The 72,089-nt window shown below is 40.1% G+C and overlaps 1 protein-coding gene and 1 pseudogene across 3 annotated transcripts; one reads left to right on the top strand and one right to left on the bottom strand.

The window, feature by feature from the left end:
- Window positions 1–18,029: 18,029 nt before the first annotated feature.
- LOC120103973 lies at window positions 18,030–33,213 on the bottom strand. 3 transcript variants are annotated; one of them, XM_039114251.1, is made up of 11 exons: window positions 32,532–33,213; window positions 32,164–32,313; window positions 28,244–28,417; window positions 25,625–25,690; window positions 23,843–23,908; window positions 23,405–23,473; window positions 22,508–22,549; window positions 21,318–21,440; window positions 19,775–20,047; window positions 19,186–19,496; window positions 18,030–18,917 (listed from the first exon to the last, which is right to left on the bottom strand). In XM_039114251.1, the coding sequence occupies exons 1-11, from the start codon at window positions 33,085–33,087 to the stop codon at window positions 18,306–18,308; spliced, it is 2,442 nt and encodes an 813-aa protein (XP_038970179.1). In that variant the 5' UTR covers window positions 33,088–33,213; the 3' UTR covers window positions 18,030–18,305. The 3 variants fall into 3 exon arrangements, with proteins under 3 accessions (XP_038970179.1, XP_038970180.1, XP_038970181.1); XM_039114252.1 differs by lacking the exon at window positions 25,625–25,690; XM_039114253.1 differs by lacking the exons at window positions 25,625–25,690; window positions 28,244–28,417.
- A 24,673-nt stretch (window positions 33,214–57,886) lies between these two features.
- Window positions 57,887–63,897, top strand: LOC103707136 (annotated as a pseudogene).
- Window positions 63,898–72,089: the final 8,192 nt, after the last annotated feature.

The raw sequence follows: 72,089 nt of genomic DNA, 5'->3' as shown, positions 1-72,089 counted from the left end.
AAAACATCCAGCAGATAGTTTAACATGGAAAGCATTTGATGATAGGCATCATGAATTTGCTTCTGATGTTCGTAGTGTTAGGCTGGGTTTGGCTACTTTAAGGTAGTATTATTTTGATGTGATTGGATGGATATAAACTCATTTAGAGGTTTGAGGCAAGATATAAATGGTTTCATACTAGTAAATTTTTCAAGGTTGATATATACTGGTGTGCTATTGAAAGATGACCCATTTATTTTTTCATCTCAAGTTCAACGAGTGTTCTTTGTGCAAGACTCAAAAGATAAAGATTGGTCTGTTGTTATTAAGACTAAACCTAGGAACTTGTATGATATGGAAAAAGGGTTAGAAGAGGAGGATGGTGAGACTTATACTCAGTGTATGCCTGTTAATGTTGCGCCAATTGATGAACTGACACTACACAAAAAAAGAAAATTTTCGACTCTTATTTACCGACGCTTATTCCAAGCATCGGTAAAAATTTTTCCCCGCCAACATTTGCCGACGCTTTTTAAAAGCGTCGGCTAACGACGACGCTTAAAAGCGTCGTCGAAGTTAATATGTAATTGACGACACTTTTAACGACACTATTTAGCGTTGTTAAATAACGACGCTTTTAAGCGTCGTCGGAAGCCAAAAAACCATCTCATTTTAGTCCCACATCGGTGGATCTGAAAAAGAAAGAGCTGTTTATATAGCCAAACCCAACCACTCCGCACGGATGGAATGATGATACCGATCGGGGAGGTTGTTTGTATTTCTCTTTGTGCTCCATCAGAACTACGGTTCCGGTTGTTTGTACTCCATCAACATTAGTGATGGAAGAGAATATGCAGACCGCAAATAGTATTTTTTTTGGCTAAAAAAGCAGTAATGACACGCCGTAAAGCATCGATAGATCCTCTCTTCCAGCGACGCTTTGGAAAAGCGTCGGCAAAAGTTTTTTCCACTCTTGAATAGATGACGCTTTTACAACGCTTTTAGAAGCGTTAGAAGATATTTTAGCAATGCTTTTTAGCGTCGGGATAGGCTCCAAAAAGCGTCGAGAATACTATATTATCCTGTAGTGTGAATTCTACTAGTTTGGTTAGGATGGATGTTGAATGAGACAATATAGTTTTTTAATGGTAAGAAAAACATTACTTCTATACATTAAATTAATTAGCAATTCTTAATTCTATACTTTTATTATTAAAGTAATATTGATTCCTTTTTGTGCATACTAGGTGTTGTGGTTCAAATTTGACCCGAGGGTGACCACGCCGGAGGAGTTGAGGGAGCCACCAAGGCGTCAAGGAAGAGGGCAAGGTCCGCCACCGCATGCCGGAGTACCTGCACAAAGCCTCACTAGTGTTTTCCAGTGAGGGCCCTCCTTCGATCAAGTTAGGGAGGTGTATATTTGATTTTTCTATAAAAAGGGGTCCCCTTGGTATTATCTGACGGAGCTATTTATAATCTCAGTGGAGAGGCCCAGATGGTGGAGGCATTGTCCGCCTTCATCATGAGGGAGAATGGCTCTGAGCCAGATGGCGCGCAACTAGAGCTGGCCGACGGCGTGCAGTGCCCCCCATTCCTGAGAACGGTAAGGCGTTGACAGACGTAGCAGAATATGGCTGGAGTAGTCATGGAACTGTCCTTTGACTGTCGTGGGCTAGCTAGTGAAGCGTGGCGTAGTGGCATTGCAACGTACGGCCACGTAGGAGGGTGTGGGCGCGCACATGGGTGCATCCGTTGGCGAGGCCAAGCATACCGAGAGATCGCATCACGCTTTCGATGGGGTCGGCTTAACAGATAGTGTGGTTAGCCCAGCACCTCGGATTCCGAGGTGCGCCAGGTGGGGTGCCCCGAGCTCAAGGGTCGGGGCATGTTACTGAAGAGGACGTCCTGGACTTAGTCGGGCGAGTTGGCAGGTACAGGAGGTTGGGGGGGTTTTGGCGGAGTCCGAGGTCGAGCCGATTCTAGGCCGGACCGAGGACACGTCTGGTCGGTGTTAGTGCTTATTGGGCCGAAACTGGGTGGCCCTTTTGTTGTGGGCTGGATGATCTATTTCGCCCCCCCATCATTTGCCCCCCGACTTCTGAGGTTGAGTTGCTCTTCAGCTCGGGCGAAGGGAGTAATCGAACTGTTGATCGTCCTTCATATCAGCCGAGCACCCATAAAGATACGTGCACCGAGCTGGATATGCACATCTTATCAAGGATCGATTGCTTTTTGTTGCCCAGATAGACAACCCAAGAGGGGGGGTGAATTGGGTTTTTAAAATAATTTGCAACTAAAATATTTGTAGAAGACTAATTAAGACTTTAGCAAGATGATTAGTTAGTTGCTATGTGCTGTGAGTGAGATGAGAGTAAGAGAAAGGAACAAACAATCACAAACACAAGGTTTTGTATAGTGGTTCGGAGCTAACCCTTGCTCCTACGTCCACTCCCCAAGTCTCACTTGGGAATTCACTATAACCCCCTGGATTACAGTCGGTTGTTTTACAAGCTCACAACTAAACTTGTTGTTTTACGAGCTCACAACGAACTCGGTCGGTTTTCCCTGGCTCACCGACTAGAACCACCCCGATCGTTTTCTCGGGATCACAATCGAACCCTTACACGTTGGTTTTAACCTAGGCTCACCAACCAACCTCTACACCCTTGATTCAATCCTCCGATTGAACCAAGCTAAGACAATATGCTAATAATGAGGACAAACAGAAAAACAGAGCTTCACAAAAGCAAATATACAGCAATATTAATAAAAGCAAAGTTAAGAGCCCTCAAACGCGTTTAAGTTGGAGAAGAGAAAGGGCTTCTTGAACTTCGGGTCTCCTCTTGAAATTCTGGATGACTTGAAGGCATGAGGAGATCTCTTTCAATGTTGGGAAGATGTGGTTGGAAGGAGTTAATGGCGCTCTTCCCTTTTTTCGTTGAAAAACCACTTGCAGAGAATGAATGCTTGATCTTTTTGAATGGAATGGTAGTTCTCGGCCTTGCTACAGTCCTCTGTGGCTATTTAACCCATCCTCCACGGAAACTAGCCGTTAGACACCTTTTTCTGCCCGTTCTGCACACTCTGCACAACCTGACAATATGTCCGTTGGGGGTCGGAGTCGACTCGCGCGATCTGGAGTCGACTCGGCTGTAGCGGGAGTCGACTCATGCTTTTCTGGAGTCGGCTCGGCAACTGTTCCGGATTTGAATTAAAGTGACCTCCTCGACTGGGAGTCGACTCGACTTAACCTGGAGTTGACTCGCCAACTTCTGGAGCTGACTTGGCATTCTCGGAGTCGGCTCATCCCATGAAGTCCATGGAGCTAATTTTCAACTTGGCCCACTCGAGTCGACTCGACAGTCCTGGGAGTCGACTCGGCGCTCAGAGCCCGAACTCCCGATCTTCTGTCATTCGCCTTGTCCAGTCTCAACACAAAATACATATGAGAACTGGATAAATCCTAGGCACTAATCAAGGTGCTAACATTAGCCTAGGGGGTATCTAATGGCTGTGATCTAGTCCTCATCCTCCTAGCATAAGTAGCGAGGAGAGGTCGAGCCTGATATGACTGAGTCTGGCGTGGACCTCGCTGAGCTGGATGACTCTATGCCGATACCTCTGACTCAGCTGCTCGGGGCACAGATGGACCATGAGCCTCTCTCTCTCCGTAATGCTCCTACCTGCTCTCTGAGATCGCTAATCTCAGCAGTCATGCTATCCATCTTGCTCCATATTCCATCAGAGAGAGTCCTCACCTGAGCTGATACAAGCTCAGTCATCCTACTCCAAAACTCCTCTGTACATCCCGTAGGTGTGGATGACGAAGGTCCAGCCTCTAAAGGTGCCGTAGGATGATCCGCAGGCTCCTCATCCTCAGGGATGGGGTCTCCAATCTCTGGTGCATCACCCTCTGGTGCATCACCCTCTGGTGCATGTATCCCAGCTCCTGCACGCACCTACTGCCCGTTCACCTTCTCATAACCCATGCAAATAAGGGATCGTGCAGTGTACGTGTCAGTAAATAGTAGATGCCTGGAGATCTCTCCCTCTACTGATATGTCATGCTGTCAGAAGACCAGGGTGAGTATCATACCATAGGGCAAGGAGACTCTCGAATTGCATATTGCCTTTCTCATTTGTCTGATCATCATAGCTGGGAGGTTCAGGGGAATGCCCTGAATAACATGCTCCATAACAACCAGATCTCGCTCAGATATGAGATCAAATCTCCCACTCTTCGGAAACAGTATCCGACCTATGAAGTTATGTAATAACCTCATCTCAGCTGATAGAGAGCTAGCTACTAGATTTTCTGAATAATCAAAATCCTCTCTCTCAAAAATCAGCTATAGAGCTCTCAACTTGCTCTCTGGTTTTTCCGGTGTAGCTCCTTCGCAGGGGAGATGAAGCAACTCACTCAAGCTTTCTTCTGAAACCCTAACCCTTACTCCTCGGACTTCAGATATAAGCCCTCCCATTCCAACTTTCAGGAAGGCATAGAACTCACGAACCAACCCAGGGTAAATCACCACATCTAGGGAGCAAAGATACTCCCATTCTTGCCTTCGGATCCAATCACCCAACCGGAACCCTTCTTGATCCAAAAACTCGGAGTGGATCCTTCTTCCCGTGGTAATCGGTCTTCCCGCATATTTTGCAAGTTGGACTGAAGGGGAGGGAGGAGGAGGAGGCTCTACACGTGTCTCACCTTGTGGAGGCACTGTAGAAGACTCTGTAGCATTTCTATCAATACGGGTTGTCCGTAAAACTCTCTCGGATCGCTTAGCCACGGCTCACTTGGGTTCTATTCCTTCAAGATCTTGATCTAACAGCTTGGGGAAGCTTCCTTATACTATTTGGAGATGATTGGAAGAGATTTGAGAGTGGAAAATAGAATTTTTGGAAGATGAAACAGTGCCCTAGAATGCTCACAGATCCCCCTTTTAAAAGTGGGGTCCCGTCGTTGGGTCGACCCCAGATTTTTCTTGGGTCGACTCAACGTTGGGTCGACCCCATTCTGGCTTGGGTCGACCCTAGTTCAGAAATTTTTCTTTCTCTTCCTTTTTCCTTTTTTTTAAAAAAAATTCTTCCTTTCCTCCAAACCTTACAAATTCTTACTTGGACAATGATACATTAGTAAAGAATCTATAGATGACTAGTTTGACTAATGTTTCGTGGGTTTTTCGAAATGGGAGGAGAGTATCATGAGACAACTTGCTCCTTTTTATATCTCCTTAATCAAAAGGATCACATATGCCTAATTCCCTCCTAAGCATACAGAATCTATCTTCACTTAAAGATTTTGTGAATATGTCAGTTAATTGTTTTTCAGTACAAACATGCTCAATACATATGTTCCCATTTTGCACATGATCTCTAATGAAATGATATCTTATTTTAATATGTTTGGCTTTAGAGTGCTGAACTGGATTCTTGGTAAGGTTAATGGCACTAGTGTTATCACACTTAATAGGAATGTTATCTAGTTTAATTCCATAGTCCTCTAGTTGTTGCTTGAGCCAAAGTACTTGAGCACAGCAACTGCGGCAGCTATATATTCGGCTTCAGCTGTTGATTATGCTACTGAATTCTGCTTTTTGCTAAACCAAGATACTAAGTTATTTCCTAAAAAATGATATGTTCCACTAGTGCTCTTTCTATCTAATTTGCAACCAGCAAAATCTGCATCAGAGTATGCAAGCAAATCTAGACAGGAGTCTCTTGAGTACCATAATCCTATGTTTGTAGTTCCTCTCAAATATCTAAGGATTTTTTTAACAGCACTTAGATGTGACTCCTTAGGATCTGATTGGTATCTTGCACAAATTCCCACACTAAACACTATGTCTGGCCTACTAGCAGTAAGGTAAAGCAAGGATCCAATTAAGCCTCTATAAAGCTTCATATCTATACTTTTTTCTTTTTCATCTTTGTCTAGTTTATTAGTGGGATTCATTGGGGTGCCTATTTTCTTGTGATTTTCATTCCCAAACTTCTTTAATATTTTCTTTGTGTATTTAGTTTGATGAATGAAGATACCTTTCTTAGTTTGCTTGATTTATAATCCGAGAAAGAAGTTTAGTTCTTCCATCATACTCATCTTGAATTCTCCTTGCATTAAATTAGCAAACTCTCTGTAAATATTATCATTTGTGGCACCAAAGATTATGTCATCTACATATATTTGTACCACTAGCAGATTTTTGTCTTTTTTTTTGAGATAAAGTGTTTTATCTACATTTTCTCTACTGAAATTATTATTCAGTAGAAATTTGCTTAGTCGATCATACCAAGCCTTAGGTGCTTGTTTTAATCCATATAATGCCTTATGTAATTTAAAAACATGATTTGGCAATTCATGATTCTCAAAACTAGGAGGTTGTTCTACATATACTTCTTTCTCTATAAAATCGTTTAAGAAGGTACTTTTCACATCCATTTGATACAATTTGAAATCTATGAAACATGCAAAAGCTAGAAGTAATCTAATAGCTTCTAATCTAGCCACGGGAGCAAATGTTTCCTCAAAATCTATCCCTTCTTCTTGATTGTATCCCTTAGCCACAAGTCTAGCTTTTTTCTTATAACTACCCCATTTTCATCTAATTTATTTCTAAAGATCCATTTTGTTCCAATTACAGAGTTATGCTTTGGTCTCTCAGTTAATGTCCATACATTACTTCTTTTGAACTGATTTAATTCTTCTTGCATAGCATTTATCCAATTGGTGTCTTTTTCAGCTTCTTCATAAGTCTTAGGTTCTAATTGTGAAACAAAAGCAAGATAATCATTTAAATTTCTAAGAGAGAATCGAGTTCTTACCCCTTGAGATGGATCACCAATAATTAAGTCTTTGGGGTGTCCATGTGCATACCTCCATTCCTTTGGCAAATCTTGAGATTGTGGTGGCATGCAATCATTTTCTTTATCTTGATTTGGCACGTCATCAAGATTCAATTTTTCAAAGTCAATAATTCCTGCATCATTATCAAGAATATTTTCTCTCCTAGGAGAGTCACTATCAGACTCATCAAAAATGATATTAACTGACTCTTCAACTACAAGAGTTCTTTTATTGAACACTCTGTATGCCCTGCTAGATGTAGAGTATCCTAAGAAGATACATTCATCTGACTTGGCATCAAATTTACTTAGATCCTCCTTGCCATTGTTTAAAATGAAACATCTACATCCAAATACTCTAAGATATTTAGCAGTTGGTTTCTTATTCTTCCAAAGTTTATAAGGAGTTTTCTTGGTTATTGGTCGTATTAAAATCCGATTTAAAATATGGCAAGCGGTACTTATAACTTCAGCCCAAAAGTACTTTGGAAGATTTGACTCGCACAACATTGTGCGTGTATTTCTGGCAAGGTTCTATTTTTCCTTTCAACAACCCCATTTTGTTGAGGCGTTCTAGGTGCTAAAAATTGATGTGAGATACTATTTTCATTACAAAATTCTTCAAAGTATTGATTTTCAAATTCAGTTCCATGATCACTTCAAATTGCTATTAAGGTGAGCTTCTTTTCATTTATGATATTTTTATAATATTTAAAGAATGTTGAACATGCTTCATTCTTATGTGCAAGAAATGAAACCCATGTATACCTTGAAAAATCATCTACTATAACTAGTCCATACTTCTTCCCTCCTAGACTCGCGGTTCTAATGGGTCCAAATAGATCCATATGTATGAGTTCAAAGGGCCTAGTGGTTGATACTATATTCTTCGATTTGAAGGATGATTTTGTTTGCTTTCCTAATGAGCATGGTCCACAGATTTTGTCCTTTTCAAAGGTCAATTTTGGCACATCTTTTATTAATTTCTTTTTGACTAGTTTTGATATTAAGTCCATACTCGCATGTCCTAGTCTACGATGCCAAAGCCAACTTGTTTCATTTTTCTTTTCTTTATTAGTAATTAAACATAATCCATTTTTCTTGCCTAATTCATGAAGATCTACCATGTAAATATTTCTTTGCCTTTGTCCTATAAGTACAATGCTATTATCTTTAGGATTTGTGATTATGCATACTGAGGCTTCAAATGTGACTTTAAAACCTTTATCACAAAATTGACTTATGCTAAGTAGGTTATGTTTCAAACCATTAACTAATAAGACATTTTCTATAAAGGTAGATGGAGTAATAAAAATTTTACCCTTTCCAATGATATATCCTTTTCCATTATTTCCATAGGTTACTACTCCACCCTTCTTAGATTCCAAGATGACAAATTGTTCTACGTCACCTGTCATGTGTCTTGAACAGCCGCTATCTAGATACCATTGTTTATCCACCTTATTAACTGCAAGATACCCCTGCAATCAAGATCAAGAATAAGCTTTAGGTACCCAAACTATGTTGGGTCCTTTAGGGTTAGTACTTGATGTTCCTTTTGGAATCCAAACTTTCTTGAATTTAAGCTTATGATTATTACTCAATTTGTTGTTGCTAGACTTTCTATAGTTACATTCATATGCTTTATGTCCTAATTTATTGCAGCAATGACAAGTTATATTTTTATTTTTGGCTTTCACAAATATGTTCTTTAAGTATTTTTGTTTCCTATTTGTTTTATAACCTAATCCAGCTTTATCATATACAACTTTTTGACTATCAAGAATCATATTTAATTTGATTGAGCTAAGTGTAAACTTGTCTACTAAGGATTTGTATTTTTCAGCATCTTCTTTTAACTTGACATTTTCAGCAATTAGATTTTCGGTTTTATTTGTGAATCTCCTACTTAATGTTTCATAGTTATTAGATAGTTTCAGCTTATCTTTGATAAGAGACTGATTTTCATCTTTTAGAACTTTATTTTTATTAATTAGTTTTTTGTGTTCCTCCATGAGTTCTAAAAATGCATCATGTAATTCTTCAACAGTAAAATCACATTCAAGTTCAGAATCTACCTCATCGTCATTAGCCATATGGCAGATTTGGGCCGTCTCTTGTTGATCTTCCTCTGCCGAACTTGACGTCTCACTTTCACTCCATTCAGCCATGAAGTTCTTCTTCTTAAGTTTTTTTGCCATCCACTTTAATTCCAGACAATCTATCTTGAAATGCCCGGGCTTGTTACACTCATAACAAATTGGTGTTTTCTTTTTCTTTTCTTTGTCCTTACCATTTTCTTTGCTTGAGCTACCTTTCAAGAAGGGCTTCTTTTTATGAAATTTCTTCTTTCCTCTCATAAATTTTCTGAATTTTCTTCCAAGCATAGCCATTCCTTCTTCATCAAATTCCTCCTCATCATCAGATTCTTCCGATTCAGTTTCGTGTTTTGGAGTGGTAGTCTTTAATACAATGGTCTTTTTTCTCCTGACCTCATCTTCTGAATTTTGCCTCATGGTCAACTCATGGGTCATGAGTGATCCTAGAAGTTCCTCCAATTGCAGTGTATTGAGGTCCTTTGCTTCCTGAATTGCTGTTACCTTGGCCTTCCAAACTCTTGGTAGAGACCTGAGAATTTTTTGCACCAATTCAGAGTTAGTATAAGACTTTTCTAAACTCTTTAGCTCATTTATGATTTTCGTGAAACGAGTAAACATTTCAGTTATGGACTCAGTGGATTTCATTGTAAACAATTCATACTTATGTAGTAATATGTTTATTTTTGACTCCTTAACTTGATTAGTTCCTTCATGTGTGACCTCTAGTTTATCCCAAATTTCTTTTGCGGAGATGCATGTAGATATTCTATTGAATTCACTTACATCTAGTGAACAGTAAAGCATATTAATTGCTTTAGCATTTAGTTGTGCTAGTCTTCTATCACTCTCATTCCAATCCATTTCTGGTTTGGGAATGATTGTGCCCTCTATACTAATTGTGGGTGTGTGAGGTCCTCTAGTTATAATATACCACAATTCATAGTCTAGAGCTTGAATGAATATCCTCATCCTAGCTTTTCAGTATGTGTAATTAGTGCCATTAAATAGAGGAGGTCTATTTGTGGATTGACCCTCACTCATAGAATATCCTACTTGGGTTGTCATGATCTTTGTCTCTTAATTGTGAGATCAACAAAATACTATGTGAGCACCTTGCTCTGATACCACTTGTTGCTCAAGGTGACAAGCCAAGAGGGGGAGGGTGAATTGGTTTTTCTAAATTTTTGCTATCTTCTTTAGTCAATTGATGAGTGAGTGAAATTAAACTAAGGTGTTACATCACGTACTAAACTTAATAGTATATCACTTCTACGAATGGCTCGTCATGCTGCATCTCTTCCGAGACCAGGGCCTTTTATCATAACTTCTGCCCGTTGCATACCCTGATCAACTACTGTACGAATAGCATTTACCGCTGCGGCTTGAGCAGCATAGGGTGTACCTCTTCTTGTGCCTTTGAATCCAGAAGTACCCGCGGAGGCCCAAGAAACCACCCGACACAAGAAGTATAGTGGTTCGGTGCTCTCCTAAGCACCTATGTCCACTCCCCAAGCGACCCCTTGGAAATTCACTATAATCCCACGGATTACAGTTGGATTGTTTTCCGGGCTCACAATCCAAAACCTTTACACTTTGATTTTCCGGGATCACCAAGAACCTATGTTGGTTTTACGGGCTCACCAACGAACCTTCACAATTGGTTTTATGGGTTCATCAATAAACCTACACCGTTGATTTTGCGGGCTCACCAACAAACCTTTACAAGGTAATTAACAAAAGAAAGAAGAAAGTTGAAGCTCCTAGATGAGCAAATATAACAATTATAAGCTACAAAGAAGAGTTTAGAATATAGTTATCGCTTGATGAAACTTCTCTCTTCTTTGTCAAGAATGCTTTACTCTTCAAGGGTGGATGGAGCTCTTAATATCTCATGAAATCTGCTTTACCACCTCCTTTTGACTCTTGAGTGAAGCACTTGGATGAAGAAGATTAGGGCACTTGTCTCTCTAGTGTAAACTTTGATATTTTGCAAAAAGGATGTTTTCTCTGATGAATAGTGTCCCTTTAAATAGTTTTCCTCATCCATTGGACACCCCTAATTGGTCAGATTTCAAAAACTAGCCGTTACTTGCTGTTGGGAGGACAAAAAGTACTTCTGCAGAACTAGCCGTTATGCTTTTGCCCGTGCTTGGGTCGACCCAATCTTTCCTGGGGTCGACTCAAACCACTGTTCATCAGACTTGCGGTCGACTCAACTTTCACTGGGGTCGATCCAACTTTCACTTGGTTCGACTCATGCAACATTGGGGTCAACCCTCTCAGGAAACACAGAACCTTGTATTTCAGCCTTCCTTCACTTGGGTCGACTCAACTCTTTTTGGGTCGACTCAAATTCCACTTGGGTCGACCCTCTCAGGGATTCCAGAGAACCGATTTTTAAATGACATAGCCTTTGGGTCGACTCATGTTCAGTTGGGGTCGACTCAAGGTTGGGGTCGACTCAAGTTCCATTTGGGTCGCCCTCTCATGGATTCCAAAGAACTGTTTTCTTGAAGCTTGAAGATGGGGTCGACTCAGCTTTTACTTGGGTCGACCCAAGTACTGTTTATCCGTGCTATTTTTGCAGAAGTATGCCAAATGGTTCTTTGATGTGCCGGGGTCGACTCCACCAATCTTGGGGTCGACTCATTCCACACTTTGCTGCAACTTAGGGTTAGATTCATCCATATAATCAATGAAATATTCTTCAAGCAATTTTGAATATATGTCATGGTGGTGCTACATACTCTTAACAATGAAAATTACTATTGTCCACTTTAGAGTACGTTTTACTTGAACCTTTGCCGAATTAGAATTTAGAATTCACTATCCCTTTTCTATCATAAATTTTATCTCAATATTAATCATTGATATACATCTTGATATCATTCTACTAATGTACCGAGAGTGACGGACTTAGTAATGATGTATCATATTACCTTGTAATATTCAATTAGATATTCCTTCAATGGTTGTGTTAATCATCAAAATACCACTGTCATCCTCACACGTGTTTTGTGTAACTTGCTGGATATGGTGCGCCGAGGGAGAGGCAGCATTAAAGAGATGGAGGCACTAGAGAAGGGGGGAGGGGCAGACTGTACCCCCGAAAAAAAGGGGAGGGGGAGAGAGAGAGGGGAAGAGGAGGGGGAGAGAGAGCGAGATGGGGTTGTTGGGGGCGATCGTGGAACACCTGGAGGATTTGTATGCATTGGTGAAGCTGAAGATGGCGTCGGATTGGATCAAGAAGAAAATCCCGGCGGAGCCGCACCGGGGCTTCTCGTACACCATGCTCTAGAAGGTCTCTCAGGGCTTCGCCCTCGTCATCCTGCAGCTCGGCCCCAAGCTCCAAAATGCACCACTCGCTCCGAGTCCACCTTCCGTTGGGTCCGAGAGGCCGCCTCGTCCGCATGGGCACCACTCGCTCTGAGTCCGCCCCAACCACAGCCGTAAGAACACTACCTCCTCATGGGCACTACCCGCTCCGAGTCGCCGAGGATGATATGTGAGTCGCCTGCTCATCTCTAACATCTATTCTGTCGCCTGCCCATCTCTCACGTCTTTGAGAGCGAGCACTGGCATGCTGTCCATCTCTCACGTCTCTGAGAGCGAGCATTGACATGTCGCGCTAGCTGCCTCTAGGAGGGTTGGCTCCGGTCTCTCTCTAGTCTCTACCCATGGTCGCATACCCATAACATTTATTATATTACGTATTTACGTGTGTTGGAACTTAGAACTAGCACTGAATAGCAGATTCTTGAAAAATAAATTTATTTATTATTTATAGTAATATTTTAATATTTTATATACAGGTCATTCGGGTTGGGTCGGGTCGGGTCTAACTTCAGTAAATCCAGATTCGACACGAAAATAGAAGGGGTCCAATTTTAGGACCCGATCTAGCCCCGCAGGTCCTCCAACTCGGATTTGCATCGGGTCTAACTAGGATGGAGCGGGTCGGGTCATGGGTCAACCCGACCCATTTACAACCTTAATTCTAACACATTAATTTCATGTCTTATTGTTCTTTTTGCCCCAAGCTCTCAAACTTATTCGATTCTTTGACCTGGGCTCCTTCAATATTAGTACCCTAGTTGCCAAGTCCTAACCAAGAAGAGAGCGAAAAGAATGAGAATAAGCTGACTCTCAAGGTATCAAGGTAAAGACAAGTTATCCTTATGTTACCCTAGTTAACCTTAACTAGGGTTTGATCAACAAAAATTAGTAGGAGGATCATTTTGTAGACAAATTGAGAACTTTACAGGAATTTAATTATATATCTAATTTCTAACATATAAAGCAAACTTTGGAGTTTTTATGATGAGATGCATCATGTTATTGGCTTCTCCATGTTTCTTAGGATATTTCTTACTTTTCCCTAGCCATATCACATCAATATCTTGAATCATTTCTCCATACAAAATATTTAAAATCTTCCTGGTATATATGAACTTGTCTCAAACCCATGCACATGCATTGCATGTGCTATACACTTAAATATAAAAAATATAAATATGAAAAATGTTAAGGACTAATATGCAAAAAAAAACACTTATTTGAAATGATTCCTTTTGCTTGACTGAAAGAAGAAAGAAAAAAGGGAAAGAAAAATTTTGCTAGCATGCACCAATAATCCTGGTTGGAAAATACTTTTCGGCACCCATCATGCAAACATGAAAAGTACACTGGGCCTACTGTTGCTGATTCGGTTACTCCACAATCAACCAACCCTCAACTTTAGCAGCAAATTCTACGGATTGTACCAATATGGCAAGAGAATTGTTGATGTGGATATTAGGCAATTGTCCCATCACTATGAAAAAAAAAGTTTTTCGACCGTCATCTGTCGATGCTAGAAAAAAACGTCGGCAATTTAGTCACCGCGCAAAAATTTGCTGACACTTCTTAATAGCATCGTTAAAAATTAAACTAAAATGATGCTTATAAGCGTCGTTGGAAGTAATTAAGGCAATGCTTATAAGCGTCGTCGGAAGCCAAATCTAAGATTAAGACGACGCCTGTAAGCATCGTTGGAAGCCAAAAGCCAAGACTAAGATGACGCTTATAAGCATCGTCCTAAGCCAATATTAAACCCGAAACGTCCGACCCAGCAACACTAGCATCCCGATTTCAGTCCCTTTCCTCTCTAGCACGAACCGATCGATCCCCCTGAGCTTCGCTATAAAACTGTTTATGCAGCTCTCCTTCTCCTCCTCCTCCCTCTTCGGCACCTCCTTCTCCTTTGCCAGCTTCCTCCCCCTCCTTGCTGCCCATACCCACTGCAAATCCGTGGTGTTCTTCGAATATCTGGCCGACCACTTTCCTTCGGTCCACTGCCTCCTCCGTTGCAGATCTCGGTCGGCCTTCGTCAACGCTGGTAAGTTTCTATATCCAGAATATTTCCTTTGTTTGGATTTTGGCCTAAAATTTTATTCTATGCATATTTAAAAATTCTGTATTGCTATATAATAGCAATTTTCCAAATTATATGCGCCACTGCAAGAAATAATCTTCTGTTCTATCATGACTTCAGACTTAGGGACATGCCTGCTATCAAAGCAAAGTCATGTCCATTCATTAATGAGTTTGGATATTTTCCCGTTTGTTGGAGATTGAATGAGATGGCACTACTTCCTTATCACAAGTTGCATATGTATTACGAGTTGGTTCATGATTGAGCGGGTAAGGACATCATGATGCATACTCCTTGTGAGTCCCTTTTAATCATTAGATACCTCACAATAGAGAAGTCCGTTAAGTTCACACCATGTTAACTAACTAATCTATTGCAAAAGCTTAACCTAATAAGGCCAACAATGTATATCAAACTTGATGAACTCATAACCACCAATAAACCTAGGCTCTGATACCATGTTAACTAACTCTTTGGCTCCAAAATCTTAAATTTATAAGAAAAGGATCAACAACATATTTTAGCCTCAATAGATAAGAGACTAAACGTCTCTATTAAATCTCTGCCATCCAAGGTTTCAACTACAAGTTTATTTTTCTATAAAGAACCCACTGGAATTTTTATTAATTATTTCAAAATAATGATCGTTATTCACGGCATCAATGCAATTTAAAGTTATCTAATACTACAAAAATAACTCACATAGCGCATCTCCTCTCTGAGCGCTATACACTAGTTTCTTTAGGCACCCTGTGCAACTGTTAGAGTTGCAAGTTAACCGAGTTGTTTGTGAACAAATCCAACTTGATTTGCTCATGGTCTGTTTAAGCTCGATTTAGTTAAGAAACAAGTTAAATTTGAACAACTTCTCCAGCTTGGCTCATGCATGAGCAGAGCCTAGATACCCAAAATTATAATTTCATTTCAAAAAAAATTTGGTTGATGGGTTCAAATGATAAACAAATCAAGCTTGAACGTTCTGGCTCGAGCTTGCTGGCCACTTTCTTATAGCAAGTCAAGTCTACTAGCCCACATCTGTGCCTGGCTCAGCTTATTTACACCTCCAGCCGCTCTATTTATGGTATTTGATTGATAGAGTAGTGCAAGGGAAGTGCATACCTTGCAGAGTTTTACACTAGAAAGGGGCCTTAATGCAGCATATCATAATTTATGACATTAGCTTCGTACCAACCTTCGGAGGGTTGCTTTGTGTGGAACCTCCCGGGAGGTACGAGGTAACTGTCTTATCTTTCTAAGAGAATGTTTCTTTGAAAAAAAATAAAAATCAAATTGGAAGTAGAGTAACCTCTCAAGAGCTATAAATCCAAGAGAATGTTCCTTTGAAAAAAATGATAAAAGTCAAAGGAAGCAGGACATCCTCTTAGAAGGTATAAGGTTCTTGTCTTTATCTTTCCTAAATAATGTTTCTTTTTAAAAAGGCAAAAAATTAAATTGGAAGCAAGATAACTTGCATCGGAGGGAGCTAGTACTTCCAGCCAATCCTAAAGGTTGATGGTCTGATTCCACTATTAAATTCAAATCTAACTACTAGTGGCAACAAAAGGGTGTTCAGGGACCTTGTGTAATGATATTCCAAAGTTTATGCTTCGTGCTAAGCTTTTGTCTTTTACTTTTAGAACAAATGCTTCCTGTGAAGTTTAAGGATTGTATTTCTTCCACAATCTCATGAAATAAACGATGGGTAAATTAAAAGTGAGGCAACCCAATTCTTATCAGGGTCTAATTTCTTCCACAATCTAAATTAGAAGTGATGGGTTATTAAGTTTTGACCCAACCAAACCCGATTGTTATCAAGGTCTAATTTAGATTTTTTAACCTATTAGCCGACACGACCTGATCTGAGCCTAGAATACCTGTTAACCCAAGATGGGAGAGGGATATTAAGCACTTAAACCTATCGGTGCTTAGAGGGTGAGAAGAGAAAACAATTTGGTGTTCCAACTTTGTTTGATAAAGAAGTATTTGATTCAATGGATGTTGTTTTTATACATGGACCTAACTCGATCTGAATGACCCATTGGGTTAAAAAATTTGGCCGTGAACCCAACCCGATATTATATTGGGTTGGATTTGGGTCCAACATTATGACATAAACAATAAAACGAATCAAGTCAAGGTCACTCATGACCCGATCTAATCCAACCCATTTGCACTCCTACTCGATCAGGTGGACCTTCTCTTTCGAGCCCTCTTTACTCCTCTCTATTATCTTCTCCTTACTCTCCTATATTACCACCTGCTTCAGTGCCCTCTCTATCACGATCTAGCTAGTCCTTGACTTGTAGTGCTCCCAGTCTTGCCTTTTTACTTCTGGTCTCTACCTAGTGTCATCTCTAGGTCCATATAACCACCGCCCTGGCCTCTCCTCGCCATCTCCATGAACTTGAAGTCAGTCCGGTGCTTAAACCCATTTAAATCCCCTCCATCTTCCTTGCTCCTAATCCTTGTCTATTTAACCACACAAGAAGGTTTTCATATGTTCCCAACTCACCACACCAAAAAATTGTTTAAAAAATTTAATCATTTTGATTGCATGCCGAACTCCACTCCTTATTATCCTAAAATAAAACTAAAGAAAAGTAGTGGAGGAAGCATAGCACAACTAAAGTATTCCATAATGTAGAGAGCCTAAACTTCTCAGCAAATCGAACTAGCCCTGAAATTTTACAATTAAGCTATTGCACGATACTTCAGTAGCCCAAGTTGGCAAGCACTTGAAAGTTGAAAGAATTTACATTCAAAAAGGATTAGGTGATGCAATTTTTTGTAAGTTTTTGTAATGCATAGTGCATTAGTTTTTGTAAGTTTCCCTTCCATCCAAAAAGGATTAGGTGATGCAAACTGGAATGCCAACTCTGATGCAACCAAATCCATATATAGTAGATGCAAAAATAAATAGTAAGATGGCTATGGACTATACAAACAACAAGCCCACCCAAGGGTTCTAGAAAAATTGTGGTATCCTATATTTAGATATAAACATTTTGAATTTGCAAGGCAATTACAAATTTACCACCCCTTCCACATTTTTCTAGTTACATCACACCATACATGCAATAATATGGGTGCATTTCTCCTGCTGAAGGAGATTCTCACGAGGCCAAAATTATCCCGTGGGAAGAGATCAACTATTTCTCATACAAGAATCACTATCTTGGTAGTGTCCTAGAAGTTTAGGGTTATTCTATGCTCATTGATGAAATGGAAGGGAATTTCTACCTATGATTTGGTGTCAACGAGCTGGGATGGATCTAGGCGATCAGCTCTCCTAAAGCTGGGTCAGTGCCAAACTGTTTGAACCCGGCCTTGAGAGTTGTAAAACTAGGCTTAGAATTGGGCCTAGATAGCTCATCATACAAATCCAAGCCCTTGCCTTTGTCCAAATTCACTTTTAGTGTCTTAAAGGCCAAACCTTCCCTACGGGCTTGTTTGGCGAACCTGACTAGAGTTTCCAAGAGTTGGCTCCATCTATTGGCATATCCAACAAAAGATTGACCACGAACTAGAACGCTCGAGACAAGGAAGGTTATACTCGTTATTTCGGGGATGTCTACAAGGATTACTCCTTTTGAAATCAAATGATGTAAACTATGGGTTCGATATCACCCGAAGTGCATACAAAATCTACCAAGTAGACCACAAACATCTCTTCAAAATTAAATGATGCAAACTGTGGGTTGGATATTACCAGAAGCGCATATAAAATCTACCAAGTAGACCATAAACACGGTCAGATCAAGAAGAAAACCGCTACATCAAATGCTGGAAATATAAAATATCCGAGCACACAGAATGATGTCCACAAACAACATCAAAGAGGTCGGAAGAACCCACACTTACGGCAGAGAAGCAAACAAGATATGAAGGATCTAGCAGAGGTCACAACACAAGCCAAAAAATCCACACTCAGTGAAGCAAATATGAGAAATGCCCTCACGCCGGATAATTTAGAGAGATTGCAACTTCTGGGGGTGCTGTGGCACCGCACCGAAGTTAGCCTTTAAGAGGTCGATGTAGAGTGGGATCTGCGCCAGAGCAAATAATGATACGAGCAGGCCAACTGCTGCATATATTGGATATGTCGCATACTTTAGCTTCTGCTCAATAACAAGGAAATCGCCGGCACAGAAGGAGACGAGGTTTGCAACAATGGACAGAAAGAGGGTGGTGAGGCCGAGGATCAGCTTCACAGGGAGTTTCCTCTCGAAGTGTTGCTCTTGATGGTGGGAGGTAAGGATAGAGAGGAACGTTACCAGGGAGGTAATCGAGAAGAAGAGGGCTATGAGCGAAGAGAGGGCAAACACTTGGAAGGCACTCTTGCCCTCAAAGATGGGGAAGCCTGAATTCTGGTCGACACCTCCGGGCACAGTGGTTGTAGAGGCGAAGGCCACCGTCGCGATAAATACGGCAACCACGGAGCCTGCCTGTGAGGTATCATTGATCCACTTTCCGGCGTCGTTCACTAGAGTCTCGTGAGTTTTGGTGAAGATTTCATGTGCAGTCTCGCCTTTCATATTGTGATGCATGAAGAACTGGGATCCCGTAGATTTCTTCACATACTGAAATGTCCGGAGCAACACATGCAAACAGGCGTTATATTAGCTAGATAGCAACAAAATATATATCATTGATCCAATGAGCAGGGAGTGTTCATCGAATGGATAGGTGGCATCTCATCGAAAGATATTTATAGTTGTTAACTATCTTTAACATACCCCTACAAATGATATTCCACATAATGAGGTTTAGGGACTATAGCCATCCAGTGGTGCGTGCGAGCATGAGAGAGAGAGAGAGAGTGAGAGAGAGAGAGAAAGAGAGTGAGACCTTGTACCACTTGATCTCCCATTGCATTTGAAGAGCTGCTACAGGGATGGGCCAAGGCCTATGAGAGCCGAGCCTGGCAGCCAAATGTAGCGCGCTATTGCCGTCCTTGTCTACGGCGCCAAACACAAGCTCCCGCATTAATTCCCTCTTCGTCATAAGTTCATATACTCGGGATTGTCTGTTCTCCGCTGCTATTAGTACTATGTTCTTCTCATCTTGATCCAGGTCACGTGCTGCCACCGGTGTCTCCTCTAGAATTTTCTCCACTATCTCTATGATGCCCTTTTTTGCTGCAACTAGGATTGGTGTCGCTGCCAAAAATTTGAATTTATAGAGGGAAAGAAAAAGTTAGGCTCCCAAATATTTGAATGCATCATATAGATGCCATCTATTTGACTGAATATTTTTGTCAACTCAAAGAGGGGTATGACTGTGCGAACACTACTTAACAAAATTATCTAGGTCAAATATTTGAAAAACAACACCATCAAGATTTGAATCCACTAGGCCATAGCTTCGTTTGCTCATCTTTGAACTTGTTGACCAATAAAACTACAACGATTAACTTTCAGAATAAAGCTTGGGATACCTCGATCTGGTTCTTGTTTTGAATCATCTTCAACTTGTTTGCAGCAACATTTCTCAAGTTTTTTGAGAATTTCATCTTGAATTTGTTGAGAATTGAGCACCCTTGGTTCTTCTTTAACATTTGGCGTCATGTTTTCTCCTTGTGCCGTGCCGCGCTGCGTTCCGTCTTTAGCATAATGCCATGACTTGTGTCGGCGAAGAAGTTCTTCCATGATCCGGTATGCATGTGCATTCGTTTGCTTCTTCTTTTTTATTGTCTGGCCCCTCCATAGCCCTACATTTGCAGTAACTGATGAAGTTTAACAACACACAAATGTTTTTTAAGTAGTAAATATAATTGTATAAATATCACTAATAACAAGCTTGCTGCATTAAAATCAGCCCATTGATATTTTCTCTTAGAGAGATTCAGCCAGTAGGATGTCTTTTCTTGTTATATTTAGAGTTTTTTTAATGAACTTCTTTTTTTCGGGCTGGCTACGGCGCCGTATTTTAGACAGGCCTTATTGAAAATTTTAGAATCCCTTGGCTAATTTGTATCCCTACTTTCCTTGTGGTTTTCTGCTTTTCAAAAAATTGATTCTAGTAACTTGCAATGGTTATTAGAGATGCTAATGGACTGGCCTACAGAGTACTTTAAATTGTTTGGGCCAGGTTATCAGTCTAGCCATGTGAAAACTTTTCAAGCCCTTTCCCAGACCCGGCCCATTTGTTTCCTTAAATGGCTGTGGTCATATATGCTCCATTTCGAAAGCTACAAAAGTTATTTGAAATCAAATCCTTTCTAGTCTGGGGTTAGACATGAGAGGTCTGATATCTCAAGGACGACAGTATATGTATTGCATGACAGAGTTGATTGGGAGAGCCTCACCTAATACATGAGATAGCAGGGTATTGGATACTATCTTGTTTTCTCCTCATCAATAGCAGTCACAATTGAGAGGCTGGATGTTATATTGCATGCTCCAATCTATATAATTAAACAAAGTCTGAACTCAAAATTATTTTGGTCAGGAGCCCAACTTCTGAAAAGCTTGGGTTATTTAGATTTTTGAAAAGTTCAATTTTACAATTTACTTAATTAAATGCTCTAGGTCTAGTTTTGTGCTATGCCTTTATGCCGCATGGTAGGGGAGCTCTCTATGTGCACAAAATTGGCCACCCCTAGTATGCCACTCTTTTATACTGTGAAGATTATTATTCTAGTTCACTCTAGTGGCCAAAATGACTATATCTCATGAGAAGCATCCAAAGTTGAAAGATGCTTAGGGGTTCCTAACATGTTAAAGTGTTTTGAGATCTTCAAGTTCTTGCTGACATATTGATTTGAGGTAGACTAAAAGCGAAGCATATAACATAGAGGCTAATGGTGCTACTTGGATGAGGCAGGCTGTATGCTAGGACTTAAAAGCCTTTATATAGAAGAGAAAAGGCATAACTCAAACAATAATCTTTTACTACCCAATTTCATATATTAGAAAAAGAACATTTATAATGAGAGGACTAATGGAGAAAAAATCATAAAATCAAGCTAGAATACGAACCGATTCCGGTGATAAATAGCAGAAACTTCACTACAAGTTTGGAGAAATTGAAGCATGTGCAGCAATTTTTTGAATATCTTGGACGATTTTGCGAGCCATTTTGTCCCTCTTTTACACGGTTCTCTGCCAAGCTCAATGAAGAAAAACACAATCAGCCCAACTTTTCAAATGAGTAGTGGAATTAATAACCCTATCTACTATGTATAGTATGATGGCAATCATTTCAACCACTATTGTCATCGTATACTTCCACCAGAGGTTTTAACAATGATATCGATTGCCATAACTCCCTCATCACGACACAGATGGATTCTCAAAAATGGGGAAAAATTTTTTATCTCAATAAGCTGTATTGTTTGTCTTTGGTCCATCCTAAAGGCCACCTTTTTTGTCGAACAATGCTCTTGCAAGCAATTGTTCTCAGTCTCAAAAAGTATAAGTAGAATGTATGACACTCCAAGCATCATGGGGCAGTCAATCTAAAGGATATATTTGGGTGCCTAGGATGAAGCCCATAGTTCAAAGTTTCAACTTGTGCCTGGTGTTATGGGAAGTCTCCAGGAAAGATGGGTTACATCTTTTGCAAGAAGACAGTGATGCAATTGACCAGCCAAAAAAGAAAAGGCAGAAGAATCTCAGAATGGAACGAAAATTGAAGAAGTTTCAGCTTAGCTCGAGCTCCTTTCCCATCTATTTTTTCCTTTCAGACAAAGCTTATAACTAAATAAAAACATCTTTAAGAATTGACTTCTCCCACATGATCATTTCCTAAGACCTTATGAGGCTACCTATTTACCCTAATGAAAGGAGTAATTTTACAAACTATGTATGCCATATTCTCTTAAAGAATAAGTGGGGACTTTTTTCAAGACATTTTTTGGTGACCATTTGTGTGTGTTTGCGTGTGGGGGGTGTGTGATGCTGTTGTTGGGGCATGAGACAAAAGTAAGATGATATACCGAGGAACTTCAGCTTAGCCAGCGAGGTCTGTTTCAAATATTTGCAACCAGCAATGAAAGTCCTTCACCAATTTCTTTTGATTTTTTTAGGGTTTGAAATCCTTCAAGACATATTGATTTTAAATAAAGGCCATCTTTGTTCATAAGTTCAAGTCATCGACAGACGAAGCCACAAATGTATGGGAAAACAAAATAACCCATCTGTTGCTTGATCTACTATTATGAATTTACCTGGGTCTCTTTTATCCCTTGTGCCCATGCTACGAACTGCATCTGAAAATGAGAACTCACCATGTGAGTTTTGCAGAAATGCTATGGAAATCCAAAGAAAAAACTATATAAAGGGAAAGAGAATAATCACAGAAATATTTAATATAAAAAACTAGAAGCTAATAAGTAGCCAAAAATGTTGAAAACAATATTACATATTTATAATAAATTTGACTTGCGCTTTGCTCCTCTAAACTTGCCGCAATTCTAGATGACCAACTACCTACCTAAGAAGAGGTACCAAATGCTCATGAAGACAACGTTTTAAAATAATGACCGAATAATGTCGCCTCAAATAACAATAAATAAATAAATTCAATCTACCACATGATTGGCCATGTTACTGAGAAAGGTTTTTAAAACAAAAACAATTGAGTCAAGTTATAATTCTGAAAGCATCAAATATTTGAGTTGGTTGTTTTGGAAATGGTTTATGATGGCAAGAATGGCGGTACCCAATATTAAGACTACACCTAATGTCAATGTAAAGAATAATTTTAGTAAACAAGTGATGCCCATTTTTTATGGGGGGAGAAAGATCCTCTCCGGTCCTCCCTCTATCGTCCTCTTCAAATTTAAAGACGATAAAAGAGCCATCAGTTCAACTATGGATCTATTTGGCATCCTCATTTTTTGTATTTTTGTTTTTCCATAAATTAGTAAAATACCATATGGAAATTAACATTGAAGATAGCATTTGCATAAAACTTCTGGAACTCCTCACTTTTGTTTTCACTCTTTTTTGAAATCAATAAATCTTTGCTACCAAAATCTCTAAATATTTTACATACCTACATATATACATTCATAGACAAATACATACATACATACGCACACAAAAATACATATATATATTACCTGAGATTTCAATTACAACATCTATACTATGCTTGGGCCTATCATCATCATCATCATTGGTCAAAGGTGCTGCAAGAAAAAAAGAGAATTCATCATTTCAACTTAATTAGTAGGAATCCGTTCAATAGTTCTAATTGATCTATATAAATTGGATAATTAAATATTTCAAGGAATTATTTCAACAATCCAAACAAGGATCATCTACTTCCCTAACTAGTTCTACAAGATCTTAATTCTTTTTCTAACATAAGAATCACAAGAACTTTTGCATGCATACATACATACATACATACATACATACACACATACATACACACACACACAGATACGTACATATATGCGTATGTATGTACGTACATAGATACATAAATACATAGATATATGTATGAATGTGTATGTGTATGTATATATATATATGTATATGTATGTATGTTTTACCTGGCATTTGGATTTCAACATCTGTAATGTGCTTGGACTTATCATCCTCACCACTGGTCCAAGGAGCTACAAGGAAAAAAGAATGAGAACTCATCACTTCAACTTAATTGATCTATATCATTTGGATAATTAAATATTTAAAGAAATTGTTTTAATAATTCAAACAAAAATTATTTACTCTCCTAGCTAGTTCTACAAAATCTTATTTTACTAAGATGTGAATCACGATTACCTTAATGGTATTACTCCCGGGTTTTTTTGTTAATATACTCTGGAAATCCAAGAAAAATAAACTGTCTCTGATATCTATGAAGCCCTACTTGATTCCTCTTTCCCCTTTTTCTTTGGGCTTATGAAAGTGTGGTAAAAATTCTTAGAAGTTTTGTGTACGTGACATATGTGCATATGTGCGTATGAACTAGAAATTCCATAGCAGTTTGTAGTGATATAATTGAATCCATGCAATAACTTTTTAAAGAGTTTCTAAATTCTGATTTAGAGTGTGACTATAATAAAATGGATATGACAAATTGTTGTTTTTTTAGCAACTAGAGCAGACCTAGATGGTGAGGTGTGAAAAGTAGCTTTAGATACAAGTGGAGACTACAATCCACGACATAGTTACCACATCACTAGGTATTTGTCTCATTCTTCTTTCTAAAAAAGAATAAGGAAATTGATAGCCGGTCCTTCCATTGATCAGACTATAACTTTAAGTCCCTATTAACAGAAACTTTAGCACCCATCTCAAGTTTCAAAGTTTCTTTAATTTCTGGCCCCTAGTGGTTGTATACACTTATTTTGCAATATGTACACAATTGCATAAGTATATGCAGGGATAATATAATTGTCTGCAAGGAGAATATAATTGTGTACAGAAATAATTTTTAACTATATGCATGGAGAATATAAGTGCTTGCTAAACTAAAAATTAAATGATCATGGTCAAGGGATCTCATATAAAAGTCCAGTCAAAAAAACGACTGGGTGTTAAGTTCGCCCCCTTCCCAAAAAAATGGTTCGGCAGATTGCTAGCATACATAGTTGTTCCATATAGATATCTACTACTTGTAAGCATCCTTGACTAACCTCTCATTATTATTATCTATTATTTTTGTGTTATAAATGATATTCGATTCATATATATATAACAATGTGGCCCTTGATTATGCTGTATCTTTGGGCATTAACTATTATGTCCCCTTCCCTTAAAAAAAGTTGAGGAACAAATGTTCAATCCCTATTGTATTTTTGCCCTTACAGAAGCACCTAGTTTATTACTATGACAATCATTTTTCTCAAAATGAAAGATGATGAATCACCTATGATGATGATACAAAATATAGCAATCGTGATTATTTCGTAAGACCTCATGCTTCTTGATTAATTTAATGAAAGGAATAATTTTACAAGTGATGTATGCCATATTCTCTTAAAGATTAAGTAGAGACATGTTTCAGGATATTTTTTTGTTGACCATTTGTGTGCATGTGTGTGTGTGTGTGTGATGCTGTTGAGACCTAAGTAAGAAGATAGTTAGATTAAGTTCAACTTAGCCAACAAGGTCTATTTCAACTATTTGGAACCAGCAATGCAAGTCCATCACCAATTTTACTTTTTTGTTAGGGTTCAAAATCCTTCATCACATATTTCATATGTTTGTACGTATGTATGCATGTATGTACATACATATATACGTATATACCCGCATACAGACATACACACATATAGAGAAATACATACATATATGTATGTATATGTATATATGCATGTATGTATTACCTAAGATTTGGTTTTCAACGTCTGCAGTGTGCTCGAACTTGTCATCTTCACCACTGGTCCAGGGAGCTACAAGAAAAAAAATGAGAACTCATCATCTCAACTTAATTAGTAGAAACCATTTGATAATTCTAATAGATGGATATCATTTGGATAATTAAATGTTTAAACGAATTGTTTTAATAATTCAAACAAGAATTATTTACTTTTCAAGCAAGTTCTACAAAATCTTCTTTTATTAAGATGTGAATTATGATTACCTTAATGGCATTAATTCTGGTTTCTTTCATTAATATACTCTAGAAATCCAAGAAAAAGAAAACTCTCTCATATCTATGAAGCCCTACGTGATTTCTCTTTCTCCCTTTTCTATGGGCTTATGCAGGTGTAGTAACATGCAATTCTTTAAAAGTTTTGTGTATGTGACATACGTGCATATATGCAAATCAAGTAGCATTTCTTTAGAAGTTTGCAGTGATATAATTAAATCTATGTAATAGCATTTTAAAGGGTTTCTGAATTTTGATTTAGAATGTGACTACAATGAAGTGGATATGACAAACTGTTATTGTTTTCGGTATCGAGAATAGACCTAGATGCTTAGGTGCAAAAAGTGCCTTAGATACAAGTGGAGACATATGGTCTACGGCATGGTTACCAGTTCACTAGGAATTTGTCTCATTTTTCTTCACAAAAAAATAAATAGTAAATTGATATCTGGTCCTTCCATTGATTAGAGTATTACTTTTAGTCCCTATTGACGGGAACTTTAACACTCATCTCAAGTTTCAAAGTTTTTTTAATTTTTAGTCTCTAGTGGTTGTACACACTTATTCTCCAATGCATACACAACTGCATGTATGCTGTGAGGATATAACTATATGTAGGAAGAATATGACTATGTGCAAGAACAATTTTTAATTGTGTGCAGGAAGAATATAAGTGTGTGCAGGACTAAAAATTAAATAACAATAGCCAAGGGACTGCATGTTAAAGTCTGGCCAAAGAAACGACCTGGTGTTAAGTTCTCCCAAAAAAGAGACTATTATCGTATATGGTTGTTCTATGTAAATATCTACTACTTGTAAGCATCCTTGACTGACCTCTCATTATTATTATCTCTTATTTTTGTGTTATAAATGTTACTGTATTCATATATAACCATGTGGCCCTTAATGTATGTCATCTTTATCCTAATACGGGAGGAATAGAGAGGTAAGGAAATGGCTTCACCATTCCCTTTCTCTTTATTGCTCCTCCCTCTCCTCCCATCTCTCCTCCCTCTCTTCTTTTCCTCCCAATCTCCGCACCATAAGCCTCTTAACAGTAAGAGAGTAGGACACCCTTCGTGAACGGCACACTATTGGCTATTCTCCCAACTTCGTCTACGCAAGCACCTTCTTTGTCATTCTTGGCCTCATCGTTCTCTTCTTCAATACTATTTTTGAGCCCACGAGCTACACCTCTTGACATCCTCTGCTTCAGATTCTATACCTCTTCGACGTCCCATTCTTCCTCTCCCATAACGGCATTTTTGTGCCTACCTCAACACCTCCCTCATCAGCATCGTCATCACTTTGCTTTTCTTCAGCAAGAAGTCAAATCCACCATCTTCTCTTATTTTGCAATCTTGTGATCTATAAATTTAAAGTTTTATTGAGATATTTTGATTCTACTTCAAGAATTCTTAGATTTAATGACTTGTTCTCAGACATGACAGTAAGATCTCATATGGATCTAGGTTACGAGTGCATAAATTTCAAAGATTTATTGGTTTCCAAGGTAAAGTTAGGACATTTTTCTAAGTGGAGTTTCTATATATTTTGGGAAAAAAATTATGGTTACATGCTATACTATACGGTGATTGTGCATCCTATTACACTTGAAGTAGTTTATTATTTCTAGCAGAGTGTCATATATATGATTTATTTAAAAAATAAAAAATTAATAATTTTGAGTTTTTAGATCTTTTGTTCCACTTACATGAGTCTCTTTTTGTGGTTTATAATTCTTCGTATGGATCTTTGACATTCACATTGGTCCCCTAGCTATAGAAAATTTTTATTTGTAATGACACTCGCTGGCAAAGAATACGTTGAAGCAATAGTATTCAACATAATAGATATTATGCCAGCTTTTCATGTTTCCATGAGATAAAATGTCCATGCTTAGCCATTTTCTAATTGTTTCTAGATAAGCTATTCTGTCCAAAATATATAGATCTCCATGCGTCCGATCAACTCATTCTGCCAACTAAACAACTTCATGACCATTGATCAGGATATCACCCCAACCTTAATTCTCCAATCAAATATCAGAAATTTCTTATCCTACAGAATAATGTTCATACCATTTATAGTAACTCAATGGCTATTCCTTATTCCCCCATTTTTGCTTTGCATCCAAATATAACCTAAAAAAAGAACTTTATGATATGTGCATACATGTAAAAGGATAAATACAGATAGTCGAAAAAACAAGTCCATCCAAATTTGTTTAAACCAATTGAAACTAATTCTATAGAAAAAAAAGACCTTTTTGCAAATGCTTTCAATAAAGCAACATTGGACCAATTATTGAATGGTACTAATATTTATGTGTTATTTAGCCTTTTGCACCTACCAATATTCGTGAAGACATGCTTTAGCAAAGTAAAGATGTTGTAGCATGCTTGGTAATTATCTGGTAATTTGTGATTTCCATCATGCAAAACCTTTTCATTATCATTGCCTTCATTTTTGCTGAATTTCTTCTCATAACTTGAATATTCAACTTTGAGTGGATCCACTGATATATCTACACATCAAGGAAAAGGGAAGAAATTTAAAACATCAATAAAAAAAATGCTACTTTGCAAGCTGAGGTTTAGGCTTTAAAATAAAAAAAATAAAGCAATAATTAAAAGCTTAGTGAAAGATATACTTCCATCGATAGCTTGTGTATCGTTGGTACTTTAAGGTTCGCCACCATAGTTGCTCTACATTTTTTAAATCACAAGAACTATAGTTTTGATATTTTAAATAGAGAAATCAAATATATTTTTGACTTTCACCATTTTGCAAATTAACAATCCATGTGCTATCAAAAAATTAAGTTATTTTAATTGTAATCATTAAATTTATGTGTTATTTTTTGAGAAAAAACTAATACATAAATTTAACGATTATAGTAAATTTATGTATTGGTTTTTGTCATTCTATAAATTTCATATATGATGCAAGACCAAATTCCTTAGCTAGATATATATTATATGATCTATTTAGTGGACATATTGGGATCGTCCACATTTGAACTATGATCTATTAGGGTTTGGATTGAGGGATTTGTATTGGGACGACCTCTTAATTTTAGGAATTTGAAAGGTGGCAGCATCGAGGGATCCATATTGTGATTTCTCTTCACTTTCTAAATATCTACCATCAGCCAGTTTTCTTTGATAATATCTATATTTGTATGTATGTCCTAAATCAAATTATTGCATATATTCAAATTATTTAATAATTATAAATATTTTTTAGATTTTCATGACTTTTAAAAGATTTTTAGTTGGTATTTGTCATTTGGCAAGATATTAGATCTAAATGGAAGAGCTCAAATATTGGAGAACTAGAAAGTACTCTTTATTGGCCTTTATTTAGTCCTATATTAAATTTGTTTATGCATGTCTACTTGTATTTATACCATCCCTAACTAGGGGAGCCTAGTAGGGCACAGAGATTTTCAGGTTAGATATGAGATGCACCTGTGCTTGTAGGGCTTGGCTTAGTGCAACTAGCTATGCACATCCATGACCCATATAGTTTACTTGTTAGTATTCTATATTATATCGGTTTGGTTTTGAGTAACCGCAAGTGTTAATATGCATTCAATCTATTAACCGTTGGAGGCCCTTTAAGGGGTGTTTGGTATAGGTGATCATCCCAAGATCAAAAATGATGTGGATGAAGGTAATGAGATTACTGTATTTGGTTGCACCATGGTGATCCTACATGACGATAATCGTAAATTACCCCCACTCCTCAAATCACCGCCTAACTCGGTGATGGGATACATGTCCTTGAGATCGAAAATTTAAGATCACCCAAGAGCAGTGATTTTAGGCTGAAAGTTAACAAAAATATCCTTTAGTCCCGCAAAAAAAAATTGGTATATCAGTATACCATTAATATAATACATCAATATTATACATATTATATTATAATATATTATTAATAATATTATTTTCATGTTATTATTCAATGATAATTTTAAATTATAGTAGAAATATATTATTGTACTTATATTTATATAATGAAAGTATTTAATATATTACTTCTATTTGCCTTATTTTTTAATCAAATAATTATTAGTATGAAAAATATATTACAAGTATAAATAAAAATATTGATTCTATAATAACAATTAATATATATATATAGATTACTAATTTATAAGACTAATAAATATATTTTTATGAAATATATTAATAATTAATATATTAATATTTTTATGGAATAGATCAGGGGTAGTTTGGGTATTATATGGTGAGCGATTATAGATTTTTATAGAATACCAAACATGTTACTCAAGGATACCTATGAATGTTTAATTACTAGAACATAGCATACCAAACATGATAATGTTAAATCATCGAAGATGATATTATTCCGAGAAAATAATTACAAGTGATCTAAAATCACCTCGGTGTTCTTGTTTGGGTCGCCAAATGACACCTTTGATTTGATAGGCAAACTATTAGCAGCCCATGGCAGTTCTTTTTAAGATCTAACTACCTATATATTGTAAGAACTTTGATTGGCTTGTATCTCTAATAAAAACTTTGATAGGCTTGTATCTCTAATAAGAACTTTGATAAGCTTGTCTTCTACTAGACATGGTGGTTCTTCTTGTTCCTTTTCCTCGATTTTCTCCCGCCAATTTTTCATTGCTTGTGAACTTATTTTATTCCTCACGAAAGAAGTCATCTGCCCATCATTATAGTTTTTTTTTTAATACCAATTTTTTAAGGTATATTGGTGTTATCCACCTATATAGGATTGTTATATCCGTGCCTTCTTCCACTGCCAACCTTTCCATCTTTCATATCTCTACTGATGGACCATAGACCACTGATAAGTTCTTGATATCCCTCTCCTTCCTACCACTATCGCCTCTATATCCACCTCTCCACCAACCACCACCACCCTCTCTCTCTCTCCACATCTCTTCCAAGACATCAACCACCGGATTGATATAGTTTTTGTGAGAACACCCCAGCACAAACAATACCAAACGAGTTAGTAGATGGGTCGGATTTGAAGCTCGAATCTACTTGACCCACATACTATCACCCATCAAATAAGATGCTAATGCAACCTTTAAATAGCAAAAACATTTATAGTAGCTAAAATAAATATTTTACACTATCTTTATAAATGATGTAGATATACGTAATTACATGATTTATTGTCAATAACTATAATTTTTTGATAATTAATTATCAATAATTATTTTATGATCGATTTGATAAGCCATTATTAATAATTATTTTATAATTGCTCTGATAATTAGTAATGGTAATTCTTTGCGACCCTTGATATCATTTGACAATAAAAGTGCTGAAAATTGCTAGAGAGTTCTAACAGATATATTGATCTAGTACTTATATGTAAGCAACGAATATTTAAATATTTATATGTTGCCATGATGTCATGACTTGAAGCTGGTAAATCCATTAGTTGAACTGGCGACCCGTGTTTTGGTCTATATTTTGATTTGTTGAATATCCAAGTTTTAAAATATTGCTATAGAGGATCTTAATAGCCTAGTCAGATAAACATTAACCACCCATGCATATGGATAGAACGATGACCATCCGATGCCGGTTCATATATGACCGAGCTAACCACATAGCTTGGTATAGCTTGCAATCCACCAAACTTGCCTACTGACATATAAGCTTGCCTTCCCCACCCGGCAACCATGCTAAGAGATGAAAACACTAGCGATTCCTATTTAAAACAAGTTGAAGAAATAATACTTCCATTGCAAGTTCGGATCCTCTACCATGTTTTGCCGCAAGAGGACTGTTCAGCCCTCACCGCATCATCCTATTGTGAGAGAATTAGGATTTCTTTGTGCACGATTTTTGCACTATAGAGTTCTATACCACTGTCGATAGCTAGCATATCATTCAAAGATGGAGTTGTATTTCAGAAATAAATAAGATTTAGTTGTCTCCAAGATAGATGATATGGTAGCTATCCACAATGGCAAAGTTGGACATATATGAACTTTCAACTTTCACTTCTTGAAACATACTAAGCCTATAGAGAAAAACGAGCATTTACTTATTCTATCCCATCTCGTAATCAAAGCGACCGTAAAGAGAACAAGGTTCAATTTGGCAGTATGTTCCGGGAATAAATCCAATACCGTAATACAGGATCTGTGGTTTTGAAAATTTTGGATGAGGTTCGAAAGTACAGATGGACAGATACGCGCGCGCGCGCGCGCGCGCGCGCGAGAGAGAGAGAGAGAGATAGAGAGAGGGAGAGACTTACCATCGTAGATTACACTCTCAAGTAGGCTAAAACGGGTTCCACTTTTGAAAGCTGACGGCTTCTTGGCCAGGACATGAAGAGGCGACTCCCCCTTCTCGTTCACGTAGTCCACCAAATATGAATGGCGGTTTATGATCTCCAAGGCCAGATCTATGCACCACATGAGCAGGACTCAAAATAAGGAACAAGGCTTTAATAATGTTGGCAATCCTGAGCTAGTTATTTTTGCACATGCACCCACTATGATCTTTAAAAAAGACATGGCCTAATCAACGCCAACACAAACGCTATAGTCCTTTGTAATTTTGGGAGGATATTCCAATATGTCTGACAGCAGCTAATTAAATCTACCATTAAGTAGTACTTACCAAAACGCTCCGTGAAAATGGCATCGTGGAGGACGGTGTCGCCACGTACCCTCCTGAGACCAGGGGTTGTCTTAATTTTTAATTTCTCATCCACGACAGACTGCATGGCAAAGAAGGCTTCCTTCTGGCCGTGGCGCACAGCCGTGAAGAGGGGCGTCTCTTGCCACCCGTTGTATTTCTCGAACACCATATTGGGGTGCAACCTAGCCATCTCCAAGCACACCTTTACCATCCCAAGGGAGGCGGCGATGTGGAGCGCCGTGTCACCATTCTCGTTCTGGATCGCCAGAACCTCCCGGGGGTCCTCTGTTTTCAGGCAGTTCACGAGAAGCATCACGTTGCTCTCTTCGCCGCTCGATACGGCCAAGTGCAGCAAGGTATCCCCAACCCAGGTCATCTTATTTTTGCGGACCCCCTTGTCCTGGGCGTAGGCGCGCTTCACATCGTCCCACTTGCCCCGCATGGCGCTCTTGAACACGAATTCTTGCGTCTTCTCGGCTTCCTGCGTCTTCTCGGCTTCCGTTTGGGGATCGATTTGAATTTCTGACGAACTCATTGGGAATCTCTAAGTGATTAGTGGTGTGGGATGGTCGTTGCAGCAGCTTGAATACATTTAATAGGCGATGCTTGCCGGGCCCTATTTATAGGACGGGCAGTAGTATCAAACTACCCTGGCCCCTGAAGCCTGATCCTATAATTGTGCACCCGCGAGCTTGCTCTTGAAGGCAAAAAGTTTCATCAAGTTACACCGAGCTATAGGTTGTGTACGTACCGTATGTAGGGGAATGATATGTTAATACAGTATCTGACCAGCAAATATCAAATAAGAATAGAACATAGGGGAGTTGTCTGCGTTATCATCAATAAGACGCGGCCCAAAGCTCAAAGCCTGCTACAAAACCTACTGTACAACTCGAACTCTGTTTAGATAATCAAGATTAATTCATTAGTTAATTACTGTCATTTTCAAGTCCCTGCTACCAGAATTTAATAGCACTGTATTTTGATCGAAGAAGCAAAGCATGGAAGGTATTTTGCTGCTGCTTCGATTCAGTGGGAACTTTATTTCCAAGTCCATCTGCGATGCTTGGTGGGCGAAAACATTGGTGTTTTGTAGTGCTGCAAGAAATTAAAAATTTAACATGGGCTACGCATTAGTTAGAATGTGCCTGCATTGAACTCAATGCTACGAGGAAAACCCTGATACAAGCAGCGAGAGGAATCAACCAAGCGCGACGTTTATCACTTGAACCCTACTCTGACTTGTCAAGTTCAAGCACTCATTGCGTCATCCCTCATTTACTAAACTGTTGTAAGCCGGAAGTGGAGGCGCCGAATGTTTGAATTTTGGCAAGGACTGTTACATACGTCACCTTTTGGTGAATGCAATACTGCACTCCATTCTCCGGAATGAAATGTAATTCCAAACACCTTAATGTGGTCCTCTAGGATAAAGGTCGCTGGTCACGCTTCGCGAGAAGTTGCTTTTGAACATGCAACCTCCTACAAGCTGGGAGGTTATTTATCTACCACGAGCATTTTTCTTTGGCAAAAGATTAATAAAGGAAAATTCAAAGCAACATAGAATTAAGAATGCAAAATAGGGGCAAATAGCGCTTTAAGCTACCGAGCTTGTCGGTGATGCAGCTGTTAATGGCAATAAAATAGTGAGTTTGAAGTCCTTTTGCAAGGGATTCGTCATTCCAAAGCAAAACAATACTTTTGTTTTTGGAAGGAACGTTCCAAAGCATAAAATATTAAAAAATATTAAAAAATATTAAAAAATTTAACATGGGCTACGCATCAGTTAGAATGTGCCTGCATTGAACTCAATGCTACGAGGAAAACCCTGAGACAAGCAGCGAGAGGAATCAACCAAGTGCGACGTAAAATGTCAGAAAAACGACAACATTTTAAGGTAGCCAATCATAATTTTATCACTTGAACTCTACTCTGACTTGTCAAGTTCAAGCTCTCATTGCGTCATCCCTCATTTACTAAACTGTTGTAAGCCGGAAGTGGAGGCGCCGAATGCTTGAATTTTGGCAAGGAATTATACATACGTCGCCTTTTGGTAAATGCAATACTGCACTCCATTCTCCGTAACGAAATGTAATACTAAACACATTAATGTGACCATCTAGGATGCGTCGCGACAAGTTGCTTTTGAGCCTGCAACCTCCTACAAGCTGGGAGGTTCTTTATCTACCACGAACATCTTTCTTGGGCAAAAGATTAATAAAGGAAAATTCAAAGCAACATAGAATAACGCAAAATGGTGGCAAGTAGCGCTTTAAGCTACCAAGCTTGTGGTGATGCAAGTGATTCGTCATTCCAAAGCAAAACTATACTTTTATTTTATTTATTTTTTGGTACATCGGCTACTCATATTGCTCTCGCATGAGCACAGCCAGCTGCATCACTATCAAGAAGTCTATATAAACTAGAAGGAAAAAAGGACTGTTGGGTCCACAGAAAATCTCCAGAGCGATGAGCAACAAATGAAGTAACCCAATCCGCAACTTGGTTTGCCTTTCGAAAGATGTGTCTGACCTGGGCAATACGGCACTCTCTTAACATGCGTTGTACATCTCCTAGGAGAGGGTGCTCACCCTCCCCCTGCCCCTCCTCTTGTAAACACTCAATCAGCACGACTGAGTCTTCCTCCAGTATGATACAGCTGGCATCAAGTACATGTCTCGCATATAAGAGCTCCTCCCATGCAGCCCTGAGCTTCGCCCTAAATACTGAATCCTCGAAAGAATAACATCCTCCCACAGCAATCAATCTGGAGCAATGGTCTCTGATCATAAATGCCACTCCCGCACTCCCGCCCCCAGAGGGCAAGTTCCCGTCAAAATACACCTTAAAGTGGCTAGGGGGTGGGAGCTCCCAAGAGATAAGAGCAAACCTAGACATTGTAGTAGCGAAGAGGGGGCCCCAGATATCCCTAACCAACTCAGATGACTCAGACCTAGCAGACTTGATAATCTCCATAGCGTGGCAGAGGGCCCGTTCTACCACGGACCTCAGGAGTGCCCTCCTGTCCCCAAAGACTCTAGTATTTTTATCCAGCCAAATGTGATAAGCTAAATAAACAGCAGCAATATCCTACCCTACAGTGCATCATCCCTAACCAGCCAAAGAAAGTCCCCCGTCACAACACTGGACCTCGAAAGGGGAAGCGATGCCCTCCTCCACACCTGAGCTGCCCTAGGGCACTCAAACAAAGCATGACTGACTGTCTCTACTGAATTCGGGCAATCCCCACACATCGAAGAAATCCTGAGACCCCTCCTAGCTGGCATGCTCCTAGTCGGTAGGTAGTCCCAGACCACCTTCCAGATGAACAGTGCCACTGGGGGGTGAACCGCAACCTCCAAATCCATCTACCATCACACTGCCAAGCCACCTCACCCCCCATCACCGCCTGTATGTCAGCCAAGCGCATCCTAGCCGACTTTGTCGTCACCCACACCAACCTGTCCTATACACCCTGAGGAATCGGGATGGCAAGAATCCTCTCAGCTAGCTGCGCCCCGAAGGCCTCCCTGATCAAAGCCTCATCCCACCGACCCCCGCTAGGGACTGTCAGGTCGCTAACTCTGAGCCTGGCCAACCTAGTCAAGTCGACCATCGTTAGCATCCAACAAAACTGTAGCTCCGCCACCCACCTATCCTTCAGGACATCGATGGACTGCTCATCACCAATCATCCACCTGATCACCAGCAACACCATTCGGGTAGAGGAGCATATCTCCCGCCATATGAAGGAGCAGTGATGCTCGGCTCAGGGCTCCACCCCCAACAAGTAAGCACCATACTTAGCCCTCAATAGGGCACTCTACAAACTCTCCGGCTTTAGAAAAAACCTAGCGGCGTGTCGCACGGCTAGTACTTCTATTGTTTTTTGGAAGGAATGTTCCAAAGCATAACTTACTATTTAAGAAATGGATAGGTAGCGCTTTAAGCAAGTGAATCTGCACTTATGGGACCATATGATCAATGGTCCAATAAAGCATGAGCCCTTGGATCATGCATGATAAGAGGCCCACTTGCGATGTACATGATAGGACATCCAAAAGCGTGCTTTCATACATCTTGAAGTGTGATGCGAGGACCCGAACTTCATCAGGTTGGACCGAACCCTTGTCCTATCACACTTGTGCAACAGGTGGTTCCAAAATGAAAGCGATGAAATAGCTTTAATTTGATGCATAGTTCAGAAGGCATATCACGCCTCCGCCTCTGCGAGGCACGTGAGGCACCTAGTGCCCACGTGGGGGCCACATGAGGGGGGAACACGGGGCTCCCCTGCCAGATATTGTCCGGTTCTAGGGCTTCACGCAAGCGTCCTTCACCCCTCCCCGGTTTTATTTTCCACCCAAAACGCGTCTACAGGATTTGGAGACACCCGCCTCATATGCCCAGGCTCTGGAACGAGTCTTTCCGATGTGGGACTATTGGGCCTCACACCCTTCCCACCATCGGACAAGAGCCGTCCTCGGCTCTGATACCAAATGTCACGCCCCCGCCTCTGCGAGGCGGGTGAGGCACCTAGTGCCCACGTGGGGGCCACATGAGGGGGAACACGGGGCTCCCCTGCCAGATATTGTCCAGTTCTGGGGCTTCACGCAAGCGTCCTTCACCCCTCCCCGGTTTTGTTTTCCACCCAAAACGCGTCTGCAGGATTAGGAGACACCCGCCTCATATGCCCAGGCTCTGGAACGAGTCTTTCGGATGTGGGACTAAATTCGGGGAACCCCCCGTAACACAGCCCCCCCAGCGGGAAGGTCCTGTGCCCGGGTCGGCTCCTTGCTGGATAGGCGGAGGGCCAGGCCCTCCTTCTAGCGCCATCTGATGCGGGATTTGCACCCCGTCACCAGCACAACCCGCACACCAGCCGAGCAGGGAAAGCGACCGCGTCCTCACCGAGGTATTGTCCGCTTTGGGGATCGGGGATCGTGACCGCTCCCGGGGGTCCGCGCTCTGACGGCGCCCCGGGTGGAACCACCCATTCCACCCCTCACGGGTTTGCCCTTCAAAAGGCGCCTCGGTGAGAAGAGGTTATTGAGCCACCCATTTAAGGCACAGACCTTTCCGCTGATTAGCCGATGTTATATGGGTGGCTCATACTCCCACTCCGACCTATATTATTTATGACCACTATAGTATTCTCATACTATAGTGGATCCACTATTCTGCTAGGGACCTTTTTGCAAGCTAAGGTATGTTAAATTTCGAGGACGAAATTTTTTTTTAGGGGGGAAGAATGTGAGACACGGGGCTGAAGTCGGCAGCCCTCGCCGACTTCAGCCCCGATTCATTTGGGGAAGGAGCCGGAACAGAGGATCCCGTGGGCGATCCTCTCCGGCTCCTCCGGAGGGGTAAACAAGGCAAGGGCGCCGCGAGATCCCCGCGGAGCCCCTCCTAGTCCATCCACGGCCGATTCACGGCCGTGAATCGGCCGTGGATCTCGCTTGACCGCCGCAATTTTCGCGGCGGAGAACCGTTACGATGGGGCTATAAAGCCCCATCTACTCCTTCCCCTAGGGCATCCCGAGCTCCTCCTCCTCCTCCTCCTCTTCTTCCTTCCCTCCTCCTCCTCTCCGACCGGTGTACCCTCCCGACCAAGTACCGCCGGATCCCCCTCGCGGCCACCCCCTGTTCTGAGACCCATCTCCTTGGGTTCAAGCGTCGCCGCCGCCGCCTGACACCGGATCGATCTTCCCTTGGCCGTAACATACCTTAGCTTGCAAAAAGGTCCGGATATTTTTCCTTCATCTCGTCCTCCAGCTCCCACGTGGCCTCTCGTTCTGAGTGATGGCTCCACTGGATCTTAACATAAGGAATCGTGTGCCTCCTAAACACTTGCTCTTTTCTATCAATCACACGTACAGGCTGCTCAGGATATGTCAAATCTTCTCTAAGCTGCAAGGGAGCCACTTCTACCACATGGCTCATATCTGGAATATACTTTCTTAGCATGGAAACATGAAAAACATTGTGAACTCCAGACAGTGAAGGTGGAAGTGCCAATTTGTAAGCCACTGCTCCTACTCTTTCCAGAATCTCAAAGGGGCCGACATAGCGTGGACTAAGTTTTCCGCGTATTCCAAATCGCATCACCCCTTTAGTAGGAGACACAACAAAATACCCCAGAGTGGGGTCAGAGCATATCAGATCAAAATACAGGATAATGTCTGGAATAAATCATAAATAACATCATTTGTTGTTTTCAAAACTTATTATCATTTTTCCAAAAACTCTTAAACCAGAATCTCAACATAATAGGCTACGGCCACGTAACCCAGTGGCATGGGTTGCACAAGGTGCCAAACACCACTATTATTATGCACCGGTGGTACGGTGTCCAAATACCACTATTCTAATCACCGGTGGTACGGTGTCCAAATACCACTATTCTAATCACCGGTGGTACGGTGTCGAAACCGGTTCCTCACAGATTACAAGTCGACAGGTCCAACGTATAATCCCCAAATGCACCAAATCTGATACCACCAAATCTGTCACGCCCCGAGCCCGAGGCGCGGCAGACGCCGCACGCCCACACGGCGGACCGCACAGGCGTGCAAGGCAACAGATCATATCAAAGCAGATACAGCTATTCAAAGATGACATAATTATTTAAATTGTTCAAAAGCAGACTTACAAAATTTCAAAATAGCATATGCCAACATAATTCAAATGTCCAAACTAAACTAACTAAAATGTCAATAACTGAAGGAATCGTCGGAAAATCTAACGCACTCCCCAATCCCGTGTGATCAAGCCTCTGGATCTGAAAAATGAAGAAAACAGAATAATGAGCTACACTAGCCCAGTAAGCAACAAAATACCCCAGAGTGGGGTCAGAGCATATCAGATCAAAATACAGGATAATGTCTGGAATAAATCATAAATAACATCATTTGTTGTTTTCAAAACTTATTATCATTTTTCCAAAAACTCTTATACCAGAATCTCAACATAATAGGCTACGGCCACGTAACCCAGTGGCATGGGTTGCACAAGGTGCCAAACACCACTATTATTATGCACCGGTGGTACGGTGTCCAAATACCACTATTCTAATCACCGGTGGTACGGTGTCCAAATACCACTATTCTAATCACCGGTGGTACGGTGTCGAAACCGGTTCCTCACAGATTACAAGTCGACAGGTCCAACGTATAATCCCCATTGGCGGGGCCAGAACAGAACAGAACAGATCATAGCCATGCTGAGAATGCATATATATATATAAAAATATATTTCATGGATTTCAGAGCATATAACATGATTTTCAAATAAAATTTAACATGTCTGACCCATTTTACTGAATGCAAAACATATATCAAAACATAATCAGTTTATTAAATAATTCAGAAATCACACTTGAAGTATTAAGTTACTTACCTCTTCTCGCTTAATACCTACTTCAGGTAGGCGGATCAGGTTCACCTGTTAACATTTAATTAATTTCTTTGTAAATTTCAGAGCTAAGCAAAACCAAAAGTAATACTATTGGACATGGCCCAACAGGGCTCAGAATTAGCCCATAATGGGCATGGCCCGATAGGGCCCATATCGGACACGGCCCAATTGGCCCGCATAGATCCAGCCCAATAGGGCCCCCCAAAGTTGGTCTCTAATGGATTATTTATGCATTGCAGGGGCTAATACTTAATTACAGGGTACTATTCTATAATAAAACTTGAGTGAGGGGACTAAATAAATATAGTTGGGGACCTTTATGTAATAAATCTTTTCTATAGGGATCAAATACAAATTACAGGAGTCCCTTTTGTGAAATAATATACTGTCAAGGGCTTCACTGTAAAATTTCATTTATTGGCCAAATGGGTTCGGGTTTCGGGTTCTGGGTTTCGGGTTCAGGTTCTAGGCTTGGGTCTGAACTGGGCCCAAGTTGGGCCCACATGGGTACTGCCCTACTGGGCCCAACCGGACTGGACTGGGCCCAAGTTGGGCATGCAGGGGACTGGGCCCAAGTTGGGCCCGCAGGGGACTGGGCCCAAGTTGGGCCCGCAGGGGACTGGGCCCAACAAAGTGCCCACGGCCCACAATGGGCTTTCTTCCTTCCCCAAACCCCCCTCCACGAACAGGGGAAGAAGGAGAGATGGAGGAGAGAGAGGATCGGCGGGGTGGCCGGCCTGGGGGGTCGGAGGCCGTCGTCCAGTCGACGGTCAGCCGGCCACGGTGGCAGCCGGTGGCTGCTGCGACGGCCGGCGTTGAAGAAGAACCGAGAATGGTCTCGGTGTGGGCCGATGCAAAGGAGGAAAACATGCTATTTGGCATGGAATCAAGACAAGAGAGGGCTTACCGACGGTGGCAGAGGCGGTGGGAGGAAGATCTCGGCTGCCGGTGGTTCGATCCGGCAGTCAAGCGGCGGCGGCGGCACTTGGAACCGAGAGGAAGCAAATCTCCAAAACAGGGGAAGGCTTGCGGAGGGGATTCGGACGGCGATCGGGCGGCACCGACCACTCGAGAGGCAAGAGCCAGGGGAGGAGAGGAAGAGGAGGAGACGGAGGAGAGGGAGGAGGGCTCGGGTGATCTCCGAAGGAGGAGGAACGGGGGTTTTATAGCCTCATTGTAACGGCTCTCCGCCGCGGGAATTGCGGAGGAGGCGAAATCAGCGGCCGTGCGTGCGGCCGCGAGGTGGACGCGGGATGACCGCGGTGCAGCCGCGGGATGCCCCTCTGTGCCCGAAGAAGATGGAGGGGATCGCGTCTGCGATCCCCTGCTACGCCCCTTCCAAAAGAGGAAGACGGGGCTGAAGTCGGCTGGGGCTGCCGACTTCAGCCCGAATCTCACAAGGCATCAAAGTTGATTATGTTTTAAATTCTTGTTGTTCAGGAATCTCAAAATCGTGATAGCAGACCCAACATTTTTAACGTATATGACGTGACATAGACGAATAGTTTCTAACCATTAACATAACCTATTGCCTTCCTGTTAAATTCTCTCCCTATACGCATTTATGCGCACACTCACAGACACAAATGCATGCAGACAATCATAAAATATTAAAAAATAAATTTTAAATAAATTAAAGAAATTAGCTGTAGGATTATCAAATATGTAGTGCATGCATAACTATTGTCTATGAAAAAAATGCAGGACCTTATAATTTCTTTGGCTTATATTCCCAAGGAGAAAAAACTCCTTAACCTAGGGTTGTTTCAAAAGTTTAGTTAGAATGACATAAGAGTATCTTGTGAAATAGTTGATATCCATTTTCTTGCCCCAAACCAAACTTAGCCTAATGCTACCGGATTAAGTGAAAAAATCCAAGAAAATTAAATAAATAATCCAAGCATCGCTCTTTCTCCTATCTTTGCTTCCTTCTATGTTGAGTTCCAAGTTTTCTGCCGCAGTCCTCGTCTGCTGTAGGCACGGGCCCACTCTCACAGCCAACAGTGAAGCTTGCTCAAGTATTCCTTCTAGAGAGGTTTAAGTTGCACCATTCCAAAAAAAAAACAAGTGCCCTAGTGCACGAGACTCCCACCTATACAAGAGTTGAGGAGGATACCCCATTATATAAAAAAGTTATTTCTATGTCTTGAACCTATAACTCTCGTGTCACAATAGCAATCTTACCATTGTTCGGTGTCTCACCCTCTCTAAGCTATGGTGTCCTCAAGCAACTCAGAAATCACGTATGTTTGATCACTCAGTTTCTTGATAAGCTATAAGAAACCCAGAGAACAATGACCTAATCAGGAACAAAGAAGATTTTTCTCAATCCATTCAACTTGAATCTCTCAAAAAAATTTAGAAAAAGATTAAAAAAATTGATGATTTAAAAAACTAAGGTGCATAGACTCTATTTATAACGGTAAGGTTTGTCCTTACATAATTTGGATGGATTTATCTTTCTAATTCTAATAGGACATTCTTTTCTAAATAAACATCACTAGTAGAAATATTCTAAAAAAGATAAAATTCTTAAAGACGTAGATCTCAACTTTTACATCAACTCTGCATTCTATCGCTCACTTGATTCTTTCTAGATAAAAAGCTTCGTCCAATCAAAGTCTTACGTGAAAAGAAAATTTTCTATTTGATCGGCCCATATCAGACTCTAAAAGATAGAATTTGTGCTCAATCGCTAGGAGTGCGGCCCTAAAGAGCATGGCATCATGTTATAGATTTTGAAAAACTGTCCAATTTTTTTTTAAAAAAAATCATTTCAATCGGACGTCGTATGACCAAGTGATGGCCTCCACAAATTTAGTCTATGATCTAACTTCTCGATGTAGCTGATTTTGCGCCTAGAACCCATCCAACTCTATTCATACTAGACAAAATAATTTACATCGAGTCAAAAATTTAATTTACACTGAGATTTTTTTTTTTTGGATCAAAGAATCTAACTAGTGGAACGATGGCACTAGGAATGGATGCAGTTTAGACCCTCGAAGTGGAAAATATCGCATGACATGTGGCCTTTTGTTGATCAATTGTATTGATCCCCTATTTAATTTTGATGAGCCCAAAACACATGAGTATATTTCTTATTGTACTAATGAATTTAAGTGAGTGTTTCAGGAGAAAATACATAAAAACTTAAGAGAAATTCATTAGAAAATAGTTCAAAGAAATTAAGATGAGTTAAACACTTAGAATGAACCTTAGTTGCAATTGGACAATCCACAAGACGTCTCCCACTGTGAACGAGACATCTCTGGCACTTAGAAAATAGTCTGGCACATCCTCGAGTCGACTCATGACTGAGACGAGTCGACTCCAGCAAAAAGACAGAAGACTATCTAAACGTGCTAGTGCGCGAGACGTCTCTAGCTTAGTGCGAGCCGTCTCCCACAGAAAAAGATAGAAAGTAAATTTTGAAGAGCCCGAGCACGAGTCGACTCCCGAATATCGCGAGTCATCTCTCGCAAAGAATGAAAGAAAGTTATTTTTGAAGAGCCTGATCTCAAGCCGACTCCCAACAGGCGTGAGACGTCTCCGACCTTAGGTGAGCCATCTCCCAGAATGGCCGAGTCGACTCTAATTCTGCTAGAAGGCATAACGGCTAGTTTTTCACTGCATTTACATTACATTTATTTACTTTAAATAATATTATTGAGCTCATTTATCTGCTACTTAATAGTTTTAATCTTGACTAGATAAGAATTAATTTGCTGCTAAGTTTAAATTTCACTGTGCATCTATATAACTTAGCTTAATTAACGCAAAATTTTAGAAGTAATTAAAAAGATTTAAAAGCCCAATTCAGCCCTCCTCCCCCTTTTTGGGCTGCATATCTAGGCAACAAGTGGTATTACAGCAGGTGCTCTATAATTTTTTGATTTTGACCTAACCGTCAAAGAGCCAAAGATCTATGACAGCCCTTGTAAGAATATTGATGGCCGAAGGTCAATCCATAAGCAGACCCCCGCTATTTGTTGGATTGAACTATAGTCATTGGAAGATTAGAATGAAAATTTACATTCAAGCACAAAGCTATGATTTATGGAATCTCATAATACATGGTCCACACACACTCACTAACACTAAAAATGAAAAGAAAGTAGTTCAATCAAATGCTATAGCTATGAATATACTTTATTGTGCTCTTAGTGAAAATGAATTTAACAAAATCTCTACATGCTCTTCTGCTAAAGAAATTTGGGACAAATTAGAAATGATTTATGAAGGAACTAGTAATATCAAAGAAACAAAAATTAATTTGTTAACACAAGATTTTGAAATGTTTAAAATGCAATCTTATGAATCCATTTCTAAAATGTTTTCAAGGTTTTCCATTATCATTAATGGTTTGAATTCTGTAGGAAAATCATGTACTAATGCTGATCTTGTGATGAAGGTTCTTAGATCTTTGCCTAAGTCTTGGGAAGCGAAGGTGACAGCCATTCAAGAGGCAAAAGATCTAAACAAGCTATCCTTGGATGAGCTCTTGGGTTTCCTCCTGACCCTTGAGATGAGCATGATGACCCAAGAAGAGGATAGCAATGGAGGCAAGAGATACTCGGCATTCAAGTCCTCCAATCAGAAAGAAAGCTCAAAAAGTGAAGAATCTGATGATGAAGACCAAGACTTATCATCAATCACCAAGAAAATCAAGAACTTCCTGAACAGAGAAAGAAAGAAAGAAGGTATAAGAAGAAAGAAAGCCTTTGCCAAGGGGGATCCAAGCAAGAACAAGAAAAAGAAGTCGAACACCTGGAGCGACAATGAAGAATTTAGCTCCAAAGAAGAAGAAATTGAGGTAAACAACTTGTGCCTTACGACACATGATGATAAGGTAAAACCTGAACTCCTTGATTTTACTAATAGATGAATTACAAGATGAAGCTCTATATTATGAACTAAAATAATCACAAAAGAAAAATAAAAGAACTCAGGAAAATAAACTATCTGAAGAAAAAGAATTAGTTTCAAAACAAAAGGATCAATTAATTATTGAAAATAATGTTCTAGAGTTAAAAGGTAGAAGACTTAAACGCTAAGACTTCAAAATTCACATAAATAGAAAAAAATTTAGATACAATAGTTACTAATTCTAATCATGTCTTCATAAAATGTAATTACCTTAGAAGCAAGGAACACTTGGCACATTCATGTCTATTTAAAAACAATATGACTAGAGGAATTAAGAAAATTTCAGTTCCTAAATAATTACTTGTCAACCAGGATCAAAAATTTTGGATACCCAAATCTAAAACTTGATTTAAATCAACACTAGGATATTTTGTTTTAAAGCTTGAAATTATTATAAAAGCTAAAAATTAATTCATGCATATATAAAAGAAATAAAACCCTAAGATAGAAGAAGATAAGCTTATAACAATGAACAAGTGATTCTAAAGTTGAAAGTTTGATCATAACTATGAATATTTGAAAGAAACATAATTCTACCAAATTCTTAAAAATGAATGAAGGAACCTAAATCTGCAAATTAGGAAGAATGGATTGATTTTGATGAACCTTCTTGTGTTGCCTTACTTGCCTTAGTTATATAATAGCTTATACTTTGAGTTTAGCTCTATAGACCTTTTTTTTATCTCAAATGAATATGATTTGATACCTAGAAATATGCTCTCAATTGTTTAAGTTGTACTGAAACTCATAGAAAATACATTTCTGAAATTGACAATTTGAATGTTTTGTTGAAAATTATCTTCATATTCTAAACTCTTAAATTGAATGATCAATTAAGGGAGAGAAAGAAAATTTTAGAGGGAGAGATCATATGGAATTTAATCGCATAAATCCATAATTAAAAAAGAGAAAAAAATACTAAATAAGAAGTGATCCTAATACTCTCCAATATGTATCATCTGAAATTTAAATCTGAAAATCTTTGTGATATACCTTGAGGCTTGTTTTTTGGTTAATACATCTTGTGCATCAATCATAAACCAAATTGCAATTCAAATAGTTGACCTTAAGTGCCTCTAATTTAATGAAAAAGGGGGAGAATGGTGTAATGAATAATATGGGGCAAAATGAAACTAAAAGGAGGAATAGCAAATGAAACTATTGGGAGAGTAAATACAAAATTAAGTAACTAGTAATATGAGGCTAATGAATAAAATTGATGAACTAAAATTGAAAGCAAAATGTAAACTGAACGAAGCATTAATGATAATCAAATGCATCTTTTGAGGAGGAGCTTTAGATATTCAATATCTTTGCATTCTGCATTTTATTCAAAAGTCACTATCATTTGATGTATACCTTGAATATTTGATTCATGATCATTCTTGTTAATTTCTGAATTTAACTATTTTACTTACAAAGCATGAATTAATATCAAAAGCCTTCCACAAATGAAAAAGAAATGAATGTTCTTAAAGCTAAATCATTAAAAAAAGGAGTGTGCATTTTTCTTGTAAAGAGAACAGATTGATTTCTATATTGCTCATTATAGGGATAGTGCCAACGAGGAGGCTAATGGTAGTATCCGGCATTATTTGACCAAATTATTCAGTGTAGGGTATATTAGGGATGGCACAAGAGGAAGGCTAGTGGTAGTACCTCATGCCCTTTTCTAACTCCACCGGATAGGGAGCAAGTAGAGCGTCAAGAGTATGCTTTTTAATGTCTAATTGGTCTAAAATTAATATTAATTCATGCATATCTTGGTATCAGACTTTATGCTTCATTGAATATTTTTTGAAAGTTGGATTTCCATCTGTACTTAATTGGCAAATTAGTTTTTTTGAAAATTATTTGAAAAAGAATTTCATCTATCTCTATCAGAAAATCTGCTCACTAATGAGTTCTTATTGGCTTGCATTTTAGTATTTTCAATTCTATGCTAATTCATTTTAGTAGATTTTGATGCTTTGATTTTTAAAAGAAGTAACAGAGTTATCAACAAGCTCTAAAAAACTTTCAAAGCTTTGGATTTTATGTATGCTCTAAGATGTATCATAAATTATATGATGTTTTGGTATTGGTGCCCCAATGCTTTTATATCATGAAAGAACTTTGACTTCATTAAGAATTAATTCTTTAATGATTCAACATGATTTTTTTTTTGTATATAAGTTTTGATCGTATACGATACTCTGAAACTTAATTAGATTGCTCTCATCCTTAAAAAAAATAAAAAGAAAAAGAGGTTGGATTTTCATTTGTACTTTAATTGAATATCATCATTGATACTCCTTAAAATAATTTAAAAAAGATTCCATCTGCACTTGATTTGAAAACTATCTTTGGAATGTACATTTAGAGATCTCTTTTGGCTTGTATCTCAAATATCTTATTCTTAAAGCCAAACTTTTCATCTTTTATTTTGATGATATGTGTTACCTCTGAAAAATTTTAGGTTTACTCTTTTTGAAAGAGGGGTAAAAAAACTTTAAAAGAATGTTAATTATCAAATTCGATGTGATCTCATTATAACATCACTCTGAAATCATCTTAATTGGCTCTGATCTATGCTCATTATCTTGTCCTGACATTATTGCCTTGAGTTTCATGATTCATATTCTTGCTTTTTGATGTGCTTAATGTTTTATTATTTTGTAACCTTTTTGATGTTGTCAAAAAGGAGGAGAAATATCTGAGTAAAATATCTGAGTATATGCTCATAATGATTTATGTATTTTGAATTGAATATAAATCAGCTTAGATTGAAATGTGTTGATTGTATTAAGCTGATTAAATCTAAAGCATTATCATGAAGTATATTTTAAAGATGCATGTTTTAACTTCATGCAACTTAGCTATGCATTAGTTCTAGAATAAAATCCATTGCATATACTCCAGTGTTTGTCATCATCAAAAAAGGAGAGATTGTTGATCAATTGTATTAATCCCCTATTTGATTTTGATGAGCCTAAAACATATGAGTATATTATTATTTTACTAATGAATTTAAGTGAGTATTTCAGGAGAAAATACATAAAAACTTAAGAGGAATTCATTAGAAAAAGATTTAAAAGAATTAAGATGAGTTAAACACTTAGAATGAACCTTAGTGGCAATTGGACATCCATGAGACGTCTTCCACTATGGACGAGATGTCTCTGCATTTAGAAAATAGTTTGGCACATCCTCGAGTCGACTCATGATTGAGACGAGTCAACTCCAGCAAAAAGATAGAAAACTGTCTCAACGTGCCAGTGCACGAGACGTCTCCAGCTGAGTGCAAGCCGTCTCCCGCAGAAAAAGACAGAAAGTAAATTTTGAAGAGCCCAAGCGCGAGTCGACTCCCGACTATCGCGAGCCGTCTCCGGCAAAGAGTGACAGAAAGTTATTTTTGAAGAGCCCGATCTCGAGCTGACTCCCAACAGGCACGAGATGTCGCCGACTTCAGGCGAGCCGTCTCCCAAAATGGCCGAGTGGACTCCAATTTTACTAGAAGGCATAATGGCTAAGTTTTTCATGGCTCCAACGGCTAGTCCTTCATCTCCAATGGCTCTATTTCATCTCCAACGGTTAGAATCAAGTTCCTACCATATCAAAGGATATAAATACAAGGAACTACCTCGGATTGAATAGAGCTCCACTACCCAAATGTCCAAATCATTAAAGAGCCCCAAAAACCAGAGTATAGGAGTGAGCAACCAAGTGAAAGCTTTTAGAAGTCTTATTGCAAGCATTCAACATCAAGTCCACAGCTCTGGAAGTTGATGAAGCTCCCACGACAGCATTCAACTGCCAACAAAGTTCTATTGCTCTTTTTATTCTGTTATATTGTTATTTATTGAGCAATAGTAATTGTGTTTTAATTCTTTCAATACTTATCTTGTAACAATTGGGTTGATTGTAAGCCCGAAAAATAATTGAGAGAGGTTTTGGTTGGTGAGCCTGTGAAAACCAACTTGGGTTCGTTGTGATCCAAAGAAAACAATGAGTTAGATTGTGAACTCGTAAAACAACCGCATTGTAATCAGGGAGGATTATAGTGAAAATTTTCAAGAGGTCTTGGAGAGTGGACATAGGTGCAGAGTTAGAACCGAACTACTATAAAACTTTTGTATTTGTGTGTATGCATTGGTTATTTTGTTTACTGCATTTACATTATATTTATTTACTTTAAATTGTTTTATTGAGCTCATTTATCTACTGCTTAATAGTTTTAATCTTGACTAGATAAAATTAATTTTGCTGCTAAGTTTAAATTCTACTGTGCATCCATATAACTTAGCTTAATTAATATAAAAATTTAAAAATAATTAAAAAGATTTAAAAGCCCAATTCCCCATCCTCCTCCCCCCTTCTCTCTCTCTCGGGCTGCATATCTTGACAACACCTTTTATGATTCCAACTTTGATGAGACATGATAGAAGAAAGGGGATTTTAATCTTATTACTGCAGAAGTCCTAAATGCCCTCATTGTTGTCTGGTCCTATACCCGACGCGCCACCATCACAGTCACCTTCTCCGTCTCTCTCTTCGTATTCATCACTCTAAATTAGAGGTGGGCAACGGGCCGTGCCGGGCCGGCCCGGCCCAGGCCCCCCGGGCCCAAAGACTAAACGGGCCGTGCCAGGCACGGCCCGCTTATGCCCGTCCAGCACGGAAGGCCAGCCCGGCCCGCCCCAGGCCCCTCTATTGGTGGGCCGGGCCGGGCACGGCACGCCACGGGCCGTGCCAGGCACGGCCCGCAACGTCTCCAAACGGGCCGTGCCTGGCACGGCCCGTAACGGCTCCAGACGGGCCGTGCCAGGCACGGCCCGTCTGGAGAGGGGGGAGGAAAATAGCCGTTTCCAACGGCTATTTTCGTGAAAATGACCCTTTTACCCCTCCCAACAGTCCAATAACGGCTGAATTGAGGGGTATTTTGGGAAAAAAAATTTTGGGCTTCTATAAATAGCCCATTCCTCCCTCATTCTTACCACACCAAACCTCTCATTCTCTCCTTCTCTACTGCTATTATTTCTCTCTTCTAAAGTGCTCTTCTAGCAATTTAATTTTTAGTTTGTTCAAGTGCTACACAAGAGGAGGTTCCTGTTGAGAAGAGAAGGTCGCTTCTGTTGAGAGCACAAGAGGAAGCTCAGAATCTCGGCTCTGCCTCTGCCCTCCGACCCTCTACTCAATTCCTCCTTGCGGTTAGTTTTTATTTTTTGAATTAATCATAGATATGTCATCTTTTGAGGAAAGTCAGTTTGGCATTCCTGTTTCTGAGGGAGAAGAAACTAATCCCCAACCCCCTGTTCCTAGTTCCTCTAGAACTGGTGAACCGAGTGAAGGTCAAACCTCTTCTCGTAAGAGGACTAGTACTGTATGGAATGAATTTGATAGAGTTATGGTTGAGGGAGTCTGGAAAGCTAAATGTAAAAAAATGTGCCAAACTTTATAGTTGTAGTAGTAGTGGGCGGAACAGGGCATTTAAAAAGACATCAAGAGAGTCATAGGAATGCATGATTCTCATGCTCAAACTCAAAGTACCCTTAATATACAAGGAGATTACTTGTAGGTAATTTTGCATATAATCATGAAAATCAAAAGAAAAGCACTTGTAAAAATGGATAGTTAAGGATGAATTACTTTTAGTTTATGTGAATCTTTTAATTTTGAAGAATATGTTCAATTAAACCTACAACCTGCTTACAAAAGAACTAGTAGGGGCGTACATTTAGAAGAGTAGTCTATGACCAATTTTTTAGCAATGAAACAAAATTTAATTGAAACACTTTCTACTTTAATGTAAAAATTTTCATTAACTTCTGATATTTGGTCAGCATCTGTAGGTAGTAATTGTTTTATTGCCATTACTGCTCATTATATTGATAATGATTGGCAATTAAATAAACGTATTCTTGCTTTTCGTGCTTTTGATTTTTCACATTCTGGGCAACAAATTTCAAATATAATTTATCAAACTGCATGTTCATATAATATTAATGATAAAATTATGTCTATTACTTTTGATAATGCATCTAATAATAATTCTGCTGTTGTATTATTAAAAGACTCATTGCATCTCATATTAGATGGAAATTTACTGCATATTAGATGTGCATGTCATTCTTAAATCTTTCTGTTCAAGCTGGCATGGGCATGATTCAAGATGTGATTTCAAAAAATTAGAAATGCAGTTTCTTTTATTCATGCTTCTAGATCAAGACTTCAAGAATTTAAGGAATTATGCATAAATCATGGTAAACGTTTAAAAAATTTTAAACTTGATGTAATTACTCGTTGGAACTCCACATATAGCATGATACATGATGCATACCCATATAAAAATTTATTAAGTGCATATATTAATGATCGTGGATTAGGATTTACATTGACTGAAACTGATTGGAATAAAGAAAAATTTTGAAAGATTTTTTGCTTAGTTTTTATAATGCTACCAATGTTCTTTCTGGTATTTATTACCCTACTTCATGTTCATTTTTACAACAAGCATATATAATTAGTCAAAAATTTGCAGAACATAGATATGATGATGTTTTAATGCCTATTATTGACCTAATGGAATCTAAATGAATGAGTATTGGGACAGGATATGTCCTATGCATAACTTAGCTGCTGTATTTGATCCTAGAGTTAAATTAAATGGCGTGCTAATTTTACTTGATGCATACTCTGAAAATATGAATCAAGATGCTGAATCTGCTAAAGATGAGGTAAAAAACTTTTTTATGATATTTATGCTATATATGATGAAAAAATTCGTGGATCTAGAACACAAATACAAACCTCTATTTCTCCTTCTAGTAGTTCTCGTTCGTCATCTATTTTTCATTCATTGCACAGAGAAGACACACACATGCTCAAGTTCCTCTTCATCTTCTTCATCTTTAAGTAGTGAACTAGAATTTTATTTACGAAATGATCTTCATTCTGCATATGATGAAAATCAAATAGAGAATCTAGATGTATTATCTTGGTGGAAGAGTGTTAGAAATCAATATCCTGTTATGTCTGCAATTGCACGCGATATTTTAGCTGTGCCGATGTCCACGGTAGCATCGGAATCCGCTTTTAGTGCAGGTCGGCGTATTCTTGACGAAAAGAGAAGTAGGATGACGGGCGAAACGGTGGAGATGCTTCTCTGCTTCAAGGATTGGCTGGATGCTGAGGCAAGACTTCAAGATAAAGGTGGACATAATACAACATCCTCTGATGATGATGATACAAACACTACTGAAGACTGAAGACTGAAGACTGAAGAGTGAATACTGATTCACTGAATCACTGATGATTAGTAAGATTTCTTAATTTTTTATAATTGTACATTTTATTGTATTCTGGAGGTCAGACCAAGGTCCAAACCTCGGCCCTTTCTTAGTTTCTTATTGTATTCCTAGAGGTCAGACCAAGGTCCAAACCTCCCTTCAATGTACCATTTTGATTTAAATTAATAAACTGGTAGGGTCTATGCCAAATCCCCCACCATTAAGGTGGCTTTATATTCATAAATCATAAATTCTTAGTGTTCAATATTATTAATTTATTAAAAAATTTATGAAGCATTATTTTTATCGGGCCGAGCCGGGCCCAGCCCGGACCGTGCCAGGCCCGCGTGCCAGCCCGGCCCAGGCCCTTATGGGCCGTGCCGTGCTGGCCCACGGGCCGTGCCGTGCTTGGCCCGCGGGCCTAGACCGGGCCCGTGCCTGCGCCCAGGCCCGAAGCGGGCCGTGCCAGGCACGGCCCGCTGGCCAGGACCTCTAGCCCAGCACGGCCCTCTCAAAGGGCCGTGCCCGGCACTGTAGCTGGCGGGCCCGTGCCAGGCCGGCCCGCTTCGTGCCGTGCCGTGCCGGGCGTGGGCGGCCCGGCCTAGTGCCCATCTCTACTCTAATTCACCTCCCCATCACCTTAGGAGGCTTCCCTACCCATCTCTCCCTCATCTGCCTAAGTCTAACTCTACATTTAGAGGTAATGGAGGAAGAAATCTCCACACTTGCCGCCTTCTAGTGGAGCACCCAAGCATCATCTTCTCCACCCATTCCCACTAGTATGCCTACTGTCATTCGCTAGCTGTAGCAACCCCCTCCCCCGCCAAGTCTACAAGACCATTTTCTTGGCTCCTCCGCCTCCCTCCATCTGGATGTGCACCAGCTCGCTCGCGCCCCAACGTCCTCACCATCTTCGAGAACCTCCGCGACTTCCAGGCCACCCCTCCCCCTAATTACTTAAGCTTTCGCGCCTGATCAGCCTCCAATCTGATTTCGACCATGCCCCATGTCATCATCGGCATCCTTAACAGCAACGTTTGGCCAACATGCTGCAACTTCTCCAACAATAGCCTCGGCCTCTCCCCTCCGCTGGTGTGGCGCATGCAGAACTGCCCCTAGCTTTCATGCTCCCTCTACAGTCGCAAGCTCATCGACACTCGCTCCTCCAAAGGCTGCAACTCCAATGCCATCAGTTGTGGCATTGGCATCACCGATATCGTCCAGTTCTGCTCCCCTGTGATGCCAATGGTCACAACACCATATAAACAGTAAGCTTTTCAATATAGATTGAATGTCCTAGCGCTAGATCCACAATAATCAGAAAAAAAAAAGAAGAGAAAAATAAATTTATTTAAAAAAATAACTTTGAAGGTTCTGTGCCGATCGTGTTCTCTCGTCTTTCAATGGTGAATCACGAGGCCAAATCCATCTTGCGCAACGGGGAGACGATGATCGAAGGACGGTTTCCCGATCGGAGATCCATGGATCACAGACGCTCTCTCTCCCCATGGCCTTTCGCCTCTGAAAGCGTCCTTCCTTCTCAATGCCCGGATCCATCCAATGCATTCTTCCAAATCAAAGGAAACAAAGAAAAGCTCGGTCCCTTTGTCAAAGAAAGAGCCCCGCTTTTGGCCCCTCTCTGAGTTGGACAAAAAACGACAAATGAGAATGATTCTTATCACAATTTGAATACGACAGAGAACCAAAGGCTGGTGGTCCAGCTGCTATTCGCTTCTTCCATTTTCGAGCATTGGCGAGCATCTCAACCCATACGGAGGAAGAGGGCATATGTAGAAGGTTCCGATCCGCTAAGCATCCGGATAACTTAAGCTTTCTAATGCTACGGAACCAGCTTTCCCAATCAATCAATTAATGTGTAGGAACCCGCCCTCATCGAACTGAACGTCTAACCTTCCCGCATTTGAAGGAGGGAAAACTCCGTCGCAAGCGCCTCGACGGCTGACCTCTTTTTTTGCATACATCAAACTTTCCTTTGAAGGAGACTGACCATTTTCGCCTATCCAAAACGGTCGATCCAGAGCTCTCGTTGTCTTCCCACTTTCTTGAATGAATTCGATCTATCGACGAGCCTCATACAGAGCCGCGCCCTTGTGATATGATAAGAAGAAAGGGGCCCAGGCGAAGAGATCCAGTTGCGATGGAAGTGACGGTACTAGACGAGTTAACCCGAGGGCAGATGCGTTTTGTTTTTGAGTTGCCGATTAACCGATGGAGAGGAGGCTATGCGAGTTGTTTTCGCGTCTGGGTTGTTCCTCTCTCTAGGCCTTCAGGCGGACGATTTTCCTTTTTAAGGAGGTTCGGGACGAAACCAGAGTGGATCTGCGGTAAAGCGGACCCTCCGGGGGTAATGGCGGCTTGTGCTGTGCCGTCATTTCGGATTGTTCCACGTCTTTGTCAAAATGAACTGGCATGGCAATAAAACGAGGAGAAAGACCATAGAGAGAGATATTGGTACGGAGGGATCTACTACTGGTTTATTTGACTGGATCAACGTATGGATATGCTTCTTGCTCTGGCTCCAGCAAGGGTAACCTCCATGAAAAACATGAAGATAGCTGAGTTGCTGTTGACTACTATCAAAGAATGTTACTGCTGAACATAGGATGCAGATCAAGGAGGAAATCTGGCCAAGGAGAGTACTATCAGAAGATTCTAAAAGGTGGCTGAGCAGCCCAATCTCATAAAAATTTTTTATATGAAAGAGAAAATGCTTAGAAGCTTCCTGTGGAAAGGAACTGAAAATGAGAAGAGCTTCCTCCGGTTAGCTGACCCAAGCTGAGATAAAAAACAGGTTTCGGGTACAGGTACCGCTTTTGTTGAAGGTCGTTCGAGCTTTTTCTGGGAGTAAATGGCATGGGTTACTTCAGCGCCGTAGCGCCTGGTACTCGGGCATTGGAAAACCAAAATAGATAGCAGATATTCTCAGCTCCAAACAATCTTACCCTCACCAAAAAAAAATTTTCTTGTTACCGCGTGTAAATACATCCCCCCAAAACTCTCCCTCTAAACCGAGATTGTAGGTAACTCTCCCTCTTAATAAGACTACGACAAAACAACAGCACTGTTTCTACTAAAAAATAAAAACATCACTATCCCACTTGAACTAAAATAACAAATTCAAATATATTATACCTAAGACCTAACTTCACTTAACATTGATCTGAACTACATTAATATTAAGGCTCGGCAATAAAATCTCAACATATTAATACCCCTCTCTCCACGGTAGCCAATGGCTATGCCCTACGCTCTGGCAAGGTTGGTTACTCATTATATTTTATCTTGTGAGACACTGAGGCGGACGGAGTCCGCCAATCGCTGATGAACGTATAAAAATAAATAGGAAAATTAAATTGAATAAAGCAAGAAATCATGAAATGATTGGGAAATCTGATAAAGCGGACGCACGCGCCACAATATTTTCCTTAGAAGAAAAAAAAAAGATCATGTCCACCCGAGTGCATGGGCCGCTGATAGTCTTCTTCAATATACGATTTTCACTCTCTTGAATGATATGTACGCTCAAAGTCAATCTCCATGGTGCGTAGCAGTAGCCCCAAGAGACAAATTACTGATAGTATTTAGAAAATAAAAAAGCCCCTTTTCTATGATGCTCTCTAAGGGGGGCTGAAATAAATATTGGCTCCAAATGTTCTAATTACCCACCCCCGTCGAATCACAAGTTGGTAGAGGCATATTAGGCTAATGCTAAAAGATAAAAGATAGAGACAATAATTCAATAAATCATTATGATAAAAGTAAAGAAATAAAAAAAAATGTTAAATAACTAAAATTTGTTTTGAAGAAATAAGTTTTAGCAATGATGAAGAAAAGCAGAAGAGGTGAGATAGGCCCGTAAGGCCGTAAGGGTGGCGGGGTTGGAAGCGAGACCGGCCAAAGAAGGTATCGGAAGTTTCAGCAATCGTAGGATTAAAATTTTTTTTCTTTTGCTATATCTCATCCATGGGATCATAAAAGGCCACATGTCATCATCTTCTGATTGTGTAAAGTGGAAACTTATGTTTCCATTTTGGAGAGAATCTAAACCACGCCCAGCGGGAATAAAAAATTATTGTACGTGGCCGTGCATGCAGCCAATCACAGCTTCGTTGCGGGACCTCAAGCGCTCATTTTGATGCATATTTATAAAAAAGGGCGGTTGTGATTGGCTGTATGTACGGTGATATGGTGCATGCCCTGTTCCGCAATTCCTTTTGTTTGGGTGGCTCTCTCTGGGCGAAGTACATATCCAGATAAATCGATCCGCTACACTTCACCAGAAAGCAAGCGGCCTTCAAAAATTCACCATCCCCGGGCCCACATTGATCTGCACATCTGTAGCAACTCCATTTGGCTAATTATCTATCCGCTGTTCCAAACCCGACTGTAAACTAAGCCACGAACGTGTCAACTTAAGAAGATGCCACGCATGCAAATGTCAATGGGCCGACCATGTTGTCGAGAGGCGGCCCATCTTCTTTCCCCTCTCCTAAGGCCCTGTTTTGGGGAGCTATTAGTAGTAGAGCTTTTGGAAGTAGAGCTATCTGAAGCAGAACGTTTATAAAAAGTTGTTTGCTGTTTGGTAACTATATTTTTAAAGTGCTGTGGCACTTTAACATGTGTTTGGTAAACAAACTGAGAAAATACTTTTGTGTGACAAAATGACCATAAAGGACATTACCAGTATTATACAACAGAGCATAATAAAATATAATATGTATTAATACATAAATATATGATATAATATATATATTAATGTAATATAATATAATATTATATTATATATATAGTACTATAACATTATGTATTATAGAATAATAATTTAATATAATATTAAATTATTCAATGTATTATGATATAATGTAATATAATATATATATTTATAGAATAATACAATAATAAATATATAAAATATTATAAATATTAGTATAAATTAATTTTTCATCCTTCTAATAACCATTTATCTCTCTAATAAATTTTCTAACTAGGTGATAAAATTGGTTAAATAATTACTAATATTATTTATTTATTTAGATCAGATTATTTGCCACTCACCTATTATTTTATTTATTTTATTTATTTATTTATTTATGATTTTATTTCATTGAAATATAGAGGGGCCATGGGTGGTGGCCTGCATGGTGGTTGCCACCATGGGCAACTACAAGCTCCCAAAACAAAACAAAAAAAAAGAAAAAAAAAGAAGAGGAAGAAGGAACAGTGATGGCGGCGTTGAGAGGAAGAAGAAGAAAGAGAAGGAGAGGAAGGAGATAGGTGAGAGAGGAAGAGGCAGGATTAGGGTTTTGGGAAAAAAAAATGGGATTTAAATGGGGTATTTTGGTCAAAAAAATAGCTTCCCGACAAAACTGAAAACAGCATTTTCGGAAAACTCCAAATTGGAGCTTCTCCCCAAAAGCTGTTTTCAATTTCCCGCAAAAGCTGAAATAGCTTTCCGAAAATTTTACCAAACACCATTTTTTATCTGAAAGTGCTTTTGAAGGGCCAGAAAGTGCTTTTTGGCCTTCCAAAAGCTCCCCAAACAGGGTCTACTGCCATCATCCTCGTTTACCCTGCTTTCCTTGCGCCCCATTCCCCAATCCAAAACCCTAACCCTAAGATCGAAATCTTCGCCGATCGGCGAGCGAAACCCTCATTTTTCTTCGAATTCGTGATTGCTTTGGTTTCTATCTCGAGCGAGTGGATGTGGCATCGACAGCCGTACGGGAAGGATGGGGACGTGGAGGTCGGGCTGCGGCCGCTGTACCCGATGATGTTGGAGAGCCCGGAGCTCCGGTGGGCGTTCATCAGGAAGATCTACGCGATCCTGACGGCCCAGTTGGCGCTCACTGTCGCCATCGCCTCCGTCGTCATTGCCGTCCGCCCCATCTCCCACTTCTTCGTCTCCTCCAGCGCCGGCCTCGGCCTCTACATTTTTCTCTTGATTCTCCCCTTCATCGGTATTCTTTTGAATTTTTCTTCAATTTCTGATTCTTTTTGGATTTTCTTGCTTTATTTTTACTATGGTCTTCTCTATTTGATCTGGTTTTCATCTAAAAAGGGATTATTTTTGACTTTTTTTGTGAATTTATACAGTTTTGTGTCCTCTATATTACTATCACCAGAGGCATCCAGTGAATTTTCTTCTCCTCGGCCTGTTTACGGCCTCGATCAGCTTTGCCGTCGGATTGACTTGCGCCTTCACGAGCGGTAATATCTAACTCCTGATTCTATTGATTTGCTGGAAGGAAACCTTAATTATAGTTTTTAGAGGAACCCTTGTTTGTTGTCATTTATATTGAAATTTATTGTTGGAATTGTTGGAAAATGAACTAAGAAACAACAATGCCATGTTCTTTTCCCTCTTTGTGCAATTAAATGGGATATCACTAATAATCTCCACAATCCTCACAAGTAATTAACAAGCAAAATAATCAAGCGACCCACAAACAAGAGACACCACAATTTTTAACATAGAAAACCTTTTGATGTGAAGGGAAAAACCATGGGACTAGTTCTGCTGAAAACTTTCACTATTTAAAATAATAGGATTAGAATTAGTTCTCTTTAGTTCAACTAGAGGCTACACAAATGTCATCAAAATTAAATCTCGGCTTCCACAACATAGTATTCATCACTAGTATGATACGTTTCAACAATAATCAACAAAATAAAAAGATGAGTCTCACCAAAGGTGGGTGCTTGAAATACCTTTCAAAGATTCAAACCATACAATTGTAGCTCTCATTGCTTGAAACAACATACTGAAATTTCATCAAAATCGGGATAAAATCAACAATCCGATCATCCAACAAAGTAGCACCCCTTTCTTAGAATTTTTATGTTTTTACCATTGGCCTTCCCTTTCTTCTTCGTTTTTTTTCTGTCTCATTACAACGCTCTCCCCAAACAAGCTAACAACAGCTTGTGAGAGAAAATTGCTGTGTTGCACCACTTTTATTTTGTTTTAAATGGTGTGGGTCCCACATGAGGAGGGACCACTCCAATAGAAATGAGCATTGATTGTTGTAATGGAGTTGGTGAGAAACCCTCATCAGGGACTATCGGGCATGAGTAATCACATGATCGAAAGTGCTTATTGAAAGATTTACTAAAATTGGTTTTTGTTACATTCATGTTATCAGGGGAATTTAGAGTACTTTTTATTTTTTTGTTGAATACTTGAATTTCAATGTTCATAGACTTAGTCTTATTAGCCAGAATCTTGCACCTAAGCTAATGCACTTGTTTCAGAATCTTCCTCGAATCTCAAACCTACACCAATTTTCTAAGCATTTCCTTAATTGTTTCTAAAATATCCGCTTTACTTCACCCACACCGACTCCCTTTCCCAATCCTGGCAATCAAGTTTATTGTTATGACTTAAACATAGGATTTTGCATTTCCTGTTGTAAGGTATAAATCCTAACTTCTCATTGGTGAAAGGATAACACTTGTTCCGATTTCGAGTACCAGAACCAGCACTCGTACGGGTAGCCCGACAAAACGATACGATACGCTCCTATGCTGTGCCGTGTACTCAAAACCGGCAATGTGTGCTTGTAGACCCAGCGATATGATGCGGTACGTCACCCGTGTTGTGTCATTCCGGTGTGAACTGACGAAAAACCGGCAAGAGAGGGGGAGAGGGAGCGAGAGGAGAGAGAGAGAGGGAGGAAAGGAGGGAGGAAGGGAGGAGAGTGAGGAAGGGAGGGAGAGAGTAGGAGAGGGTAGCAGAGAGACACGGTGGAGGGAGAGGGAAGAGGGAGAAGTAAGAAAAAGAGGGGGGTGGGGGGGGAGAGAGAGAGGGAGAGGGAGGTGGTGAGCGTGGGTTTGCCGGACAAGAACTGAGGAAGGGGGAGAAGGTTTTCGAAGCCCCTCTCTCATCTGTGCATACAAAACAAGGGTGAAGCCTCTATTTCAAAAGGAAATAGGAGTTTTGGCCCCTTTTTTTTTTATTGTTTGTTTAAGTTGAAGTCGGCGGCCAGTGTCTGACTTCTCGTTTTTGTTGTTTTTTTAAAAAAAAATGAAGTAAGTCGGCAGCCACTGTTTTGATGCACAGACGAGAAAAGGTTTCGAAAGTCCTCTCCCCCCTCCCTTGGCCCTATTTCAGTATCCCTTGCTCATCGTCGTCCTCTCCCTCTCTCCTCCCTCCCTCTCTTTCTCTGTCTTTTTCTCTCTTTTCTTCTCCCTCTCTCCCTCCCTCATCGATTTCTCGATCTGAAGGCCGGAACCGTTCTAGTCGGCCTCCAGTATGGCTCGGTATGCCCCGAACCAGGCGGTTCGGGGCAGTACAACCGACGTTGGTTGCTAACTTTTGTTAGTATTATTGTTTGGTTTCACATAGCACACTAAACATATTATATATGTATGTACATATGTACGTACTTGTAGGTGAACATCTTAAAGAGCAAATTGCTTGCAAACATTTATGTATGTATATCATTGGTTTAGGTGAAGGTCGTAGGGGCATATATATATATATATATATATAATATATATATATATATATATATATATATATATATATATATATATAATATATATATATATATATATATATAATATATATATATATATTATATATATATAATATATATATATTAATATATATATATATATATAAATATATATATATATATATATATATATATATATATATATATATATATATATTAGTGTTGATCTGTACAGACTTGTTATATAAATAGGTAAATTTTTCTTTCCATTATGAATAGCGATTGTATGGCCAATCATTGTGGGTATAATGGTAGATGCCCGAGACCAAGTTATATATAATATATATATATTATATATATATATATATAATATATATAATAATATATATAAAAATATATATATAATATATATATATATATATATATATAATATAATATATATATATAATATATATATATATATATATATATATATATATATATATAGACATGTACATATACACCTTATAGGTGAAGGTCTTAAACGGGTAGATTGCTTGCAGGCATGTATGTATATAATTATTGGTTACCTTGTAGGTGAAGGTTGTAAGGAGGCAGAATATGTATGGTGTGTACCTACCTTGGTAGAGTGAAGGTCTTAAAGGGGCAGATTCTTCTTCATGAGAAACAAATTACAAGGATATTTGCAATATTGGAAGTTAGAGCCCGATCTACCAATATGGATAAATAAATAAACTGAACAGAAAGTAATTGTGTCGATAGAAAAGGAGTTATTTGCTACCTAGAAGAGTTTGTCATAAAAATTTTGCATATTTTTTGAGGAAGTAAAGGCAAGCCCATGACTCGATCCTGAGAAGGTGCTTTATGTCTACTTGATGGTTGAGCCTTCTTGCCCCCAAGCTAAGTTTTTTCAAGCACGCCTTCATGCTTGTATGCATGTACCTACCTTGTAGGGTGAAGGTCTTAAAGGGGCAGATTATTGTTCCATGAGAAACAAATTACAAGGATATTTGCAATTTGGAAGTTGATTCCCATCTACCAATATCGATAAATAAATAAAACTGAATAGAAAGTAATTGTGTCAATAGAAATGGGGTTATTTGCTACCTGAAAGTGTTTTTGTCATAATAGAAAATTTGGAAGTTGTCTTGCAAAAAAGACAAAAAGCTTCCCGGCACCACTTCACTCTCGCTCCGGTTCCCATGCCACAATGATTGGTAGGTCTGGTACACAGGGCCTAGCTATCACCTACATAACCCTCATGTACCGCACAATCCATGATTACGACGGAGCGCAATGCTTTAAGCAGGAGTAGATTGGTGCAGGGAAGCATCACATGGTTGAATGGTTGGTGAGAGGATCTACTTGCATAACCCATGCTATCTTAATTCTACCCTGGTTGCACGTGCACGTGCGCATAGACACACACGGATGGCAAAATACATTGAAGGTGAGCAGGTTGCTAAATTTTTCATGTATTATTTTTTCTCTATAATTTTTAGGGCTGCAAATGGTTTAGGTCAACCTATGACTCGACCTAGTCCCCAGCTCAAATGAGACCTAACCAGATCCATTTTTGGAGACCTGTGGTCAGGTTGGAGTCAATTAACTCAATCTGGCCCTACTCAATTAGACCCCAACCGGATCCATTTTTGGATGCCTATGGGTTGGTTTGGAGGACCAAATTTGGAACTAAGCCAGGTTTGGATTTTGTACTTTCTGGCCATCCAACCTATATAATATCCAGGTCTAATTAAACATATCAAACAAACGCGATCACCCAGTAATTGCCCTTTGCTGGCCTGGGGAAAGCAGCAAAGTCTAGAAGCTAAGGAGCCACCCAAATCAGGCCAACCTGACCCAAAGAATCAAATTATTTATAACCCTTTCTCTTTCACTACGTATGTCTTTTCAATTCATTAATGATCCTTATTTAAATTAATCCCCTTTTGTCCATCTCAAAGAACCCCTTCTCTTTTCACATATCTTAGCATGATTATATTTAAATAAATGTTTGTTTTGGTGGATTCTAATATATAATATTCTCAAGTATATGGGTTTTTTTTATATAAGAAAAAACTATAGTTTATAAACTTAATATCTTAACAATGGTTACTTTTTTTTGACAACGTTTACTTTTAAAACTAATAGCTGAAATAACCATATGTTTTGATCCAAAACCTGAACCAACCTGGTCCTTACCCAAACCTAAACATTTTGGTTTTGAGTCCGGTTCATACTTGACTGCAACCCCAAGTCCAATGACCTGTTAGGTTTAAAATATGTTCCTTCCTCGGGCCCAACCCAACCCAATGGATCGATCAGGTCTGGTCCAAAATCAAAACCCGCGGTATGAACCTTGGTCCAGGGCCGGCCCAACCCTTAGACGACCTAGCGGTCTAAGGCCCCGGCCCAAAGAAGGCCCGCCCAGAAAACGCCTCAAAGACAAATGGAAAGAAAAAAAGCTACCTGTGAGTTCACCTTAGGCCGGCCCATTGCAGAAAAAAGACCACAAAGATAAAACGGCCTTAGGCCTCCAAATACATTGGACCGCTTCTGCCTTGGTCAACCCGGTCCAACCCATTTGTAGCCCTGATATTTTTTGTCATTATAAATCCATGTTACAGAAGAATTTGTATCTTTCTAAGATAAGTTACTAGAGTCCTTCTAAGAATGTTCAGAGATATTTTTTTTCGGATATTGGCATCATAAAAATACATGGTTTGGATGTTGAAAGTTCTTATCTGCAAACAGGGAAGATCATTCTGGAAGCTGCTATTCTCACAGCAGTGGTTGTTAGTCTCATTCTCTATACATTCTGGGCAGCAAGGAGAGGCCATGACTTCAACTTCCTTGGCCCCTTCCTGTTTGCTTCCGTTTTTCGTATTGTTGGTGTTTGCTCTTATCCAGATGAGCTACATGTCCCTGCATTTTGTGCCATTCTTTGGTTTTATCTGCACACATTTTTACAAGTGGAGCTAAATCTCTCACTGGGAAAGATCTCCATTATGATATATGGCGGGTTGGCAGCAATCATTTTCTCTGGATCCATCATCTATGACACCGACAACCTAATCAAGCGCTGTTCTTATGATGAATATTTATGGGCAGCTGTTGCCCTGTATCTTGACATCATCAACCTGTTTCTTTCTCTGCTTACTCTGTTAAGAGAAGCTGATAATTGAAACAAACTCGATTAGCTGACCAACTATGTAATATGAAATTAACATATGCCAAGAATAAATACATGCATTATTTTATAATAAAATTGTATACTTGGTCCTGGTGCGGTATTGACTTCGTGTGTTCCTGTGCAGCTTCCTACCCAGTTTTTGGTTCTATTGTCATGAACGAGTTTCATCAAAAGACACCATGAAAAGTTTGTCGAAGCTAAATTTCTTTGGTGGTGATATGGTGGTTTAGATTGGTGCCTGTTCTTGGAAATCACTGGAAATGGGAATAACCAGCAGTGATGGACCCCTTAAAATTCTTCTTGAGGGGCTTCCACAATTCACTCGCTTCTACTGCTCATTCTGTTTTACCTACCTGTTATTAGGAAAGGCATGCCCTGCTCAGAAATTGTGCTTTTCCTGCCTTCAGACCAGCATACCTTTTGCTCCAACGGAAACAAATGTCGTGTCATATTTTGGGTCGGTCAGAAGACAAATTGGTCGACTTTTTTCAAGGAACCGGTGAGCCAATTCAAGAATAGGCAGTGACGGATCACCACTCCAGGTTTGTGGTGGCTGGCGGTAGATAGATCTTTGATACCTCCGTTATGGGTGCAGAGCTGTAGGCGGCATGAGAGGGTCTTACCTTTGCGTGGCACGCTCTGGGTGCAGAGCGCATCCACTTGGAGGGCGACTCGGCCTCGGTGATAGAGGGGATCTGTGGGCAACCTTCTGAGTCAGACGGGCAGCCTTTGCTCCTTGACATTCGGCGGATGGCGGCGAATTGCGGCTCCTTCAGAGCCATGCATGTGTACCGAGAGACCAACTCAACTGCTGATTGGGTGGGTTTCCTACGCGGCGCATCACTCGAGCAAGTTCCGCTGGGTGGATCAGGCGGATGTTCCCTTCTCGCTTAGCTTGTTTCTGTCTTTTGATTTTCTTGGCTGCACTCATATACGTTCGGTGTGAGGAGCCAGTGTACCAAAAAACAAAAAAAGAGTAGGCAGTGACCTCTTTTCCTTGTTGACCGACTGTGGATGCCTTTTCCAAACTATTAGGGCTACCAAACTACTATCCTAAAGTCCCTACAAATTTGCTCAAGCCTCCAAAACAATGCGTACCCGTTTCCTCCATTTCCCTTACTGGTTGATGCTACATTCGATCATCGATGGGGATGATGAATTCCACTTCCATCAATTTCTTCATTATATTTCATAACTTGTCCCTGCATCCAAGTTGAAATAGAATTTTAGACCATTATATTTGTTGCCGCTGAAAACTAACTAGCTTTAGGCGCTGCAGCGAAAGATATGATGATGCTGGAGAGCTCGATGGTCGGCTGTTTTGGTAGGGATTGGAGAGGACGAGTGGTGCTCGGATCGCTGTGGTTGTGATCCTATTGGATCATAATAACCTAACCTAAAACAGCATGGAGAAAGGAAGTCCTCTCACCGAAATGTATCCGGCTGGGGATCCTTAATTGCCTAACTCAGTATAGTTTTTAAGGAACAGAAGGAGGTTGCCTCTCAGGTTGCAAGAGTGTTCTTCTTGCTTGCTTACCTCTCTTTTTTTTGTGTATATTAGGTGGAGGAGTTTACCTGCCACTAGAGGATGCAGACACATGGGTTGACCAAAGGTGACTGGTTTGAGTACAGCCTGCATATCAAGCTTGAATGCTTCACACACGAATGATGTCCTACCTGTCACATTCGTGGGATCGCGACGATCACTGGGTCTCTCGGTAAGAATGTGACCAACTGTAGAGAGCTCCCGGTAGGTATGCTCGGCGATATGGTGTTGGGCCTACCCGGTGACTGCTCTTGATCTACCACATGTTGGATCCGTGGCATGTTTTGATTGGCTGGTCCTTCTGGTGAGTTGTAGCCGGTTTGGAGGCATATCACTTGTCCCATATTTCCACAATTGAGTCAAGCTATCCTGCTCCGGCTGCGGAAGTAGATTTTTCAGAAAGGCCGCTTTAATGAAGATCGCCAAACTAGACTTATGGTGCCTTCTTTTTTGGAGAAATGGAGATTTTTCAAATCTCGCATTTATGAAAGATGTGGCTTCACTGTCCTTCATGGAGCACTGTAATCATTGGCGAGGCATCCATGAGTTTAATTGGTTTCTAGGTCTTGGCGGCGATTCGAATGGGCTGTCTTTGGGCGAGATTGTTGCTGAAGGCACTCGAACCTCGCAAAGAAAGGAAGTGGAATGTCTACTTGGATTGCCTTCCACCTAGAGAGGTCACTTGGCATGCCAAGTCTTTGGCACGAGGATCAGCCTTCTAGCAACCACCATGGAATGCTTCCTTGCGAAGAGGCAGACTAAGCGATTTTATTAGAAAATTTTGACTTACAAGGTCACTTCGTCGAGCTTTAATGATAATACATCCGGAGGTTGGCAGAATTCCACATCTGAAAAATAGTCGTCCCATCTAAGTGTTTGAGGCAATAGCTCCAGGTCGGATGACTCCGGATATTTTGTTTGGTCCCTCCCAATTGGGTGAGAGTTTAACTCACTCGGTTGGTTGGAAAACTTCGATGCTTATTAGTATCAGGTGTCCGGGTCAAACGAACTTAGCTTTCAATAGGGAATTGTAATATCGAGTGGTAGGCAGCCATGCGAATTCAATCTCGCTCTCTGGTTTCCTCCAACATGTCAAGGTTGGCTCATAGATACTTGGGGTTTTCTTGCTCTTTCAGAAAGTCGACCTAGTGTGACGGCAGTCTGATCTCCACCGGGATTACAGCCTTGGCTCTATATGTGAGAGCAAAAGGTGTTTCTCCCATCGAGGTTTGGGGTGTGGCTTGGTAGGCCCAGAGGACACTATAGAGCTCATATCCTAGAGTCCTTTGGCCCTGTCCAACCGCATCTTTAGGCCCTGCAAAATTATTCGATTAGTTACCTCAGCCTCTCCATTCGACTGAGGATGTCCCACTTCATGAGGTGGAGCTCGTGTGCAGGTCGGCATAGAATGCTCTGAAGTAGGTGTCACGCCCCAAACCCATCACTCGGGTCGACCACGTGACACGACCACATAATCCCTAAAGTAAAACCCTAAAGATCATGTAAGGCCTAAAAAGGTACAATATTCACAAAAATGCCAAAAATTAACAATTAATGTATTTAAATCAAACCAACTAAAATGTACTGATTGATTACATAATTTCAAATGTCCATAAATAAAAGATAAATTAACTTTTAACTATCTAGCAGTCTGACTCCAGATCGATCTCACTTCTCGTCCCACCCGACGGATTCTACAAATCCAGTACCTCTGAAAAAGAAAGTAAGTGTAGTATGAGATTTTCCAGCCCAGTAAGAATCCCAATAGCCACACACAGTAATAATAATAAAATAATCTAAGCAACAAAAAAATATTATTTCATCATTCAAAAAGCTCAACAATAACAAGTATATATAACCAGTACATATACATAAACCCTTTTTTTTACACATTATGTGATCCACTTTCGTATTACTCTGATTCCCAAGTTTTTAAGATTTTTCACTTCTGGCTTTGGACTAACCAAGATCATGACCCAGTCCAAGACTGCACAAATCCCACGCATAAGTTCGTGGTAGCTATCCCACGTGTAAGCCCGTGGAGGCTATCCTACGCATAAGCTCGTAGAGGCTATCCCACGCGTAAGCCCGTGGAGGCTATCCCATGCATCAGCTTGTGGCAGCTATCCTACACATAAGCTCGTAGAGGCTATTTCATGACAAGGTTAGTCCAACCCATTTTTTTACATGTCTAATTTTACATGTTTAATCCAATTTCAATCACATTACATATTTTATGTATTCTCAGAAAAATACGATTATTCTTCCCAATTTAATTATTTTTATATTTTCATAGGAAACAAGATGCACACCTCATATATGTCATATCAGCTCATAAAACAAATAACAACATGATTATAAAATAACCCAACGATATATTAAATATATGCATAGAGGTGCTCAGATGTAGGAATTCCTACAGGAATTGTAGATTGACTCAAACACGTATCCAAATTACACCCTACGAGCTGGGGTGCTGAGTCCCCTGATCAAAACCTCCTGGCACCACTGATTCTTTTCCTACAACATCAATTATAAATCGCAAACTAAATTATTTAATATTTAAATATTCTAAACCATAATCCACATCTACTATGGAGCCTATTACCAGGTCTCCAATCATCTCAATCCCTCCAGATCTAGGAGGCAGTCGGGGTAGCCCGACCCCCACCCTTTCACCACCGACCTATGTCGTCGCCAGCCGTGGCCACCGCCATGCCGGCAACGATGGCCGGTCTCGGTAAAAAGACCAAAAGGGTGAACGAGAGAGAAGGGAAGAAGACCCTTCTCTCTTCATGGATGGGAGTACATCTCCCCTTTCTCCATTTCTTTGGTCCAAGGGCAGCAGCCACCACCTTCCCCACCCTCGGCCACCACCCTCCCAACTCTCGGCCACCACTGGCCAAACCATCGCCGGCCGCCACTGTTGCAGTCGCCGGCGATGGTGGCCGGCCAAGAGAGGGAGAAAGAAATGGTCTCTTCCTTTTCTTCTCCCAAGAACCAAATGGACCTCCCCCCCTCCTCCATCATCAACGGAAGGCCACCATGATGGTGACTCGGCCCCCACCCGACGGCAACCAAAGTGGCCCACGACTCAGTTGTCGCCGCCGGTGGCCAACCGACGAGAGGAGGAGGAGAAGGGGATGGGATCACGAGGAAGAAAACCTCGGATCCACCACTTCTCATCTTCAATTAATTCTAGAAATCCCTCACCAATCCTCACACAGTCCCAATCAATGCCCAAATGCCATGGATCCCGGCCAATCCCGGCAGCCAGCGGTGGCAAGATCTGGAAGAGAAAAGCCGAAACAGGGGTACCCTATTTCGGACTCTTCTCCGACGATCTCACCGGCCAAACTCCAACCAACGCAGCCCTAAACCTAGCAAATGAAACGCAAGGGGCGAGCCATGCTTACCTCGGTCTGATGGGGGTGTTCCGGCGACCTTTCTGACGAGAAATCGGAGGGAAAAACCTTGAGCAAACTCGGATCTACACGCACGGATCCAAGACCTTTTCACTCGATTTGTGGGGATCTTCGTTGAAGGAAGAAGGCTTTATGGCATCCTCCTTGACCGGCCGGCTCGCGGAATCTGTCGCCTTCCCTCATGATCGCTCTCCTGGCGGTTATCCCCTTCCCCCTTTGCGTTTCCTCTTCCACGATCGTGCCTAGGGCACGATCGTAAATGAAGATGGGCCCGGCTTCTTCGGGCCGGCCCATCAATCCTCTTTTTTTTTCTTTTTTTTTTCTGGTTCTCACATTCTCCCCTCCTAAAAAAAAAAATTTTCATCCGCGAAATTAACGTACTTGGAATACCAAAGAGTTGAGGATGTTTGGCTTTTATTTCTTCCTCGAGCTTCCAAGTGGCCTCTCTTTCTGAGTGATTGCTCCATTGCACCTTTACATAAGGAATGGTCCGACGTCGCAACACTTGATCCTTTCTATCAGACAAATAGGCTCAAAATCTACCACATGGTTTGGGTCTGGAATATATTTTCTCAGCATTGAAACATTGAATACATTATGTACACCTGATAAAGCTGGTGGTAGAGCCAAATGATATTCCACTTCTCCAACTCTGTCCAAGATCTCGAACGGACCAACATACCTTGGGCTCAATTTGCCACGAACCCTGAACCTCATCACACCTTTAGTAGGAGATACTTTCAAGAAAACATGATCACCAACCTGAAACTCCAGTTCTCTTCTCCTTTTGTCAGCATAACTCTTTTGTCTACTCTGAGCTATAAGGAGTCGTTCTCTGATCATCTGTATCTTATCCACAGTTTGCTTTACTATCTCTGGACCCAATAATTTTCTTTCTACCACATCCTCCCAACAAATTGGAGATCGGCACTTTCTATCATACAATGCCTCAAAAGAAGCCATCTGAATACTGGCCTAATAACTATTGTTGTAGGAAAACTCAACCAGCGACAAATGACTATCCCATGCACCACCCAAATCCATGACACAAGCCCTTAACATATCCTCCAAGATCTGAATAGTGCGCTCCGACTGTCCATCAGTTTGTGGATGAAAAGCTGTATTGAAGTCCAGTCTTATACCAAGGGCTTTATGAAGGCTCTTCCAAAACTGTGACACAAATCTAGTATCTCTGTCAGACACAATTGAAACTGGAATCCCGTGCAACCTCACAATTTGCTCTATGTGCAAACTTGCCAATTTCTCCAAGTGCAACCACACTGCATCATTACCCTGTGGGGTCTTAGGCAAAGCAGTCACAAAATCCATGGTGATGTGCTCCCACTTCCACTGAGGAATGAGAAGAGACTGTAATGGTCCAGCAGGCCTCTGATGCTCAGCTTTCACTTGCTGACACACTAAGCACTGTGTAACATACTGAGCTATATCTCGCTTCATGCCACTCCACCAAAAATTTTCCTTCAAGTCCCGGTACATTTTAGTTCCTCCTGGATGCACTGTATAAGCTGAGTTATGGGCCTCATCAAAAATCTCTTTCTTCATTTCTGGTACTTTCGGCATACATACCCTGTTCCCGAATCTTAAAGAGCCATCTTCATGCACTCAAAATTTTGACTGCACACCTGACTTTATTGTTTCTCTAATTTTCTGTAACTTTGGGTCCTCTCTCTGAGACATCTTGATCTTTTCAATCAGAGTAGGTCGCACTGTAAGGGTAGCCAATTGTACCTTAGGATCATGTAATCGTATCTCGATCCCTGATCTCTCCAAATCTAATAAAATATGCTTCTGCGTAGTGATCAATGCTGCCAGCCCACTTGAGAATTTTCTGCTCAAAGCATCAGCCACTACATTTGCTTTCCCCGGATGGTAACTGATAGTCAGGTCATAATCCTTCAGTAGTTCTAGCCATCTTCTTTGCCTCAAATTCAACTCCTTCTGTGTGAAGATATATTTCAAACTCTTATGGTCTGTGAAAACCTCACAGTGTTCTCCATACAAGTAATGCCTCCATATCTTTAGAGCAAAAACTACCGCTGCCAACTCCAAATCATGTGTAGGGTAATTCTGTTCATATGACTTTAACTGTCTAGAGGCATAAGCTATCACCTTTCCATTCTGCATCAGAACACACCCAAGTTGTTTACGAGATGCATCACTGTAGATGGTGAAGCCTTCTGTTCTAGATGGAATACGTAGCACTGAGGCTGTCACCAGACGCGCTTTTTCAGCTCTTGGAAACTCTGTTCACAGTCATCTGTCCATTCAAACTTTACTCGCTTCTGAGTCAAGCGACTTAATGGCATGGCAATATGGGAGAATTTCTCAACAAATCTTCTGTAATATCCAGCCAATTCTAAGAAGCTGCGCACTTCAGTTACATTGGTAGGTCTACTCCACCCAGCCTCCACTTTCATTGGGTCAACAGAGACACTTTCCTTGGAGATTACGTGCCCAAGAAAGGAAATACCATCCAACCAGAACTCACACTTTGATAGCTTAGCATACAGCTTCTTTTCTCTAAGAGTTTGCAATACTACCCTTAGATGTTCTTCATGTTCTTGTGAGCTCTTTGAATACACCAAAATGTCATCAATGAACACTACCACAAACTGATCCAGATAAGGTTTGAATATCCGATTCATAAGATCCATGAAGGCAGCCGATGCATTTGTCAAATCAAAAGGCATGACCAAAAATTCATAATGCCCGTATCTGGTCCTGAAAGCTGTCTTGGGCACATCCTCCGCCTTTATTTTCAATTGGTGATAGCCAGAACGAAGATCAATCTTCGAGAAAACCTGAGCCCCTTGCAGCTGATCAAACAAGTCATCAATTCTTGGTAGTGGGTATTTATTCCGTACTGTCATCCTATTTAATTCCTGGTAGTCTATACAGAGTTGGAGGCTACCGTCTTTTTTTTTCACAAATAATACAGGAGCGCCCCAAGGAGAAACACTAGGTCTGATAAAACCCTTATCCAGTAACTCTTGTAGTTGTTCTTTCGGCTCTTTCAATTCAGCTGGAGCCATTCGATATGGAGCTTTTAAAATTGGACTAGTGCCAGGAATCAAGTCGATGGAGAACTCAATCTCCCTATCATGGGGTAATTCTGGCAATTCATCTGAAAGCACATCTGGAAATTCTGTCACCACAGGGATATCCTCTAACTTAGGCTCCTTTTTTGGGTGTCTAACACAGCATATAAGAATCCTTCACAACCTTTTGCAAGAAGCTTCCTAGCCTGTAGAGCCGAGATTAA

This window comes from Phoenix dactylifera, chromosome 16 (genome assembly GCF_009389715.1).
Source record: "Phoenix dactylifera cultivar Barhee BC4 chromosome 16, palm_55x_up_171113_PBpolish2nd_filt_p, whole genome shotgun sequence".
Classification (NCBI taxonomy): Eukaryota; Viridiplantae; Streptophyta; class Magnoliopsida; order Arecales; family Arecaceae; genus Phoenix; species Phoenix dactylifera.
This window is presented reverse-complemented; position numbering and strand designations above follow the sequence as displayed.

Excerpts from the sequence above, each read along its gene's own strand:
- LOC120103973 (XM_039114251.1), bottom strand. The coding sequence starts at position 33,087 with ATGAGTTCGTCAGAAATTCAAATCGATCCCCAAACGGAAGCCGAGAAG. Across the intron at positions 22,550-23,404 it reads TGTTGTAATTGAAATCTCAG|ATGCAGTTCGTAGCATGGGC; the intron begins GTAATATATATA and ends TCTCATTTTCAG. Across the intron at positions 21,441-22,507 it reads AAGGGATAAAAGAGACCCAG|AGAACCGTGTAAAAGAGGGA; the intron begins GTAAATTCATAA and ends TGAGCTTGGCAG.